The sequence below is a fragment of the Ostrinia furnacalis genome, unplaced genomic scaffold (genome assembly GCF_004193835.3).
Source record: "Ostrinia furnacalis isolate ACB-3 unplaced genomic scaffold, ASM419383v2 OfSCF0587, whole genome shotgun sequence".
Taxonomy (NCBI): Eukaryota; Metazoa; Arthropoda; class Insecta; order Lepidoptera; family Crambidae; genus Ostrinia; species Ostrinia furnacalis.
In genome coordinates this window covers 181,612-244,772 of record NW_021130826.1, presented here as the reverse complement: position 1 = coordinate 244,772, position 63,161 = coordinate 181,612, and the positions used below count along the sequence as shown (strand labels likewise).

General features: G+C 36.0%; 1 protein-coding gene across 1 annotated transcript; it reads right to left on the bottom strand.

The window, feature by feature from the left end:
- Positions 1–3,725: 3,725 nt before the first annotated feature.
- dy (transmembrane protein dusky) lies at positions 3,726–54,993 on the bottom strand. The gene is made up of 4 exons (XM_028323028.1): positions 54,914–54,993; positions 27,274–27,326; positions 5,998–6,220; positions 3,726–5,755 (listed from the first exon to the last, which is right to left on the bottom strand). The coding sequence occupies exons 2-4, from the start codon at positions 27,319–27,321 to the stop codon at positions 4,323–4,325; spliced, it is 1,704 nt and encodes a 567-aa protein (XP_028178829.1). The 5' UTR covers positions 27,322–27,326; positions 54,914–54,993; the 3' UTR covers positions 3,726–4,322.
- Between the last annotated feature and the right edge of the window lie 8,168 nt (positions 54,994–63,161).

Sequence of the window (63,161 nt, the reverse complement as noted above, 5' to 3'; positions counted from 1 at the left end):
ATCTGAAATAAAAATGTATTCTCTGAGAGATGTAATGATGTTTCAGATGTTCTGAGTAAGGAATCATACACTCGGCATCAAATGAATCGCACCTCCCGCGACAAGCACTTATCAAACGTATGCATCCCCACTTCCCACCAACATTGGTACCATTTGAAAGCCTAGTTCTAAACTTCATTTCATTAAAGGAAAGGTTTTTACCCCAAAAATGTGTCTTTACAAGGATCCAGAGTCACTTCTTCAAAAAATAGGTAGTTACGCTATAGCCATTTTTTATGACTATAAAACTGTTAAGTTGGGATTAATCGTTATCCATCTGTTAAAGAGGACACGTGAGATCTTTATTTGGTTTTATACCCATAAAAATTGGTCTAATTGATCCCAGAGGTGAGCCCAAAGTGAGGTCTATTTTCAAGTCACATTTATGGTATATCTTAATCATTTATTTAGAAATGAAATATATTTTTCTTTAAGGATATTTATTGGGCTTTCAAATAACACCAATATTGTCGGGGTACCATAATTGTGTCAGAAGAAAATCTTTAAAGTTCGCGTCGCGGAAGGTGCGGTTTATTTGATGTTGAGTGTAGATTAAAAGAGAGGCATACAAGTTTACGTAAGTAATATAACTTAGTTTTAAGACTTGGCAGCAACTTAATTTTATTGATAGTAAATAATTTAATTTAATTCATAACTACATACATGTTTTAAATGGCTGAAGATATATTTTTTATAACGGATTTTTTATATTTTTATAAATGAATACCAAAAGTTATGCTCTTAGAAGTGTAATGAATAAAATAACAGTTTAGTAAGTACACTGTTCAATATTATGATTTTCATTAATGTGTTTCTAGCTTTTGTTTCTTGAGATCAGAGTGGATTTTTTTACTGTTTTATTACAAAATATTATAAGGTTCAATATCCAACAGAATATAATGCATTAGTTTGAACCTATATTTCTTGCATTACCAGTAGAATCGAACAGCGTTTAAAAAACAATACTAATCCCTTTCAAGCCCCTCGTGGTAAGCTAAATAATATGCTTGTGTTATGAGTAGGTTCACCTCAGTCTTACATCAGTGGCAGGGTTCGAACCCGCGTTCCTTGTATTTCGATTCGACCAATCTGACGCCGTCGTTGGGCTTTTATCGCTTATCCATTAAAACCATTCTGATCTCAAGACTACTGCTTCGTACGGATGACAGCATATCAAGCCAAACACAGTGGCATCTTACGCACTCGTTATAAGTGTTATTTTGGCAACAAAACTGTGTAGGCTAACAGTGGCGTAACTATAGGATGGCAGGGCTGGCGAAATGCCACGGGCTCCCTAAATGCCATGGGCCCCCGAAATGCCACGGGCCCCCGACCTGAAGGGGCCCAGGCCCAAGGCCTTAATCGCAAGAGCCCCATGCACAGAATTTGCCACGGGCCTCGGATGGTATAGTTACGCTACTGTGGGCTAATATGCTGTTGACTGTACCTATAACTTTGTTTTATTGTCATAATGTATAATATGTTAGTCATAAGTTAATTTAACAATTCATTGTATTATACGTTAGTTGAGACACCAATGAACGTTACAGATTATTTCATTGTTAACATAGAATTTCTAAAACCACTTGCATTTATCTTGCATTTACGTACAGATGGCAGCACATTCTGCTATACACTAGCATCTTATTATAGTTAAAATAAGTGTTATTTTACAATGAAAATGTAGACTGATGTGCTGTCAACTGTACACCGTTAGGGTCCTTCCTAATTTTGCTCAAATGTTATATAATTAATTATTATAATAATTGTATCTGTATCGAAATATAGCTATGATTAGATTAAAGTTAGTTGTTAAGTAATAAAATATAGAAAAGCTGTCTGGGAGATCGATAATCGGCCAATTTTCAATCGAATATCGATATAAATCTGTTTCGATTAAAGTTTGGTTTATATAAATACTAAATACATTTCAAGATGTCGATCTCTCGTTTGTAAAAAAAAATACGACATGCCACCCAAAAATCTTGCATTTATCTTAGCAAAACTATTATATCGTAAGTTTAAAGTTTTGTGAGAACGTGTTTCTCTAAGTGCAATTTTATTTTTATATAGTATTTTACGTTTATTTCCATTAATTTCCTCTGTGGTTGTGGTGTCCCTACTTACATGCGTTCTTTGAAGGGAGTTCATTATTATTTATTGTGAACAATGTTTTTATTAATAAGATTTCTACGCATGCGGTGGCGATGCGTTATCGCGTAACACCTGTTAATTTGTTTAATGGAATAAAATGTATGTTGAACGAGGTCTTGTTTCTTATTTTTAATCCCGGTTTGATATATTATCTATGTTCTACAATACGGCAGACAGTGGTGACTGATTTTATGTTGGTCTCGAAGCGCTGGTAGGGCAAAAAAAAGATAATTTTGATTTTAATGAATTGAAAAATTAATAAGACATTTTTGTCTATATTAGAAGTATTCAGTATTCACACAGACATAAATTAATGTTATAATAATTATTATTGTATTCTATTTTAAATTTGTGCCGGTCACCGGTTTAAGTCGGTCTTTTGTTATCAACAGTTACTTTATTAATATTTCTGAGGGTAGTCACGAAAAAAACGCCTTCTTTTCTTCCCCACATCAATCGATTTGTTCAGTTCGGCTTGAAAATTGGCCACTGAAGACATCTCCCGCGCCGCGCTTACTCGCATAGCTCGAATTTATTTATAGTTTCTATTGTTTCATACAGATTTTGGAGATGTCCCACGAGTGTATTGTATTGTGTGAGTGGTATAGTGCAGTGTAGTGTATAATTATAGTGCAGTGAATTAGTTGTGATACCGAAGTTGAGTATTGAACCGCCAGCCGCCTGGACGCCGGTGCCCGAAGAATCCCAGATCAGGGCCCTTCATCATATCGAAGATCTCGCCAGTTTCTCCACGTTTCATGTGAGTCATTTTTATCATCATCGTCATCATCATCATCATATTTCAGCCATAGTAGGACGTGGCAAAACTGGACGGTCGAGTGATTCTTCGAATTTATTGATACCTATCATCTTTGGTTTATGAAATATGAATCACGTCTCAGTGTCTACTGAAAATGAAAAATCTTTTTGTTTAGGCTCACACCTAAATCTCTGCTCATAACTTAGGCATTTTACCTCTGTATGGGATGGTTGTATCATGCCATAATGAGAGCTATCGTTTTTATACTTAACAGTTGGCTCCCCTGGCGATTGACAGGACCTTACTCTACAGTGGCGCCATCTTGATGAGTGCAAATGCTCACAAGTTGGCGCCACTGTCTTCGCTACTAGCAAGTGCCAGGACCTTACTCTACAGTGGCGCTAACTGGTGAGCGCTAAAACGATAGCCCTCAGTCTATAGGCTTGGACCATAGACAAATTCGTATGGATTTTGTTGAGCTTTGAAAGTTTATTTTAGGCGTTCAACTATGATCTATACTTAATAATTTTAACTAAGTGTTTTGCACATAAAATAAATAAATAAAACATCGTGTTCTGTTTTCGTGATAATGTTTAATTTTTCAAATAATGTTTTATACAGGTTTAACGATACGTCACTCATCACGATCGAAGTGTACTACGCAACTGCATGATAATGGCCAGAAAACATCCGCTGTCAACTATTTATAAAAAATGTAGATTTAACAATTTTAAATTACGCAACAGTAAAATAAACTTTGATAAAACAAGAAGAAAAACAACTTGTAACATAAAATAAATAGATGAAGAGGTACTCAGGTGGTATAAAAATAAATAAATTAGGTAGCATTGACTACGACAATAACTTAACTAAAATAAATAATATTAATACTAATGACAAGTTATTTTAAATTAAAGTCTAGCGGCTCATCTACACATTGATAAACCATAATAATATCGTGTATTTTCCGTTGCCCCTAGTTCAAACTTTCCAATATTTGAAAAGAGGTAACAGAAGATTGTACTTAACAGATATTTAATACTACATTTGTATTCACTTACTGCAATTCCGTTTAATAATTTAATTTAATATTGAAATAACATCATACTTTATCGTTCTCAAGTCTGACTTGAAAATATTATGAAATTCAAACATTTTTGAAAATAGGAAACAATCATGAAGCTTCTTCACTGGTAGACGTCAACATAATAATCTCAATAATTACAATATCGCTATAAGTGATACATTTACTTATTTGTTGCAAATTTGTTTGAGCACTGGGATAACACACAAATAAATACAATTGGCATGGTCCATATACTTCAGTCTCATCACACTAATATGTACAAATTGAGTTATTTAGACGACGTTACGAGTAGAACCGACTCTTTGAAATTACATGAGCGGTGGGCGGTGGGTGCGGCCGGGCTATCGTCGTGATAGCGGCTGTTTTCTTCTTCAGTGTCGTAATGGGACGCAGTTTCACGAAAAGCACTGCTGATAAAGCGCAGGAGCATAATAACGTGGCAAGAAGTGCACCAAGTGTGGCAGCAAATCCGGGAGTTGTCATGCACACTAAGCCCGGGGTTGGGATGATCTTGGGCGCTGCGTTTTCCTCAGCAGTATCCATATTTAAGTCGCCAGCAGACACAACACGAATGACTCTGTTTACTCCAACTTCCTTCTCTGGTGATGTGGCTCGTCGTTGCCTTCTCACTCTGCGCTCATCTCGCCTCGCTTCAGCTCCCACTGGGTAGGCATCTAGTTGAGGGGCTCCGTATTCTGCGTGAGGTGCAATCACATTGTGAGCTCCATCCGAACATTGCTCTGGGCAGCGGTATCTGCAAATCTGGATAGTACATTGGAAGTGGACTTCCATCGAATCCGGGAATTTGAAAGCTTGGAAGTGCGCGTACGAAAGCACGCTGGCGCTAGCTCCGAAGTTTTTGATCTTCGTAAATCTCGACATCAGTTTTGGTCTCGTTACACAGCCTCGCCTATCGACCAATTGTATAGGAGCGCGTTGACCGTCATGAGCTACACAGTCACGGACCAACATATCGAACTTCGCGTCGTCGTCTTTGATAGCTAGTACCATGGTCATCGTTTGCCCAATCTTTACCAATCCGGAAACTTCGGAAGCCCATGGACCCTTTCCTACTTGAATCTGCATCCAGCAACCGACATTGTCTCCAGCGAAGTCTGCTCGTACTACATCCAGCATATCCACAGGGAATGGTCTGAACGTGACTGCCTTTTCGTACTGGTCGTGCCACGTGCAACGCAGCTTGCGAGCCTGATCCCAAACTTCTTGTACTTGAGGGTCGTATTGTATGACGATAACGTTTTCGAAGTACGTTCCCGCAGCAGCGACGTCTCCTCTGTATCGGGGATCACCGCTTCCAGCCGTGCCACAAGCGTGAGCGCCTATTTCGAATGAAGCAGACGATCTGCCTAGGTTTGGAGGAAGGTGGACGCATTGGTGATTGGAGTAGTGTCCTTTTGAGAAAACGATTCCGAAGAATGGTTTGTCGAAGCTGAGGAAGACTCGCATGGCGTTCTTTTCACATTTTACATCGAGTGAAACGATCTTGGGCATGTCAGGTGCTGGAGCAGGCCACACGTCACCGGCGCCGCTGAACACTTTGTCACTGGCTGAGGTCTGGGCGTCGGCAGGAGGTGCGGGGGGAGGGGGCGGTCCGCGGAATCCAGGCCCGATGTCATTCTTGTGGTGGTTGCTCGGAGGTCCAAGAGCGAATGGCTTCGAATGAATGGGATGGTGATTCGGGATCCTCGGCATGCCTGTAAAAATAGAAAACAAAAAGTTTAAAACGTTTCTGATAAAATAACTTTTTGAACTTCATAAATTAGTATTTTGTCTGTCTCTCCCAAAAATTTATTGATAAATGATTACGTTAATTAGGATCATTAATTAAGCTATTGTAACTCCTACAACTGTCCTACTATAAATGACTTAGTGGTAGTAATAATAATAATAATAAAGCGAGAAAAAAGGTTTTCTAAATTATCAATGAGTTCCTTACCCAATGGGTGGTGTTGCTGATGATGCGGCGGGTTCTGCCTCCTATTATGCGGTGGCGGCGCCGGCGGCGGGGGTCCGTTGTACGCGTGGCTCGGGGTCTCTCTCTCCGCCGACTCCATGGCCAGCTGGTCTGATGATGGTTCCGCGGCGCTGTTGGCTTCAGACCCTGAGCCGCCTCCGCCGCCCCCGCTTTCGTTCGAAGACTGATCACTGAGAGCCCCGCTCTGGAAATGAGAGAAGAAAAATGTTTAATAGACGGTCACAAATAGATCGGTTTGATTGAGACTTTAGATTAAAGCTCTGAATAAGAATAGTGACTTCTTCTTCGCTAATGGATTTTTATAGATGGACAAGTTTTAGATCCTAGCTACCTACATAGGTGTTGCAGTGGTGGTCCAGTATAACTAGTAACAAACTATCATAGGCTACTTTGAATCCGTTACTAAGTACATCATATGTAGGGTTTCTGCTCGAGCTTTCTCGAACTCGAGAAAACTCGAGAAATTTGGCTTCAATCGAGACGAGAAAAAAATCACCGGAGCTCGAGAATTCTCGAGTTTCGATTTTGAAGCTTTGATATTCTTGAAAGCCTATTTTCTTAGACAAAAGTATATTTTTAATTATTTAATAGGCAAACGTTGCTTTTAGACTGGCCTAGTCTTTCCTTTTTTAACTGATTTGATTTGAAAGTAATGATTTAAATCGAAACTAAGTTATAATGTTCACCAACGAGTATTCTATATTTATTATTATGAATGTTTAACTCTGACTGATTTAAAGACGAAGATGCTTGGTGTTTCTTTGCTAGATCGAATCAGAAATGAGGAAATCCGTAAACCAACTAAAGTTGCTGACATAGCCCGACGGATTAGCAAGCTGAAGTGGCAATGGGCAGGGCACATAGTACACAGAACTGACGGCCGATGGGGCAGCAAGGTTCTGGAACGGAGGCCGCGTACCGGAAGGCGCAGCGTAGGACGTCCACCTACAAGGTGGAACGACGACATCGTAAAGGTAGCAGGGAAGCACTGGACGCAGGCTGCTACCAATCGATCAACGTGGAAAGCATTAGGGGAGGCCTATGTTCAGCAGTGGACGTCCTATGGCTGACATGATGATGATGATGATTTAAAGACTGAAAAATCTGTCTGTTAGTTTAGGTACTCGTGCCTCTTCGTAAAGTTTATTCAAGTCGTTATCTTTAAGTTTAAAAAAATATTAAAAGTTTTTTTTGTTTATAAAAAAAAACTAACATTTATCGTAATTTTGCTATTTGGACTTGTGTTCTTTGGAAAACAAGTGATTCAATTGATTTTTATTGTTATTTATCCTTAAAGTACACGCGACTTTATGACTTTTGTTATGATTATTAGTTAATATTAATTATGAAAGAAGATTTTATTTTTTGTTTCTTTCTTTACCAAAATAAGTGGTACTAAATTCTAATATTGATTGTTGTGCAATAAAAGTAGGTATATTACATTAAAAAAACCTGTGTTTTTATTATATTTCAACCGATTTCAACAGTTTTCATTAAAATACTCGAGACCCGAGAAAACTCGAGACTTTGGCCTCGAGAATTCTCGAAACTCGAGAAAAAAAATAAGTCGAGAAATCAGAAACCCTAATCATATGGCATGCCAAAGCGTACGAGTAAGTAATAGACGATCTAAAAGAGCTTGTGATGTGTCGCATTGGAAAGATATTCTGTCCAATTACGTACTAAAATGTATCATATCAGTCGTCACACATCTTTTACTTCATCCAAACTGTTTAATTATATGAATTCCTATCTATTTCCAAGTGGTCGGATTCCAATAACAGCCGACGTTACCAGTCCAATAAGTTCATTAATTCGAAACTGTTCCATCTTGTAGCAACATTTTATCGTATCTCATTTGAGTTACTCGGCTTTTATCGTTCCGTCAGCTTTCACTGCGCGTGGGTATTAAGAGTTATTTAATATGACACACTGGCCTTTTATAAGCGGACACCTGTATCAAAACTTATGTTACAACAATCAATGTAAATACTCGCACAACTAATTCTAGGTCGTGTGTGACCACGAGTTTTCTTGGATCACGTGAAAGTTGCCGCATTATACATATTCCTGTTTAGTCAAATCATCTCATTGCCGATCTCGTTTCCTAATTTTCATTGGACTGGTTTTTGGGGAAACTATTTTTGTTGTTAAAACGTGTTACGCGTGTGTTTTATAAGCAAAGTAACAACAAAACAAAGGTTTTGTGACTTCGCGTCAAGTTATTTTTTTTGTCTTTTGTGATTACATCGCAACTTTTGGTACTTCACTTTAACTGAATGAATACCTATTACGAGTATACATACATAGTACGAGTACATACCCTAACGATGCATAGAGATGGCCGGATGGCCGTTTAAATAGTGGCTCTCCAAGAAATGATCAAATTATTATAATTCGACATGTACGGGTGGCCTCATAATTTTCTATTGCGATCCTATCACCGTGGGTGTTGACACCTTTCTGTGAACCCCACATTAACGAATCGTCAAGGCTTTTATAACCTTCATTTGTTTCGCCTCGAGGTATGAAATTAGAAAGTATTGCCACATCAAATGCGTTAAGTCTTTTTTTATTTTCGATAAGATTTATGATGGCCCGTGGATACTCCTTCGTATCATCCAGCAATTATATTAGATTGGGACTCAAACCAAGACCGATTGTTACGTGGATTGTGTAACGAAATAAATAGGAGAAAGTTTAGGGATCTTGATGTTTATCTAAATGATAGAGCATCGACCAGTTTTGTCTGTCCGAGGACTGTTTAAGACGAATGGGAATAAAATACTTTGGTGCTACCCTACAATGTCATTTATGTGGGACCAAAGTTCTTGATCGAGACAACTTTTACATTGCACGGGTGGCCCGGGACATACTTAATTTTCGAATGTTGTTAAACACGTTTCAACATTGCATATTTTCGATTATAGTGGCGTATACAAAGATAAAATTTATCGTTTGTTTAATCCTTAGATTAAATCACTTGTTACATTTAAAAGCTTTCTGTTATAGTTTTTAACTATCGCAATACCTAATTGTTTACGTATTTTTATCAGGTTCTACGTATTCTTCTTTTCTTTCTTTTTTTTATGTGACAGGAGGCAAACGAGCAGACGTATCATCTGACGGTAAGTGATGTAGATTCTTATGTTGAAGAAAATACTTCAACACTGTGGTACTTAATGTTATGTACTGTTATAAAAACATGCTATACCATTTGGCTAACATAACTGTCATATCAAAATAATTGTGTTAATATAATTTGACTAGTATTCGACGTTACTTATCATTTCAACGGGTCTCGGATGCTTATGGCTGACATGCAATTTACCCGAGTATATCATTACACGAGTATACTCGCTCGATGACGGAGTTCATTCGAATGACCGTCATTCAATACTTTCTTTGACGACATTCCAGCAAAATTAGCTCGTTTCTCGTTTATAAGTGTTAGTTATGATATTACTACGGAGTTCTTTGTGAAACTCGATGGTGGCAGGGTTTGCAAGATTATTAATTAGACACAAAGTAGTTATCATTAGCTCGATAACTCTACCTACGTTTGTATATGTCAACGTGAAATTGTGAACTCTGTCAGTTTATAATATAACGCGTTAGATAGTAAACTAACAGTGGGTTAGGTTAGGTTAGATTGTAATTTAACTACGTCAGATTACAATCTGACGGAATTCACAATTTTACGGTGACATATACATGTAACAAACTGAAGATTATTACGATTAGACCCCTTTTTTAATTGTATTCAATAAGATAAAATATGGGACTATGACAGAACAAGAACTACTTTAATACAAAATGGTCTAAATAAGCAATCTAAACTTTTTCATGTTCATAAACATTTTTTCAAAACTCTACATAGGAAGCAGTTATTAAAAATTAACAATGTTTGCTTATTTCCCCGAAAATATGTTAATACATAATTGACTTTAAACGGTCATAAAAAGGTCAAGTATTAAATTAAAATGACTCTACATCGATGTATATCACTCGTAAGACTCCAAAAGTTAAGTATCAGACTAACTTATAAAGTTCAAATTATGACCTGAACAGCCCCATCAATTCCAAACATTATAAAAGATGCAAAGCCTCCGATAAGTTACTTAGAACCAGATTCATAATTCAAGCTAACAGGCCTTTTACATTGTCCCTTATGCCCAAGAAAATAAGGCTTAAACTGCTGTTGTCGATGAGAGTACCCTCTCAAGTGCAGTGTGTCAACGCGGCCGTTGCTCCACGAACTAATTTTACTTTCATTAAATGCCTGAAGATGTCGAGCGACTATAGGATTAGTGTACACTACAGGATGCGAGCTACTTACGATGTATTTGTAAAAATCGGATTATCTAATGGCATAGTCAGCAATTCTGAATACAAAGTTTACGAGTACGGAAAGTTTTCGAGGTTAGTGAAGTCAAGAAGTAAAAAATCTTGTGTGTGCTAATAGTAGAACAGCCAGGCTCTAAAGTATTGTGGCTAATCGATATTATAACTGCTGCTGTCATCTATGACTACTTTCGTACCTATGCTTTTTCAAAATAAATATTACGCTCTCTTGTAGCAGAGTTTTGGGCTAACACTGTATAAGTAGGTATGTTTGTCGACACGACAAGAAGAAGACGAAGAATATTAAGCTGAGCTGTGTAATCTCATGGTGTAGCATCTCATGTAGTGTGATTTTAGCTTTAGAGCCATGAACGCTTTCAGTTGCCTTATGGATTTATGGGACCGGCTTTTTGTGGCATTCTAGTTTGCCATGGATCTAAGGCATCATTATGAACGTAAACAACGTCCGAGTTTGAAGTACCTATCATTGGAACACCAACCTATTCCAACACTTAAAGATGATTCTACAGACATAAATACTTTAAGAAAACATAATTAAGCTGGTCGATTACCAACAATCAGGTGCTATTTTATGGTCAAAGGACTGACCTACTTTCAATTAGAATTAGCATTTTAAAGCATCTTTAAAGGAATCATTCCCAAAATCAAATTCATGCTAAACACACCCTGAAAAGTGTCAAAGCCCTTTAGCTGAGCTTACAATGTTAGCCTATAAACATACTGAAATACACGTGTTTTTCATTATACAAAAATACTCATTCCATATCAAACAAAATTGACTTCATATGTCCCATGAAATACAAACCTTATTTACACGACCGTAACAAAACGAATTCCGCGCGTTACAAACATCCGAACCGGAATATTGTACGTGCCGTAAAACCGGAGAATAGGGTGAACCGACAAATTGTCGGCAGCCACAAAGCCGACAAGGATTTCAAGTTCAATGTGTGTCGGCGGTGTGGGTCGGCGGGAAAGCCGGCTTTACCTAGTGATGTGGCGTGTTTATTAACATGTTTGTTACTCTTTCACGCAAAAACTACAGAACGGATTTTAATGAAACTTTACAGTATTATTCTTTATAATCCAGAATAACTGAATCTGTGACAAACTAAATTTCACGCGGGTGAAGCCGCGAGCAAAAGCTAGTATGCCATAATATTAAGTGTGGATAGTAAGGAGATTTTAAAAAACAACATGCTTTTGATTTGAACTCTCACATTTTCCTTAGTCGTCATTATCGTAGAAGTTTCATAACAAAGGTACTCATACTTCATTCAAGTATAAAACAAACGTGCTCGAGTATGATATGACTGTCCCATCTCTACCGGCTCTTTCTACGAGTATTGTCGTAAATTGGAATCGGTCAATGATGACTTGTTTTTCTAGAAACAAGTCGGAATCGGTCAATGGTGACTTGTTCTCGAACAAGTCTGGAATCAGGACGAGCACCCTACTCTATCGGTTGTTAGCTTGCCGATGACTGTCGTAAAATAGTTGATTATATCTTTATTATGTTTATCTTGCATAAACGAGGAGCCTCGTCAAATATTATTGAAAAGAGGCTTATGGGCGAGGAAAAGCTTTGACAATCGAAACTGATACAACAATGTTAACAGAAAAAAGTTATATCAAAAATAAAAATTCATAATCAACCAACTTCAATCAACTGAAAAAGTACATACTAAAACACTTATGACTTATGAAGCTTAACCCTGGGACAATTGGACCCCTGTGACAACTCGACTCCTGCGACAACTCAACCCCTGCGACAACTTGATTTTTTTCAACACTCAACACTTTTGACTTACTTCAAATGGTTTGACGACTGCTGGACCCATTCTGAGACATATCAGACTTGAGCTGTCATATAATAAAATTAAAGTATTAGCATGTACTATCATTTAAGGTAGGTGTATTAAAGTGCTACATTTCTGGGGACGGAATTCATACAAAAGAACAATGTCTTTAGGTTTGGCATTTTACCTCATAAAAAGATTTTATCTATTAATTACAAACTATTTTAAAAAGAAATAAGTTTATGATCAAGAATTTTGTATTAATGATTACGCTTGATGATTAAGCCAAGTTACAGCCAAACTTCGGACAGTATTCAACTTTATTATCATTTTGAAGACCCACTTCAAGAATTTTACCAAGATGTCTACCAACACACTTTCTTATTTACGATGCTGTCTTCTCTAAGTACTTAAGTTTGAAACTTACGCCCCCAACTTTGGCAATTTATATCTAATGTGTTAACTAAGGGTATCAAAATGTAGAGATAAATAATATAGAGCGTCTTGTCTAGTTAAGTAGGATTATTTTGTATAGATAACATTTGGTAAGCTCACAGACCTCTTTCCATGTTCTGTGGGTAGGCTTTTGTGTACAGAAATAGTAAATAATGAGTTCATGTGGCAGTATTTAATCCTTGGCAAAGAAAATTATTTCTTTATAATCATTATACCTACATAACAAAAATACTCGTACCTATATTATACCTTGGTAACTACCTATTTAAAGCTATAATGAAAATAATTCAATTCATAATTACTAATTATTAGTTATTACTTAATATGAAAAAATCATACCTATCAATAGTTTCAGGCCCCTACGTATGTTTAAATTTCAAGTCCCTTTAAACTGACATAGATGCTTTATAATCTAGAACTAGATCAAAAGAAAAGTTAAATTACTTACTGTTAAGTAAATATAGTTTAGCTCTTATATTAAGCAAGATGGCTTACTTGTTTAATGCTTAGGATTTAAAATCGTCTATTACATTCATCTTTACAAACAGTAAGCAGCAAACAATTAATTTTAAGTGTTGTAATATAGATGTAGAGAATAAACATTTCTTCTTTCTTTCTTTCAAACAAGTAAAAACCGATGCAATATTGTTGTGGTTCAATACCCTTTTTCTGAGTAGGGTAAACAGGTAAATAGTGGACATAGACGGAACTCGGCACGTCCGTCCTGACTGGGTCGTGGCCATATTTGGCGTAGATACCTGGTGACCGGCTTAGATTCATCTCGCTCGGACCATACTAGATCAGACACGCCCTGTTGTTTTGATTCAAAGTACGTTTATGTGTTATCGAGGCTTATGGGTAAAAAGTGAGGCCTGATTTTTAGAGCTACTTAACTACTACAGGCATGGTGCATAATGAGTTGATTCCTGTGGTTAGAGTGGAAGGATGACGTGTGACGTAACAGAGTTGTCACCTGTCCTGTCACCCTGTGGTTGTCACAGGAACCTTTTTATTATCCGCAACGAGGAAACACTTGGTCTTGGTCTGTATCTCACCTGCTGGTAATTAATTACCTATTAAGGGAGAGTCCGCTAATTTGGACCAGTTTTTTTCAATCCCATTTTACACATAGTTTTCTTTTGTTTTTGCTAATGTCCATGGTATATAATAAAAGATACATTATTCAACTTACTATTTCATAAGTATTAATTAACATGATTGTAGTATATTTAGCACAAATCAACAAAGTACGAGTTCAGAGCTGCGGTCCAATTTAGCCAACCGGTTCGATAATTTGTACCACAGGGTTACTAAATTGGATTTCATTAAATTTCAAGCCTTTAAAAAAACTATGGCAAAATATTATACGATTCATTCTTAACAAATTAGGAAACGAAGAGGAACAGTAGTTAATAACATAGACAATCGATATTGTTTTACACGTTATCACGATTTTGAGTACAAGTTTTGTAATTCCAATTATCGTAACGCACACTTGTACCTAATCTACTTTGCCAGTCTTTTGCTTTCATTTATTGTTAGTCAAACATAACTACGCTATTATAACTTCAAAATATGATTTACTAAAAAAAATTTCAAAATCCTTTGGTAAAGTTCCATACAACTTGATGTGGTACAATTTAGCCGACTAGGTGATAGTGCTTTTAAAAAATCGGTAAAAAATATAGCTTATAAATACCGAAAAATGTTTCAAATAATTGTAATCCACACTAATTTACGCTTCTAAATAATATATTAGAAACACCCTGTGATTAAATTTAACAAAATTACAATCTAAACATGTATTGTCAAAAGTTACTTGAAAACAATGAAAAAATACTTTTCAAAATAAAACACACGTGTTTGTTGTCACGGCAAAAACCACATGGCCGATATTAATTGATTTTAGTTGTGTATCGCTGAGTGTTGCAATTAAAGACATTCAATAAATACTTTACGAAATATGAGGGTGGTACAATTTACCCGGCGGTACAATATACCGAACTCTCCCCTATACATTTAACGTTGACGGCCTGACGTTTCAAATTGAAAGAAAGCTTTAGCTAGTATTTAACTAAGTAGTTGATCTATGATTAAAATAATCGTGTATCATCGATGTTTAAATGTAAATACTACTTAGGTATTTTATTTTATTTTCTGCTTTCTGCCTAACTCTACAATTTCCACGCCAATACATACAAAATACGGTACGTAAATAAACTTGTCACCGTAATTACACAATTTGCGTATCACAAAAACCGTAATCCGCATCCGATTGGCGAGAAGGAAATCGAATTATACATCGAGTGAGTATTCTTAATCGATTACAGTAATTTTGTGAAACCAGCCGACTGACGGCGGCCGGCGGCTAGTGATGTGCCATAAACGGCTCAGGCTGTCGATTAAAAATCATTAACTTTCATTTGTCGAGCAAAATTATGTACGCTCGTGAAGTGTAAAATATATCAGACGATTTGCCTTTAGTAGTTGGTGGTGGTGTATTATGTTTTGCTTTCTTGATCAATCATGTAAATCTCTTATAATTAAATTGAATTCAACAAAACTGATAATTACAATGACAAGGTAATTAATTTTAATTCATTAGTCCGAGAATGTCGTTAGTAGAAATCAGGCCGCACTGTACAGCTATAAAACTTACACCGCGCAAAAACATTACATGTGACTGGAGCCTCGTTAAGAAAATCAAAGCAACAAAGTAGGAACTCCAATTAATTATTATTGATCAATTTATTATTTATGTTATTTCTATTCGCGTATCGCAAATCCAAGATCGGACAACAACTTTTTATCGATACAATCGGCACGCTCGATTTATTGTAATCGTTCCAATATCTATGCCTTCTTAATTTAAACTTGACCATAGATAACATGCGAACAGTTTAACTCTGACTAATGTTTGCATTTTTTTTTTGTTTTTATTAAACACTCTTTTATTTCTTTACTGACAGGTTGATTGATTCCAGTGAATGGATTAATCAGGAGTATTATTAATATGCACCTAAGCACTTTCTTTCTACTAAAATATTATAAGAAGTTACAATAAGGCTGAGTTGCACCACTTAACTTTGACCGCAACTAATAACGATAACTGGTGCTTTTTGTATGGAGTTTGACAGATTTTTGACGTTAGACAAAGTTAAAGGAAGGTGGTGCAACCCAGCCTAAGTGTATTTTTCCTGTCATGTGTATGAAATAATGAAATGCGGGTAACCCGCATGATAATTTAATTTTAGTTAGTGTTCAGTTTCTAAAAGTATCTTTCAGCAATTACTACTTACACGTGGACTATATGTACCTATTCTCAAGTCAGGCGGGAAGAGACATATTTTTTAATTATATCAATTGCAGAATACAATGAAAATAAATTGGTCATTACTGCATACGATAACATAGATTATTAATCTGTGTTTCAAACCTCAGTCATACAATGTAGAATGCAAATCAAATTAAATATAAATTGTAGAGAGAACAAAAAGTGTACAATTTGTTTAAGCTGCGAGACTTAGTGGTGTCCACACAATTTCCAGTGAAACTGCATTGCGATCATTATTTGGAAAGTAAATCGGATCGCATGCACGGCGATATTTCCAAAACCGCAACGCATTAGTATTCGATGGCCGGTCTAACCTCCGGGAATGCACTAGGTCAGGAGTGTTCAGACTAAGCATTGGTTATTATATCGACTAAAGTCTATTGGATTTATTTACTTACTGGTTTCTAAAACAATCAGCTTTATATTTTTACCTACAAAACATTAAAGATCTTAATTATTGGAAATTCTTTATTTCTTAAATTGGGGATACAATATTATTTATTTTATTTACGTGCTTCCTCTGATGGACTGTAATATTAATCTACGTTTAACTTACGTTTAATGTTAATCTACGTTTCACTTCAAATAATCTGGTTTTGAAAATTACTAATTTTTTTCCGGTTTGACACTCCTGCACTACACCCGATGCAATTACGAGTATATCGGTAGCGTGACTTGCGCTTTTCAGGCGCTTAACAAAAGCAACGTTGAAAGCTCTAAAAAATTCAGCTACTTCTTGATGCAAGCCTTTATTCGCTCTAGTGGCGTTTGTAAAAGATATACAATGAAGAATCTCTGGAGAACTTTGCTAACTATGTTATTCCCAGAAAAAACATTTAAACTCATAACTTTTTTCTTAACCACATCTTCAATTTTCTGTTCAAATATTTTGTTTATGTTTGAAAATCAGTTATCTGTGAAAATTCGTAAATCATTTTAATACAACAGTACTTATCTGTAATGATTAATGAAATATTGTGCAATTAATTTTCTGTTGATCTACTAGTTTACTATTAGAATATTGGAAACAATATTTTGGTATCGTTGGTTGTAAATAAAGAAAAAAACCGGCCAAGTGCGAGTCGGGCTCGCACACCGAGGGTTCTGCCGTACAAACGTANTGTTCGAACTTCGAAAAGTAAATACGCGGTAAAAATTTTACAGTCTTGGGTAAATTATTTTTGTATTGTCGGTTAAACAAATAAAAATAAATATTTGTCGTGATCTCTTGCGAAATTACCAACACTATTTTATTAATTATAGACAATAATAATATAGGCAAAAGAATAGAGACCAATTCTCTATTTTTATGGTCTTATGACGTAGGAAGAATATTATTTGCCAGACTATTTGATGTCAACAGCAAGCAACAAGCACTCACAGCTTTACCTAATCAGTGAAAATTCAGCAATCAGAAAAATAAAAATAAAAATGGTGATGCAAAACTAATACATAAATAATTTTACATAGTGAGAATGGTTTTAATTTAAAACCATAAATTAATATCTCCGACAGTTCAAAATAAAAAATATTCAAATTATTATATTGAACAGTTAACAGGAGAAACTCGACACATAAACATTGACTTGTTAAACCAATACCCGCCTTCACGGTGTTAATTTAAATTTTTGTAGTCGCCAGCAATTACATTTCGTTTCCAAAGTCACTTTAGTAAAGTGACCCTTATAGCAACACCATAAGACACACCTACAGGGTGAAATATAGATCAATGGCATATTAACTTTACTCATGGTAGATTCCCCAAATCTATATATATAAAAGAAAGTCGTGTTAGTTACTCCACTTATAACTCAAGAACGGCTGAACCGATTTAGCTGAAAATTGTCAGGGAGGTAGTTTAGAGCCAGGAGAAGGACAAGGGATACTTTTTATCCCGTTCAAAATAAAAAAAGTCTGCTTATTTATTGCCATTAAGGCGGAACAAAGTTCGCCGGGTCAGCTAGTATGAGATAAATCTAATGAGTTTTTTGTCTTTATTTTTACTATTGACTTACTTGTACGCAAATAAAGAAATTTGATTTGATTTGATTTGTATTAGTGAGCTCTTATGCACATCAGCGAAATGGCACCCAATATCCTGCTAATATTATAAATGCGAAAGTGTGTATGTCTGGATGCAGACATTCAGAGATGTCTGGATGTCTGGAAGTTTGTTAGATTTTGTTGAAACTTTACAGTATTATTGTTTGTAACCCAGATTAACATATAGGCTATAATTTATGCCGATCTGTGACTAAATTTCACGTGGGTGAAGCCGCGGGCAACAGCTAGTATCAAAATAATATGCCACAGTAGGTAAGTTTGATATACTGTCGCAAGGTTTTAATTGTTGCAATTTTAACTCATTTGTCTCATATTTGGGGATTGTACTATTTATCATGTGTAGAGTTTAAAAAGACGCCAACGATTTAAATATCACCCTGTATTTTGTCGTGGCGTGGTATAGCAAGTCAATTAAACAAATGTTTAATTCACGAAAGCTGTTCTGTTATGAACTTACGAGCGGGGCGGAGGTAATATCTGCTGCCATCTTTGGCTCACTGCATATCGCGATACAGGGTAGCGTTCGCAAACAAACGTTTAAAATATGGATTTACTCTGAAACACGTGAAGTAATGGGCAGGGCACATAGTACGCAGAACTGACGGCCGATGGGGCAGCAAGGTTCTGGAGTGGAGGCCGCGTACCGGAAAACGCAGCGTGGGACGTCCACCCACAAGGTGGACCGACGACATCATAAAGGTAACAGGAAGGCGCTGGACGTAGGTCGCTACCAACCGGGCAACATGGAAAGCATTGGGGGAAGCCTATGTTCAGCAGTGGACGTCCTATGGCTGAGATGATGATGATGATGATGATGATAAATCCCAGTCACAATTTGTTTACAGAAATGGAAACTACTACTAGTATTGACAGATCTATCAAACCACTGGATTGGGCTGAAAGGCACTCAGATAGTTATTATGACGTACGTGTATGCCTACGTCATAAGTGCTGAGAAAGTATTTTCCAAAATTCATCCCCTTGGGGTATGATATCGGGGTCCAAAGTTTGTATGAAGAAACGTGAGATTTAGAAATTCATAGGAGAAAGACGCAGACCTGAAAATAAAACCAGACCAGTCTCTTTTTCACATAGAAATGGACTGTCTAATCTAGACTAGGAATAATAACACGTAATTTTACATTATTATGTCCCTTCTGAGAATAGAATTTAGCACTCTTTACCACTGGGCCATAGAGACTCCACCACTCTCTACCGCTAGCTTACAACCATGATCGCGATACACGTGTACTAAATAGGCCACAAGTCTTTTAAGTATTTCGTAAACACTACAACAAAGGCTGAACAAATCCCTACTTTTGTTCCAATAAATACAACCTTATTTATTTTGTTCCTGTTTTCCCAACGCTACAACAATACCGTGTTATTGAGTTTGTTTGTAACATTCCGTTTAAAAGTTATTGCGCGACAAAAAACCACCTTCAGAGCCTCCCCGAAGATCTACATTCGAATTGCCCACGATTGAGATGTAGCGATTTATTAGGGTTCTGCAACCTGGATTTGAAATCCTCGAGAGCTTTTTCTATTAGACGCAGCTGCTACTGCTAATCTTTTTCTTTTAATACTTTCCATAGACCCAAGTGAAGCCTAACCATCACTTTTCGTCAAGTGAGACGCATTCCAAAAAGTGCATTTCACTTCCTCGTTAAAAAATAAAAGTTTGCCGAAAAGAGTCGTTAGATCCCGTGATACTGAGACAGTACATCAAACTAAACACTTAAATTCTTATGAAATTGTAATAACCGCCATATTGCAACAAAAATATAAACTTGATGTGCTCGACTCACAAAAAAAAATCCCACGTATTGCTGACTAAGGCGAAACGAAGAGATCAACTTAAGAGAGCCATAATATTCACTGAAAAACTCCTGCTTCCAGAATCTAAGCTAAGTAAATTCTAATACTAACTACGAAAATTATAATCCATGACTGTTACAACCTAATTTCCGTATCAGTTTCTGTCTGATACAGGTCATGTAGATAGGTACAGTCGACAACACATCATTCTGTACATGTTTGAAATAAAGAAAGAAAGAAAAAATATTTATTTGGTTCTAAAAATAGCTGTTGTTTGTTTCAAAGTAACATTATACACTTCTACGGTACTCGTATTTACCTTCAGATGCTGTCGCCTGTTCCTACTTACAGGCTGATACTATACTGAACCCTAATTGAGACCACGATCGCACTTGCCGGATCCTGCAACAGCCCGTTAGCAAAAGGATTTATCTGCCACGCCCTCGTAAGACAGGAATATATTGGTCGGAATGCCTCCGAGTGCAGTGTCTTTATCATAGAGTAGGGCATCGGTTCCCAAAGTGGGCGGGACGCCCCTAGAGGACAAGGAGAGTCATTCAGTCAATCAGTTTATTTGCCTATTATTATTATTCTATTACATATATTGTGAAGAAGCTGACAAATGTAATTGAGTTTCAACCCCCCAACCAAAGTATTATAACTCCGAGTGCAGTGTCTTTATCATAGAGCAGGGCATCGGTTCCCAAAGTGGGCGGAACGCCCCTAGTGGGCAGCAAAAGACGTGCCAACCGCGCACGATCGCTGTGTAAGCCTTTACTAAGTTAGCTAAACATTAGTAAACATGTTTAGCTAACATAGTAAAGGAACAGCATTGGGCCGGAAAAAAAAAGTGTGGGCGATGATCTGTGGGCTGAGTGTGTGTGAGTTTACATCAAACGCTCTGACAAAATATATGAAAATTTCCATTTTTGAAAGTTTCCCGCTAGGGGCGCTGTACATTGTACAATCCATCATACATTTAATGTAATTTTTTGACGCATTTATAAAAACCTCACACTAGGCCCTCTGGTGAAGGTTGCAGTTACCTGGATGCGAGCAGCGCAGGAGAAGTAAAAGTGCCTTCTAAAAGCCTATTTGCAAAAATTAATGAGTTTTAAGAGTTTTATGAGGTTTTAAGTTTTTTTATGCAGGACAAGGCAGGTATTTCACCGCAATCGTACCTGGTGTTAGGTAAGATGCAGTCTAGGATGGTACATATCTGCCCTGTAAGTGCCTATTCACTCTCGCCTTGAAAAGGCCCAGATTACAGTGTTCAGGAAAGACAGCAGCAGGCAGCGAATTCCAGTCCCTAGCTGTTCGCATTATAAAAGAGTCATCGTAAGTCGTTGTAGAAAGCCTTTGTCCATGCCGGTTTATAAATTTTTTACTAGAGTGTAATCTTCTAATCTAAGATTTTCATATTATGTTCATCGTCAGTGTCCTGAAAAAGCCTACATAATAAAAATGAATTTGAATTTGTAGACATTGAAAAGAAGAGATACTTTTCTGATAGATACATGACTATTTTAATTTTCTCAGAAATTCTTAAAATTATAGCATCAGATGCAACTTTTGTTACTTAACGCCACACATTAAAACTGTATGCTTATAGAAATTAAAATCTTGTTTTGTAGAAAGGAGGTTTCATCAAGAACAGTTTGAGATCCTCTGAACTATAGTTTCTGTTGAAACCCGCTTATCCTTATTTATTAGAAGATAAAGCTTTTGCTTGCAAAACGTTGTGTTTATAAGCCTTTTGAAAACATGATTAAGATTACGAAACGGTAGCGACTAAGGAGTTTTAGAAACTTTAGAACTTAGAGGCGATATAAAGGACTTACTGCCTCTATTTAATAATCAAAGCTGAGGGAGAGTGAATTATCGTTGTCCCACAATATCAGCAATATTAACGATAATCGATTACCTGGAAATAGTTGTTTTTCATTCAGAACAAAGCAAGTACTTAACTGCAATCACACCTGATAATATGCAGTCTAGGATGGTACATACCTCCCTGTAATTGCTGTAAGTGCCTGTTCACTCTCGCAATGTATAATATTGGTAGTCTATCGAGACTATTGAGAGTGAGCTATCAAAAATATCAAACGGTATCGGCTCAGAGTCAATAACTCTCGATGAACTCTTGAACCTCACACAACTGCATTTCAGTCTGAGTTTGAATACTTAATTACGCCCGTATTCACATACATTACTATGACGTCTCACAGTACGCGTGGACGCACAGGGTGACACGCGAACCAATCACAGAGCTCTATTCAACGCTGTGCGTTCGATTTGCTGCTGAAACGGACGTTAGTCCTGTAAATAATAAGTTACTAACTTTGCAAACTTTTTATTATCTAATCGCTAGAAGATGAGCTCTCTTCGGAACTGCTGGACTCAGTCGAATTGTATCCCCAGGCTTCCACCTGGAACTTGTACAGGTTCATGAACGTCACCGNTTTAAGAAGTGTTTGATATGAATTTCAACTTTAATATCTCTACGCGTTCATGTGAAAAAGGGTAGGTAGTAAGTTTATAATTATTAAAAAAATATTTTATGTCATGTAAGCAAAAATAATATTTTAAATTTTATATAACTTCAAATTTATCATTTTCGCAATTTTTCCTTTATCTGTACTATATAACGTTGCTTCGTGCCGAATTTCAAGATTCTGAGTTCACAGGAAGTACCTTGTAGGTTTTGATTCCCTAGCGTGTGACGGAAATTCGTCTAAGGTGTCGGTATAAACTGCTGTATCTTTTGATCGCGTTAACTTAGAAGTTTGATTTTTTTACTTCTTAAAGGGACAATAGATCTAGGTATTTGGTATAAATTTCAATTTGATACCTTTATTCGTTCGTGAGAAATAAGGTAGTAAGTTTCATTTTATTAAAATATTTTTATTATATTATATAACTAAAAAAATGTAATTTTCGCAATTTTTCCTATATTTGCATTATATGACAATGCTTTATGCCAAATTTCAAGATTCTGAGTTTACGGGAAGTATCCTGTAGGTTTTGATTCCTTAGCGAGTGTCGAAAATTTGTTGAAAATATCGACATAATCGGCTGTATCTTTTGATTGGCTTGGCTTAGAAGTTTGATATTTTCACAGCTTAAAGCGACAATAGACCTGAGTATTTCATGTGAATTTCAGCTTGATACGTTCACGCGTTCTTGAGATAAAGGGTCTTGACAGACGGACGGACGGACAACAAAGTGATCCTATAAGGGTTCCGTTTTTTCCTTATGAGGTACGGAACCCTAAAAAATAACAACAACAACATCTCATTCATTAATCAATCACCTGTTTGTTATTTTAATTACTTATATCCAATTAACATGATGTTGCCGAAGCATTAGTTAGTAGTAGCGGACTTACTGCTATATTTGCCATTTCATTTTTAAATATTTGTAGAGCTAAATCGCACATTTCCCAATTACATAAGGTGTTACTTTTAAGTCTCCCCGATACTTCGCGTTGAGCTTGCACTTTGAACTTGACGTGAGAAGCGTACAGTTGAGCTTAATGACACGTGTTGAAAACGAAATTCTGAGCCAAACTCTACTTTTTTTTAATAAATTCTTTCTATGAGTGTTCAAAGAGCCTATATGCCTTGGATAAATAAGACGTCGGCTCACAAAAAACATTTCCTTCTACGATATTATTCTGAGCTTCTACATAGCATCCTCTTCATAAATTATAAACTTGCTCGCCATCCAAACAAATACCAAAACAATGAATTACCTATAACAAAACGACTTTTAATTAGTGCGATACGCTTTGGCTTTGCTCCTTTCTTATTGCAACACATAAAGCCGCTACGTGCCTGTATTAAAAAGTGTGTAATGTGTTTTTTATTGTAGCTCATTATTTTAAGCTAATAGGCACCATGCCGGCCAGCCAATCATTGGCAGAACGTGATCTACTAGTAAAATTATAGTGGTCTGTTATAAGTTGGTCTAATTTTGTACTCTAGCTCTTATGGTGGTATAAACACTTTTTTTCTTAGTAGACCTTGATAAGGTATTTCATCAAGCACTAACTTTTCTCACGAATTTGCACACAAATACATTCACGACTGGACGATTAAATGATAAGTTTTATTAGAAAACTTAATAATAGATTAGTCATAACTTATGTTCAGGATTTTTTTCATAATTTGATTAAATGGAACCCAATCGTCACCTTCACGTTACAACAAAAATAAAGGCATACCAAACTATTACAGACTGGAATATTAAATTAAATTAAAAGAATTTGTCATTCTCAAATATCGGTAAAAGAAATATTCTTCTTCTCTTAATATGAGTAGATTTTATTACTAATATAATATTTTTCTAACACCACTAAGGCTGAGTTGCACTACTTGATTTTAACCGTAACAATAACAATAACCGGTGCTTTTTGTATGGAGTTTGACAGATTTTTGACGTGTGTCAAAGTTAAAGTAAGATGGTGCAACTCAGCCTAAGTATTTGTCTAACATCTCAAGCCATCTAATAGTGTACTGTCAACTGTCACGTCAATCCGGACTGTAGACACGAGAAAGGCTAGACAAATGTGTATACAGGGTGTTTGGGTAACAATAAATCTAAATCAAATACACGTTAGTAATGATACGACACTTATCCTACTAATATGTATTGTGAATGCGAAAGTTCGAATGGATGTTTGTTACTATGTTACGCAAAAACAACTGAACGGATTTTGAAGAAACATTACATTATTACTGTTCATACATCAGAAAATTTCTGATTATTTATTTAATAACATAAAAGGCTATAATTTGTAAGAATCTGTGAGTTTTGTGACTAACTGAATTTCACGTGCGCGATGTCGCGGGCAAAAGTTAGTCCCGAATATAGAATCACTTCTTACAGCATAATAAAAAAACTCTAAGGCTGGGTTGCATCATCTTACTAACCGTGACTAGGTATAACGATAATCGGTGCTTTTTGTATGGAATTTCACAGATTTTTGACGTTTGTCAAAGTTAAAGGATTTTTTCGACATCATATTCTTTAACGTTTTAAAAATTGACTTAGGGTTGATTTTTCAATCGTCGGATAACTTTTAACTGATGAATAAGCTTGTGACAAACATTTGCAGTTTCAGAATGGGAAAATTGAAAAATCAGCCCGTAAAATACGAATTATCCATTAGGCATTAGTGCACCGTGCAGGTCGCTTCTTTACTTAGAAAAAAGGGAAATGCCTACGATGGGATTTGAACCTACGACCTTTCGCTCCCCGCGTTGCGGGCGACTGCTCTTCCAACTGAGCTACATAGACATATAATAGACTTGGCGAAATTTGCAAACATATTGTGCAGTTTCAGTCGTTTGGTGCAATGGTTCATAATAGATTTTTATGTCAGAGGTTCCGGGTTCGATTCCCGCACGGTACAAACATTTTTGCATCGAAATTTACTTTGTTTGTATCATCATCATCATTTCAGCCATAGGACGTCCACTGCTGAACATAGGCCTCCCCCAATGCTTTCCACGTTGATCGATTCGTAGCAGCCTGCTGCCTTTGTTTGTGTATTGTATTAAAAAAAACTGCCATGAAATGTATGACAGATTGTACAGCACCCCTAGCGTTTACCTTCAAGAAGTAAAATCTTCATAGATTGTTTTGACGCACTCGTTAGCGATGACGTTTAATGTAGTAAGCTCATGGTAAAGCAACTGAAGTAATTTGGACTAATTTAAGTCTAACGAGACTGTACCCAACGCATGGATTATAGCCTAACTTAGGTTTTAACATTTAAGTTATCTTTACTGCCAATAAATACGAACTACGGAACCTCCTGATGACTTTTTAACCGACTTCAAGAAAAGGTGGAGGTTCTTTATTCTCTGTCAAGTGTTTTAAAGCAGATGGGTGCAGGTCGTTTCTAATTCGGATCCTCTATGGTCACTATTTTTAGATATTACTGGACTTAATTTTTTAATAACTTGAAAAAAAGGAATGCCTACGGTGGGATTTGAACCAACGATCTTTCGCTTCCCGCATAGCGGGCGACTGCTCTTCCAACTGAGCTACATAGACATATGAGAAACCCGTCGAAATTTGCAAACGTATGGTGCAGTTTCAGACGTTTGGTGTAATGGTTCGAAACGGATTACTATGCCGCGAGGTCCCGGGTTCGATTCCCGGCCGGGCAGAAATTGAAATGATGAATTTTAATTTCTGTGACGGGTCTGGGTGTACCTAAGATATATACGGATTACAACATTTTTTTACACCCTGTATACAGTCCTCATTAGTTATAGCCTAAAGTATAAAACACAGGTGACAAATTTGAGTATTCTTTGTATCTAATATTGAAAGCATTAACGCTTGTGAGTGGTGAAGAGGTATTTCGAATTTGATGGTGCCCGCAGGAGAGCTTTTGGTTGTAGTTGTGGAATTTTATTTATTTGAAACTAATCAATTGATTTTAACTATTTACAATGCAATTTATTATTTATAATGGCAGTTTATGCGGCGAAAAGTAAAAGCTTGAGGCTCTTGAAAACAATGAAGGGCAACTTAAAATTGTATAAAATTCTTGCAAAGTTGCATTCTTGCAAGTTCATATTGTATGTTCGTTATGACATATGTATAATTGCATAATATCGTTAATCTTTACAGTCTACTAATATTGTACCGAACAAAAGTAAATAAATAAAGCTCGTTTTCTCATAAACAGTGCAACGTTCCACACAGTTTTCTTATAATTTCAGCATTTTCAAATGACAAATAGCGCTTAGTTAGTTGAACACAATTAATATGCCACTTTAACACGTTTTTGTTTAAATCGTCATTGATTAAATGATGCATTGTGATTCTTATGAGAAAGTTCACGAAATGAGAGCCTATTAAATGAATTCTCGATTCAATCCATTGTAGAAATCTAGAAAACATCTCGCCAACGATAACGAGATAATTGATTTCTATTAATAATGTATTTTGTTTGTGTAAAATACAAACGCATTATTTATAACTGTTACAATTGGATAATTAAAAGCCAACACTCTACAAAATATTATTTTATCCAACTTAAAAATTATTTTGTTTACAAACATTAATAAATGAACTTATTAATCTTAAGAAGAGTTATTATTATTCTCATCATTACATTTTGGTTTATTTAACTACATTAATAAACCGATTAGCTCTTTTAATTTATATATGGAAGTGTCCTCGTTAAAAGTTTTGAGTCCTGGTAGCACTCTTTTCGCAATTGGGTACCTAATCTCTGCTGAGTAGGTACTATAATCAAGACTTAAACAAACAATTGTACAGGCCACTGAACTCCTTTACATTGTCTCGTTTGAAATAGAAAGTATAAGTGCGCGTGTTAAAACGACCCACCACTAAAAGTCAACATAAACAAGTTCTCACCATGTGTAATACGAGGAGCAAGCCAATAGCCAGCCCGCGGCGCCGCATCCTCACTGCGAACAAAAATAAAAACGTCACATACACGTCTAGGAAAGTTCAAATGTTGGTTTACGTCGTTATACCACTTAGCGGGGAAAGTGCGCGAGAACCGTGGTCAGTTAAAATTCTTTATGAAGGTTTCTGAACTATTGCTTGTTGTTTAGGATATTTTTAGCTGGTCAATATTTAAGTAGGTGTGAAATTTTATAGGTTGAAGCGTTAAAAGAGTAGGTAGGTACATTTTGTGAGTGAGTTTGTCTTTAGGAAATGCTCCATAATGTTATCCGATTGTGTTCAGCATATGTAGTCAAATAAAATCACGTCTGAAATACTTGAATCAAATTAGAGGTGGAATTGTGTAAAGCAATCGTAATCATTTGACAGTTCTTAACGTACGATAAAGTCAGTTAAACAAAGCGTTTAACAGAATAATCGTACGTTATGAACTGTCAAATGATTACGATTGCTTTTCACACTTCCACCTCAGAACTCTTAACAGTCGAAACTTATTCACTCACTCATTAACTTTATCTTAATCTTGACTCTATTCATTAATAAAGAATTTACTAACAAATGTCTTAAATAAAAATGTAAAACGTTAACAGAACAAAAGAACGTCATGTTTGCACAACAATCGCCACCTAAGAACAATCGTTTAAACGTAAACCTCATTATATGAATCAAAACGACGATAACAGCGACTCTCCCATGAGCCTACTTAAAGTGGCCCCAGTTTCCATAATATTGGGGGCGGATTCCGTAGTATTGTCACATCTTACCCACGGCAATCATGCATTACTATTGCGAATTATAACTGTAAAATTGAAGAATGAGTGTCAAATCGGAAGATATATTGACAAGTGGCTTGCAATTTACTTGGTAAAGTCGAGTTATTCTCGAATTAGAGCGAATTTTCATACTAATGTTTTTGTGACCTTGCTGTACCAACATTAAGGCTGAGTTGCACCACGTTATTTTAACGGTAACTATGACAATAACCCTTGCTTTTTGTATGGAGTTTGACAGATTTTTGACTTTTGTCAAAGTTAAATAAGATGGTGCAACCCAGCCTAAATTAATATGCATTCAAAAACGTCAGAGCAATATAATGTTCAATGTATACACTTTTGTGTAGTTAAGTGTTAACTAATATCTTCACAAATATAACGTGTCTGTCTATAATAATACGTAATGCAGGTACATAGTTCAATATTTCACGCTACTGATCCCGTATATCACAATCATGCGAGAATTTATGTGTGCACCGTGCAATGCCAGCATACAGCACCTATCATATCAACGAGCATCAATTTTTCATATGCAATACCAGAATTCCCGCTCTGTTTGCTGCCTTTCGTGAAAGTACCACAACCCACCTCGTCATGGCTATTTAAATGTACGGTCAAACCGTAGAGATTTCACTCAATATCTATGATTTTATTCAATTAAGCTATCATACGAAAAACTATCGTCAATCAGCAGATCGAAGAACGAAGCGTCTATATTGCTTGTGTTACTTGATCCAATTATGTATCAATCTCTAGTTTCACGAGTATTTCGTGCTAAGTGCAATATATTTCATGAGTGAAGGAAGAGTTAGTTATAAAGTCTTGTTTTTATATTATACACCAAATTAGCTTGGAATGAGGAATTCTTGTATTCTGGAATTTAGATGACAGCGGACTTACTAAGACATCGTTAATTTTAATAACTGACGAGAAGTCAATGCTCTCTTGGTTAAAATATTAACGTTAGTAGGTAATCATTATTATCACTTTGAACATGAAGATGAATTAACGCATTATAGACGTCAAATTTCTTCAAGCTCTAAGAGCAGAGGTCATTTTTCTAATGAGACGTAATTTGGCGTCTGCTTACACACATGATCATCAACAGTAAAATAGAAGTAAGTAATAAAGCAAAGGCAGGTAGTTTTGTTAATAGTATTTTACATAATTATATTATCTTTAAATCAAGTACCAGTACCAACATGCAATGAAGCTTTGATTAATATGATCTCATTAAAAGTCTAGTAAATTCCATCTTCAATGGTGAAGTCCATAAAACCCATTTTGATGTCCTATAGAAGATTGTAGAGGCTATATTTTCTTCAAGGTTTTATGACTTGCCTCATAGAAACTAATTCCCTAAATGCCATCAAAATTGAAGTTCCGTTGAAAGTAAAATTACAGATTTAACCGTCACAGTATTAAAGTTTCACCTTCTATTCTCTGGTTCGTTTTGATAATCCGATTACAAAACTTTGATGGTCATTTATGAACCCATTGGTCATTGGACTCTTCATGTTTTTATTATCTGTAGTAAATATTTTATGATAAGTAACTTACCTATTTCGGATGACTTAAGATTTCTTTGTTAACATTTTATTTATGTTGTGTTACGTTAGAATTTGGTGTAAAAATCTGTGTTAAGCAAGAATGGTGAAAGATTAGTGCTTCGAAAGTTATCCCATATTTTAATAAATAGATTATTATCATAATAATAACACAATAGTGATAATTTTATATTACTGTTATTTTATACAAGCGAATCTCATATAAATTCTAGAGAATTCAATTATCTATGCATGTACTCGTAATACCGTAATTTTCTAAATTAAACGGATATTTCACTCAATATTAATAAGAGAAGGAAAAGCTCATGAATTTATACCTTTTATAAAATCTTATTGCCTACTTTCATATTTCATTTTAGTTTCAAACATTTTCTATGAGTGTTGTGCTGATACTAACAACGAAGCAGCCGAGGAAAGTCGGGGGTGAGAGGTCACGGCGAGCCGTGGACTCTATCCCTTTTATCTTTGGGATTTGAAAGCGAAAACCAGTTTGGCATTCCTGAGATGAAGGCACGGGAATGGAGATCTTTTATCGGAGAAACAACCTTGAAGTTTAGGGGAAATGAAACAGGGTAAAATTTGGTTATTCGTAGCGACTTGATAACTAAGTGTAAAGAGCAAGGCTCTAGACACCTCGAATATAAACATATTAACTAATTGAAGGTGAAGAAAGTGTATCAAAATATAGTATCAGAAACACGTTTTGTTGAACAAAGTGAAACACGAGCCACTCATTTAAGATGGGCGTGAATGATGTCTCCGATAAAAGCTGACAGAGAGCGCTCTCGTTCCTCACCACCATATCTCGATTAACTTTTAATTTTTTCCGATTAAAACGAAACCAAAAACAGCATCGAGGCCGACCTGCCAGGCTTAATTGGCAGGAGTACAGAGCTGAGCCGCGAAAGTAAAGAGGCACGATCGACTTTAATCGCCGAATATTTGGGCGTTCCTTGGTGCGGGTTAAATTTTTTGGGCAAGTGGGCCGTGGGACGGGGTGAAAGTGCCGGAACTCTTTGGTCCCAGCTTTTTTGGTGCATACCTCCGGCGGAGTATGCAGGTGAGTGCGGAGTGCCCATTGTGTAATTGCTGGGTGTGCCCACCTGTGCTTTATTGCTGAATGCTCAATGCGCAAGTGTCAATATACCTCGATGCTTTCCAACAACTATAACTCAGGTATCGTGAATGCAATCTTCGCCATCTGAACTTGAGGTACTAAATCTTCAAGGATGTGTATTTAGAGTGGCAGATTTTGCTATTTGGATTTCTTAGGTGAGTTTCTTCTTAAACCCAAATGATCCATGACAATAGGTGGCTTGAGTTAATCATAACAATTGTTTTCATTTCAAATTCAATACTTATCTGTCAATCTACAATAGGCCTAACGATAAACCTCAAAAATGCGAGCCATTTGTCTTCTACTATTATCTAGAATGTAATCTCTTTTGTCTGATTAAGTAGCTACAGTCATTAATATAAATTAAACTGATCCGTTGTATTGGGGTCCAGCTATTTAAAACCACTTTCATTGTCGGTATTCTAACAGCCGTCATTAACGACGCTGTGAACTGGCCGAGTCCTCCAATCACCATCGTGATCTCTAATTTTGATGATCATATTATCAACGTTGTTACGTGCTTCTTTATCAATAACAAGAATTCCGAAGCTTTGAATAATAGACTTAGTGTGATCGAGACCTCACACGTTATATTGATTGTCTTGTTGCTTTCAAGTAACTTAATTTATACTACTATTTACTTGATTAATATTTATGATACAATTTATATGAAATAGTAGATCTTTGAAATACTCTGATCATTATCTGTCATTATAAAAGATGTTTGATCTATTAAGTTACCACGTGGGATAAGAATTTAGGCCTAAACTAAAATAACAAAATCCAAGTTCAAACTGACAAAACAAAACATTTCAATCTTGAACTTCCCACTACTATCGCCAAACAATAAGAGTGAATTAAAACACGGTCAACGACCTATTCAATTAAGTCGCTCATTACTTCGTGTACTTGATCATCTTGTTCAAATTTCATCTCTGTTGCCATTGCATAAGGTTGAATGGTTTTGGTATCAAAGATCAAAGTCACGATGAGTCTCACGAATATGCGCCGGAGTACTTTCACTGCGGACTTGACCCGATTCGGGCGCAGCCCTTCATCGGAAACAGATTTATTCGTAGCTGGTATGATTAGTAGATGTTATCGGCTATTTATTTCTAAGTAACTTTTAGGTTTTAGATTATGTGCCTATCTAATGATAAATACACTAAGTCAATATTTCTTGATTATTCTCTTATCTAAAAAAAACCTTTCTATAAATATTTTAATATTTAGTACTTCATATAATAAGTACTTTAAATTGTCTTCATCTATCCCATACTTATGCAGGTATTTGATATTCAAAAGCGCAGATAAATCTATACAGCCATTCAAATAGTGTATAGTATGGGGAAGACCGAAAACATCCCGCGAAATGTCTAAAGCTTTGTAAATATTCTCATGGAGTAATTTTAGCTACCACAATAGGTATTCAAATGTGTAAAATCCAATACTCGTCACACTAAGATCGGTCCCAATGGGGATTCGAACACTATAGCTGAACGGCCATGAACACCACCAAGAGAAGATCGTAAAAGCTCTATTGGTACACTACTGTATGAAAAGAACTGAATTTATATGTCATGGCACCAGAAGAGATACAGTTGTATTGTTGTAATAAATTGTTTGACTGATAACCAGAATAATAAATTCAGGCTGCCCACTTGCCCAGCGCAGCGGAACAAACCTATTATAACTAAACCAGTCGACTTCAGACCCTGCACACCAAAATTTACAGTTCATATTCATTTGACTCTGATAACATCGGTTCGGAATTGAGAATATAGTATTTAAGATGAATTTGCAATTTACACGGTTGTTTTATAGTCTGTGAACAAATAAAGCTTGGCCGGTTAATTGGGATAACTAAATACAAACATTTGCATAAAGAAATCACAGCATGTTGGAATAACCTTAATTTATGAAAGAAATGAAAAACAAGAATTTGTTTTAATAAAAAAAGTTTTTAGTAAAAGTAACTCAGTTTCTTTAGTTTTTTTATACAACAGTAAGAATAGTTTCAGTTTCAGTTAGGTTACAGAATTCTGAAAAATGCTTTTACATGTTTATTATCAAATTTGACGCCCGTATTCACAAACATTACTTTGAGGTGTCAGTGCGCGTGACACACGAACCAATCACAGAGCTCCATTTAACGCTGGGACTTTGATTTGCTGCTTCACATAAGCAAGCATCGTTTGTGAATACGGGCGTGAATCTATAACTTACTTAAGTTTTTGTCTGTATTGAATTTCAACCAATCATAGGCTTAAATCAATACTTAAGTTTGAATGGACTTTCGAGTAAATCTACATACTTATGTTTGTTTTTATTTTCTACAGCTACTTGGTTATGCATAGTCAAGTTCACGAGCAAACTTTTATTTTAACATCCGAGTGTCAATGACATTGACATTAGAGAACGTGACAGTTTGACACGCGTCCTCGTGTTCACAGAATCCTCAAACCGTCAAAGAGGTGAAAGTGTAAACAGAGATGTGTATCTGAAAAATGAGCTATAAATTGTTGCGGTAGAGTTTTATTTCACACAAACGAAAAATACTGATATTTTGTTTTATCATTTTATGAATACTATTTTGTCGGCGATATTTTTATGACTGTAGTGACTCATTATAGTAACAATAACAGTTACAAGAAATGTTAATTTAATAAATCAGTTACTTACATGCTTAATCATTATAATTTGACAAGACTGCCCGTGTAGAAATGAGAATGATTAAAAGTTCTTTACTTTTAAAAGAAAAGGTGCCTGTATGCGAGCGGCGCAGGACCGGTCTTTGTGGAAATCCTTGGGGGAGGCCTATGTCCAGCAGTGGACGTCTTTCGGCTGAAACGAACGAAGAACTTTTAAAAGAGTATTATTTTGTGGGTGTTCATTACTTGTATGTAGTGGAAATAATATTAACGTACTAGCCCATCAAACCCCAAGCGGTCGCATAGGACTGCGTAACAATTGATTCTATTCTATTCTCCATTCACGGGGCTTGAAGGGCTACTACTTGATATTGGTAGGGTTAAACTAATACTGGGACGTGTAAAAGCGCTTTTTAATAAAAATAATGAACACTCAAACTTTAATAATGTTACTGGCCAGACTAATTTAGTTTGTCCTAGTTAGGCTAATTCATTTTATCCTACACCTTTCAGAATATTTTGATAAAGTCCAGGACAACCTATTTTGGCCTGAAATTTGGCCGGTCATAAATTAGTTTTTTTTTTTTTTTTTTTAAATCCAGCATTAAAAGCTAAAGTACCACAACCACTTTAATATCACACATAGCTTAGGTACCCATACATTAGCGTAACACTAAGCAAAAGTGATCAGCATAATGATAGCCTAAGCTTGTATTGTCGCGGGTTACTCTCGTTTTCTGCGCGCGCGCAGCTTAGGGCAATGCCCGGACCAGATACTGCGTGAATGATACGCGCACAATGGCTGAGGTCTAGACTCGTCTGCTGGTTTATAGGCCACGCGGTGGCGGTGGCGGGAATGAGTTTATTTTGTGTTATTTAGAGTAGGCAGTGCCTTAAAATTAATTTGAGTAGATAGCAAGTTTCTTGAGCTTTTCTCAACTTATTTGTTGTCCCAAAGCAGAAATGAGATTAATGTTAAGAATAATACCCAGTTACGTGTTTACTGATTCATATAAAAACCAACTTACTGAACATTTTCCTTTTACGTCAGTCACACATTTTTATTAAAAAAAATACAAAATAGGAACTCCCAGGGAGAATTGGCCATGATTGAAAAATAACATAAACATAACAAGAATTTTCTTGCGGAAAATGCGTATAACACTTAACAGGCAGTATTGATATCAAACAGTTAAGTATTCCTCCATAAGGTGCGAATGGCTTGGAGAGAGTTATTTCACACATCTACAAGGCTATTTGAATGATCTCATGGTGTCCTACAAACTATTCACACAAAACAGAGGTATCTTGTAGATACAATCAACCATCATCTACTTTTCAGTTTTGCTCTGCAGCTGTTTAAATACCAACGTTATCTCATACTCATGAGAGTCAAAAGTCAAAATAACCCCGGTCATTTTTACTTGTCAGTTTAGCCATAGGACAAAAGGAATAAGATTGATTTCAAAGGAAAGAGAAAACGCACGAATTCACCGGTCAATCTAAATTACGATTCGTGACTGGGGTCAACGACCACAAACTTTTGCTTTCAGTGAACTTTTACTGCATAATTTTTTATGAGCTTTCGGTAACCTTACTCAATTGCCGTGAGCTGAAGCGGCGTTTTATTTAACTTTGATGTCATTCGACCGCAAAATTGGGCTCGACAAAATGTCAAATCATGTTAAGAGCTTTTTTTACCAAAATTTCATAGACTTTCTACGTTCTACGCTGTAATAAAGTTACTCATGTTTCTCGAATAATGCGTTTTGTCAAATTTCACAAGATTGAATTTTAAAATAAAGCCTCTCAGTTAGTTTCATACAGTTGATATCAGCAATTGATAGAAGAGAACTTGCAAGTTTGTAATTTTATGAGTAGGAATAAAATTTTTTCGTTCATTCGTTTCAGCCAAATGACGAGTCCCTCTCAAGGATTTCCATAATGAACGGTCCTGCGCTGCCCGCATCCAGGAACTTGCCGCGCCTTCACCAGATCGTCGGTCCACCGGTAGGTAAGCCTATTGTTTCTTTACCTAAACAAAAACGACTTTATGATTTTCTTAGTAGAACTACATACAATATTCGTTCGTTTCAGCCGAAAGACGTCCACTGCTGGACAAAGGCCTCCCCAAAGGATTTCCACAAAGACCGGTCCTGCGCCGCTCGCATCCAGGCACCTCCCGCGACCTTCACCAGATCGTCGGTCCACCTAGTCGGAAGCCTGCCCACGCTACGTCTTCCAGCTCGTGGTCGCCACTCAAGAACAATATAAACTGTCTAATTCATAAAAAGAGGAGAATCTCGCAATTTTATCTCCTTACCATCTTACACTGGAAGAAAACTTTGCAATAGCAACATTTTCAAGATCTCGAATCTCAAACAGTTTAATATCGTTCCCGTCGCAAAGAAACGTAGCCCTTATTACTTATTGTTTGCAAAACTTCACTCTCATGACCGAATGGTTGCAGCTTCATTCACATACGATCCTAGGAAACGTTGACAGTTAGTTTTAATTGTACGAGACAATGCGGCACCCACTGTGGGAAGTCGCGCCTCGTAAACCCACATTGCGGACCCGGTGGCCCACAAACAGTCGGACTAGTCGACTAGTCAACAAGTCACCACTGTTTTCTACTTTTTATTAATATTGAAACATGGAAACTGGTCTTTTGGCCGCGATCGCGAGGAATGAGGATAAATTAACTATGCAAACGAGATGGGATTATTTTTAGAACAGTTTTGATGCAAGTGTTCGTGCAGTAAAAGTGTATAATTAGTGATTAAGTTAAAGTTAAGTTCAGTTCTAAAAAATAATCCTTTTATCTTGTAATATAGGTAACAGCCGCTACATAAAGAACTATGTAGGTACCTATTTGAAAAAAAAATGCGCAAAATAATTGTGCTGTCGTTATTCACTACAGTAAGTAGGTACTACAACATTTTCTTTTTATGGTGTACCGTAATGAATGATAAAATCCCAAATATCTTCACTAAGAAACATGATTTACATTTTTTACCCGACTGCGCCAGAAGGAGGGTTATGTTTTTCGAGTGTATGTGTTTGTCATATACAAACTGCACGAGACGAATAGATTTCCGCATCCAATCTATCACGTGTTGACGTATGAGCTCGTAGGAACGGATATTATAACGGGCTTGCTCCATGTGAATAATAGTTACAAATACCTTTAGCTTCCTGAGATTGACAAATAGTATCTTGTTATTGATAACTCTTGGTACACTTGGTTTATATAAGCGACAATAAAATAATATTATAATAAACAGCTGACAATCCGGGCCGTTTCAAGGCGAGTGAATAGGCACTTACAGGGCAGATAAGTACCTACCATCCTAGACTGCATCTCACTTAATATCAGGTGCGGTTGCGGTCAAATACCTGCCTTGTTCAGCCTAACAACTAAATTTTTTCCATTACCAGCAGATTTGTTGTCTTTATTTAATTTTGGTGTTAAGGGCACTGTAATAATTTGGAACGTGTCTAAGTGCCTCGAAATAAATGGGGTTGCTCTTTCATTCATTTAGATAAAAATCTGTAATCCTGCAAAATACCCAGCCACGGTACATTGTTCTGAATTACTGATACAACAGCCCTTTTTGTTTTCAAAGCTTTTACTTATTTCAGTCTCGATTTGGTAAACCGATTGCACAATCTACTACCAAAAACTGCTACCAAATGTAGAGTGTCAAAAATTGGTTACATTCTATCGATACATAATTATATTTAATGTGAAAAATAAATCATAAGTAAGAGTAGTCAAAAACGAAAGTAGAATTGAACCACCAAATCTTGGGTGCCGGATTGTGGTCAGTCGGCCGATGACTTTCACCGGTTAATTAGAGATACGATGTATCGATGCGGGTGCAATTTGCCGATATCGATAAGTGTTAATGAGCTGCGATTCGGGAAGCATGAGCAGCGATTCGGAAAGAAGTGCGAGTTTCTTATTCATTAGCACAAGCACTAATCAAACCAGTTTCTTGGCTTCTACAAGTAACTAATCAAAATTGTGATAGCTGACAAATCGAAATTTATAGGACCAGAATTAAGTTGCATCTTGCTATTTTTTATACCACACTCTTAGATAGAATGACAAATTACAAAGGTTAACCTTTCACAGTAAGATTTTATATAGCATGTTTCTTATGAAAATATAAACAACAAATAAAAAATCTTAAGGAGCAATAATTAAAATTAATATCATTATACATAGAATGAAAAAGTCATTAAGTACCTAAGGGAGTAATAATACAGCAAATACTTAAAGTAAACATATATCGATACCTGCCCCCAACACTATGAAAGCTCGCTGTCAATACATACATGCTCGGGTGCGTACGCAGCGTGCGGTGTTAAAACTGATGAACGCGGACAAAACGAGCGGAGATCTATATCGATTAAGCTCAGTCACGACACTTTGGGAATGGTGTAATTTTGTATCGTGTACTACAACGTTTAATTACGGCACAACATTAAATCGGTTTTCGTTTATCAACGACTCCATGTTTAAACATGATTAAAATAAAGGCAGCGGGCAGGCCTCCTACTAGGTGGACCGACGATCTCGTAAAGGTCGCGGGAAGAGCCTGGATGCGGGCAGCGCAGGACCGTGCATTGTGGAAAACCTTGGAGGAGGCCTTTGTCCAGCAGTGGACGTCATTTGGCTGAAACGAACGAACGAACGAAAATAAAAGGCTTTTCCTGACAGAACTTTACGTTGCCTTTCATACAAAATATCAAATACAGTCCGATGGTATTGAATAACGTATTGTACTGGTGCACTGTTACAGCTTTTAAAAGCTCGCTCAGTTGCACGTGCACCCAGACAAAAACTATTGGGCAGGCACAAATCAAAGCTTGCTTTGTGCGCACGACTGATTGACATGACGTGTGTATCGAATTTTTAAAACCTTTTATTTAGGAAAAATATCAACACGAAATCGAAACTACTACCTAACGTCTGAAGGTTTTTCTACTAACTAGATTATGTTTTATTTCTAATCTAAAACGTGAGTCATTGGCTCACACGTAACATTCTTAAACAAAAAGCCACCCTAATAGCAACTTATTGAAAAGTACTTAATGATTCAGAAAAACTCTTGTAAAATTAATGAACAAAATTCTGGTCAAGTGGCAGGACTACCTATTAAACTTAATACTTTATTATTTTATATCGATATCGACATTATATCTTAAAGCGAGCTTTCAAAGCTCACTCGTCCGGTTCAACACGCAGATAATCGATTGGGCGGGCGGAGCTCGCGCGTTCACGTATCGAACACTGAAATATGAGCATAATAAATTGCTCGGCGAACGTTCGCGTGAATTAGCGTGGGAAAAATGATACAGATGAAATTGATTGATACTGAATGACCCATTTCGGGTGGCCTTTGCTCTTAAGATGTGGGTGTAAGTGAAATTTTCGCAAACTTGTAGTTATAAATTATTGAAGCTTCATGAATGTTATAAATCTTTGTGTGTACACCTTTCCCGTATAGGTAGATATTAAAGTGATATCAGTGAAAACTGTATACCTACCTACTACACGATGTCTGAAAATGCGAGTAACCACCCTACAGTCTGTACCTAATTAGTACTTATTTTATTAATTTATTAAACATCTAAGTACTTCTCGTAACTTTCTTCTGATAAAATAACTTTCAAAATCGTATCCCCAGTTCATTACCTCTAAAACATACGATTATGTAGCCTTAATAACATAAAATTTATTTACTACGTCCATTTCGAGCCTATGAAAAGAAAATAAAAAACGAATATAAAGAAGTCTTACCAAGTTTATTTTGGCAATAAACTTCTCCCAGCTGAAGGATTATGCGCCTTTACTTTGAGTGTAACGGCCTAAATGTATTTTATACTAGCTTTCCGCCCGCGGCTTCGCCCGCGTGGAATTTTGTCTGTCACAGAAAAACAATATCGCGCGCGTATTTGCTCACCGTTTAGACCTACCCTGGAATACGACAAACCTTTTAAAACCAAAATCAGCTCAATCGGCCCAGCCGTTCTCGAGTTTTAATCAGACTAACGAATTCATTTTTATTTATATAGATAGATTATTGGCACGATAGTCTTAGGGGCTTATTACAAAAAGTTATACAGGCGTTGAACACTAGTTTAAATTGACATTTAGTACCTACGGAAATATGAAATTTTAAAGACGTGTTTAAGGTCCGTTTTGACTTTTTGTATAGGACTATTAATATTTAGTTAATGTTCGTGGTGCCAAAGTGTTACGAACTCGTGATATACAATAAAATGTATATTAGCATGTAGGTATGCAAATTAAATATGCACAAAATATACAAACCATGTGAATTTGTCTGGGTCACGAATTAACGCGTTGAATACTACACTCTAAAGTTAAATAATTTTCAGCATATTGCAGTGTGACACCATTTGAAATATTTAGTCGCTTTCGTATACTTACGTTGAAAACGATAAAATATTTTAAATATTACATCGGGAAATCTTAATACGGTCGTGAGAAGTGGGTCAAACGGCGCAATAAAAAGGCTGTATCCATCGTTTTACAGTCTAAAATGACTTTATATTAGTTAAAATAGTGTATACTTCATTTATGTTCATACTCGTACACGATATTACTTATATCATGAATGATTTTTAATGGATAATTTACGAGTGTAAAATTGACTGAACTGACTGTTTTGTACTAATCAGAGAGTAAACACATTCCAATATATTAAAAATACAAAAACAAAAAATGTATCCTACCTCTGTTAGCCTTGCCTTCGTAGAAATACAAACTTAGTTCCCCGGAATACGTTTAATAATGTACAATGTCCCGGGTCGTCAGCGCTATGACGGTATGTTACGAATTCCACCATTCATAATTTGGAACTCCTTTGTGTTTCAAAATGGAATGTATGATGGAACGCAGCAGGGTAACGTTTCCATTAATTTAGGTACGTTTCATTAGGATTTGCTTTTTTTTTTCCTATATTAAGGTATTTTTTGTAGTGAACTATTTAGGTAAATGACATTCATGTAAAATTCTTTTCAGCGATTTTATCTTTATTTCTTCTGCTCTTTGGCCTTTAGTTTTCAGGCTGATAGGTACTTAATAATATGTACTAAAATTAAACTTGTTATTCGACTGGATTATGTCAGGCTTTTATCACATCTTAAACAACATAATTTAAACAATAAGATCAACTTTTTGTCCATCATTATGTTCACACTGCATAGTGAAGGTGTCGATCAAGTAACAAAAAGATAAAAAGATAACAAAAGGTCGTTTGTTAATGTCAATTAGCAACAAACTTTCGCTGGAGCTAAGTAAACGATGAAACGTTTGTAGGGCTGTGAAGAGATGTGAACTCGAATCGGATCAAAATCGGAAACATAACTCAATTCTAAACACAACTAACTTGAATAATTAGAGGTGTTTAATTGGTGAGAAGGTCTGGATGAAATTAATAATGTGGTCCCGTCAACCACATCAACAGGTTATTATTTAACTACTTACGAAAAATTATGTCTTATAACTTCTTTGAGAAGGTACTAGAGTTTTGAAACCACGATGGCCTCAGCTTATTTAGCTTATCACGAGGGGCTAACAAGACTATTAGTAATTTGTGAAATAACAAATTACTAATAATCTTTAAAAAAAAACTATTTCCGACACGTATTGGCGTTTCAAATATGTCAACTTTTCTGTAAGCCCTTATCGTATCCGAAAATGTCGAAGTACCTACCACATCCCTAGTGCTTCTTTAGTCATTATTTTTGTCACAACTTCAAGCTGTCAATAGGTACTGTGGGAAAATTTCTTCGTTTCTGTTTTCAAGTAAACTAACGCTAATTCATATAACATGCAAATTAGTGAAGTTAATGCAAATTATTCTCAGGGCGTTTCTAATAAGGAAAATGTTTGTAACTTAGCTTAAATTATTTCTTTACGTTTACTGGGCATTATAAATACTTTGGGGATGTTTTATTATGTTAATTCTCTCATTGGACTTGGTTTCCCCGAATCCCTTGTCGTGCTTCCTGGTGGGGTAAATTAATTATGTCAATTTAGATAATATTTTAAGAAGATTTTTGCCAAATTGTATAGATATTGTTGACAATTTTTTCAGTTCTTTTTAACTTATGCCTATGGTAGATAGCAAGCTTTCTCAGTGTTAACGCGATGGTATAACCTACCAATACTCGTATAGTAAAAATAACGTGAAGACTGAAAATAAGTAAATGTCAAAAACCAACTAGCTGATTGAGTAAGTATAAGAGTCCAAAAAGAATATTTTTTTAAACCTTGATAAACTTTAAAATACCTCTTAACCAAAAGATAACAAGATTGATAGAGTTGGCTTGGTTAGTAAAATACTTTAGCCGTCGAAATCTTTTAACAACTAAATTGTCTTTTATTTCTAAAGCTCATTCAGAACGATAGAGCTGAGTCACGCGACTTAAATTGACTATAGAAGGTTCTTTTATGGTGTTAAGTGCCGACGGAAAATTGACAGCTGTAAAAATTATAGCCGAAGCCGTAATGCATGGGATTTGTCCACGCCTAACGGCAATATTATAATTACGTTGAGTTGAGCCACCTAATCAAAGTTGAATAAAAATATTTTGAGCGAAGATAAGAAGATCATTGTTATTATAATTTCCCTTATGGTATTCGTGACGTCAAAGAATCTTATTTTTTATACGTCTTCTGCCTTTTTTGTATAAAGCCTTGTTATGTATAAAACTAGCAACATTCAAAAACTAGAGAAGATCCATTGAAAAATTACAAACAAACAACTAAGTTTGGTCTTGAATGACACGTGCAGTGACCGCTAACAATTTGACCTTGCCAAAGTAGGTAAATGACATGACAAAACAACAGTTATGCCACTCTGTAAGCTTCTATCTTCGGATCGACAAAACCAAATGCTAAAATAAGTGAAAGTGAGAAGACAAATATACCATATCATATGGAATAAAAATGTAGAGTAGTAGTAGGACATAATAAAAACTTATAATAATGAATGCACAAACCTTTTGTTCCCACCACTATAACTCTTGCATAGTCAGAATCTATTGATGGGCATAAAACAGCATACTACGAGCCAATAGTTATCAAAACTTTCTTTCTAAATTGACTCTACCGGGAGTCAAACTGAGATCCAATGCATCCAAGATGCCACTGTGCCATTGAATTGTCAATAACAATAACATCTACTCATCGAGTTACCGCTAAACCCCCGACCTTGTTCAATTGACGCAACAATCCTATCCAAGGCTGTTTCGACACTTCCGGAGCTGAACTGGTTTGCTGAATCTCGCTCAGTGACAGTGAAAGTGCTCGCATTAGCAGGTATTTAGCACTAAGCACGCTGGAATTATGTACGGTAATTTGACAGATGTCAACGATAACAAAATTACCGGGGAGCGGTGGCGGGGATTAATTATAATTATCTTAAGGTAGGCAGGTAGGTGTTAATTAATTGGAAGGCATTGATTACACCTGTTTAACTCTGTCACTTAGGGACTTATGCCCATTTTCATCTTCAATCCCTAATTTTTATGTGTCCCCTATGAAAACAAAATTTCTGTTATGTGTTACCCTAAGGGCCACTTAAAAAATAGGGATTGATGGTAAAAACGGGCATAAGTTCATCAAAATAATATTATAATTACTAATTAGTCTAAGCTCAAGCATTTTAGACTCCCTACTCGTTCAGGTAATAAAAAATACAAGAGCTAAAATTAGAGTTAGTAAGAAAACCAGAAATTATCCTTGCGAAGTTAGGCGAAAATCGACAATTTGTTGAACTAAGATCATTATCGTACCTTAGTTAATTTCTTTTACCAAAATCCCAATAGCCTTCTTAGTATGAAATTCACAGCTCAAAAATGGGTAAATTATGCAGAGCGTTACAAAGTTACAATAAAGTTACATTTTCCCTCAAACAACCCATTCGGTATAGATAAGCTCTACCGTCTCGTCACGTTCCATCTAGACCAGAATTTACTATTAGTATTCTGTGCTACAACTTAATTTGGTCTTGATAAGTCAGTTCTTAATATTTGGAACGTGATGTAAACATTAAAAGTTAACGCCCGTATTCACAAACATTACTAATATTACTATGAGGTCTCATAGTGCGCATGGACACACACGGAGACACATGAACCAATCACAGAGCTCCATTCAACGCTGTACTTTCGATTTGTTGCTTCACATAAGCAAGCATCGTTTGTGAACGGGCATAAGTCTCGTACCAAGATGTTCTGTTTATTTCCGAATCAATAATGGTTTTGTATTTGTATTCTTACATGTAAAACATCAATTTATATAGCGCACAAAACATAATTATGCAATGAAATCAATTACGCAATTTAATTGCACATTAGACGTCGTTTCATCGTTTATTTCACATTCAATTGTTTCGAATTTACTAGTAAACTTAAATCGGTCCATAAAGATTGTATTCATTTCAGTTACATTTAAATTACATTGTTACTGGCCACTAATTTCAAATGCCTTGTGATTGACAGATTCAAAAAAGAAAAACACAAGTTTCAAAAATGGCGTCCACTTCGATAGACCTCACGGATGTCCATTCTCTCCATTCAAATCCGGGTCGTATTTTCTTACATGACATCGTGGACATAAGTCGATGGGACTTATCTCGGCTTAATATTGTATGGCTGATCAAAGAGTTCCACTCCAATTAATTTATCTGACAACATAGACAACTTATTAGCGAGGCCATGTGATGAAGTGACAGTGTAGTCGCGAGAGATCAGTCGGGTCTGTGATTTTTCTTAACTTAATTTTTTGTGATTTCTTTGAGAATTTTAAGTATTTTTAAGTCTTAAACGATACAATGTTTAAACAGTTTTACATACAATAACATTAGATGTTGTAAGGTAACGTAGATAGGAATGTCAACATGCTAAAAAATGCTATAAAATATTTTAAGAATGACTTTATGACTAAATCCTACTATCTGCTTTAAAATAATCCATAATCATCTTTTTTATGAAATTTTAAAACTTTATTGCACAATATTTACAATTTGGCATAATTATCTAATTACCTAGATGGAATAGCTCTGCAATCTTTGAGGTAGTAAGAATCTGTGCTCTGGGCTTAACAGAAATTACCTAAGGCTGAGTTGCACCAACTTACTTTGACCGTATCTTTCACAATAACCGGTGCTTTTTGTATGGAGTTTGACAAATTTTTGACATTTGTTAAAGTCAAAATAAGATGGTGCAACTCAGCCTAAGAGTAGTAATAATTAGGTTATTGATTTACATAACATATTTTACATTATAAATGTAACTTATAACCGAATAAACCGGCTCATTTTCGTCAGGCACCGCCGTCAAGTTGTTTTTGTCGTTTCGCGTTCATTTTTGTTTAGCTTTCTACAGCGCCCCGGGCCCCGAGCGAAATCAGACGACTTAATTTGAACGGACTTTTTGGTCCGGCGATTGGCCGGGATTTTGAAGGTAGCCAATAATAAGCCGGAGATTTGTTTATGGTAGTTTATTTCATCATGGCATGAAAGGAAATCGGTTTATAATTTTGCTTCGACAAAGATAATAAATATAAATTAAAAGAATAATGGTACAAGTCAAACTTTCTAATTTTTTAGCTCCACGACCATTGGAATATATAAATAAAAATGTTATAAAATTAGAAAAAATACGACAGTACTGAGTAACCTAATTAATTCCTTAATTAATTCCCCCTCGTTTAAATACCTTAACCAAAAGTACTACACCGTCATTAATACAGCGACGGCACAGAATCGGCTTTTTATACATGTAAATAAGGTTCTTCGCCTATAAACATAATCTATTAACACCGATATTGTGGCTGGCTAGTCATCTGCCTGACCCTGACTTTCTCCGCAGTTCCGTTTGGCTTGTAAATCTAAGCTCGCAACCTGAACGTCGGGATTCTTGAACTTTGCCATCTTGCTAGACCATAAATTGCATATTTTCAGTTGTGACACTTTTCTACCATTGAACCGATATGAAAAAATCGTATAATGCAGTGATTGTGTTTTTCAGATTTTGAGAATATAAGCATAAATGTACTTGTTTAGCATTCAAAAATATTATTACTATGTTTAAGGTGAGTTTCAGAAGGGTTTCAAAGATCCTTCTTAATTTCTCAAAGAATCGTAAACAATAAATATATGCAAATCCAATTAACATTATTATTTTTGATAAGAAACATTTTCCAAAGTGGGAGAGTCGTCATTAAAATACTATTATCATGTAATTATATCACGCTAATTGGGTTACCTTTTCAGGGTTCCTTTCCTTCATTATACTCATCGTGACGAGCAATTCCAGAACTCATTGCGTAGCTCGAAATGAAATTGGCCGGTATTTAATTATTTTCAAATTACCAAGTCTAATTCAATTAAAATAATGAGCTAGCCACTTAACTACATACTAAAATAAGTTAACAGCGGTGGTACGAGGGGCGGCTGAAAAGTTTTGAGCCTAGGTATCTTCAAGTGTTATTATTGACTCACACTAAATTTAATTAATTTGCCAATAACCTCCTTAGTATATGTACAAAGTTTCAATTCATTAGCGTCATCACGCTTTTAGTAATTAATCCGTAAACATCATCATGTCTCAGTCATCCGCGCAATGTACGAAATTGAAGTACACAGTTGTCATAAAATGCCTCACAAAGAAGAACAAAACGCTGACGGTAATATTTGAAGAGATGTCGACAGTTTATGGGGAATCTGGGCCTTCATTTGCCACCATGAAAGATTGGATCCGATAATTCAAGCATGGCAGGGAGTCGCTAAAAGATGACCGCAAGTCAGGGCGGCCAGATTTCGCCATTAACGAATAAAATAATGAAAAGTTAAAGAATCTTGCTCTAGAGATCCGCGAATTAAGCTGTGACAGATAGCTGAAGCCATAGGCATTAGCAAGGAACGTATTGGCGATATTTTTCATACTTATTTGCACATGAAAAAGGGGTGTGCGCGATGGGTGTCAAAAATGCTCACGCCATTCGACAAACAGCGTCGAGTCACAACTTCGCAGGAGTTTTAGGACATCTTTGGCCATAATCCTAACAATTTTTTTCTCACATTGTCACTATTGATAAATAATAGATCCGGCAGTACGATTCAGAGTCAAAACAAGAGTCAATGCATTGGATTGAAAAGGGAAAACGCCGCCGCGGTATTCAAAGTGGAGCGATCGACACCCAAGCTCATAGGCACTATTTTTGGGATTGTGGAGGAATTTTATTCATTGACTACCTACTTAAAAAAAACTACAATAAGCGGGGACTATTTTGCTGTACTGTTGATAAAAGTGCGTCAAGTGGTTGTCGAAATATTAAGAGGCAAACTGGCAAAAGGAAATCTGTTATTGACAGACAATTCGCCCGTGCACATCGCGCATGTTGCAAGGCTTGCCCCGGGTAAAACTGGATTTCAAGAAATTAATCACCTACCACACAGTTTAGTCCGAATCCTTAGCTATTTTTTCTAATTCTCAAATTGGAAAAATGACCTCCAGGAACGAAGATTTTTGAGTGACAAAGAAATGAAGGCAGCGTTAGAGGATCATTTCGAAGGCAAAGATTGCGATTTTTTTTTCAGTGGGTTAAAAGCTCTTTTACACAAATGTAAGAAGTGCGTTGTAGTAGAGGGAGATTAAATAGAAAAATATATTTTTATACTATTCTATCGGCATTTTTAATACCCTAGGCTCAAAACTTTTCAGCCGCCCCTCGTAGCTCTACTCATCGAGACACTAACCTACCCAACATAAACTTAGGCATGTAGTCAAACTACTTTCCATTTTACAGCCTCAAAAACCACGAACAAAGGGTTCCCATCGCCAAAGATATTAATTACCATAAAAATTCCCACGGTCAGGAAGTTGTATTACTAATGATCTGAATGGATGAAAGTTTAACTTCTTGAATTGCTTTAGTAACAATGCATGCTAAGCAGCGTAGGAAATTCTGGTAAAAACTCGAGAACGTTTTAAGGGAAATCTCTGTTCTTGGTGAAAAATGAATTGGATTGTGACGATGTTCACGCAAATCCACAAGGCTGAATTCGGTCGTAAGGGACAAATTTGGTAAAAATTTCATCAGTGAACGTGGAACGTGCTTGTTAGATGAAAACCAGTGAGATTGATCTCAGAAATTTTACAGTTTCCAGTTTTTATTTGAGATAAAATAATGTAATGACGAACTTAATTACTTATTTCTAATAATCAGCTACATAATTAGAGTAATCATGTCACCCTTAAATAAGATAATATCTAGATATTATCTTTGACCCATAATTAGGACCGATATTGGGATATAGATAAGGGCATCTTTGATTTGAAACATTATTAAACTTAATGAGATTGCTTATTCGAGCAATAAAACAGACATAAAAACATTTAGTTGCCTAATTACCGTGGGTAGTTAATAAGTTATTTACATCGTTTGTTTTCTAGTGTAAGTGATAAATAATCTAAGTGCCTTGGGCAACATTCTCGTTATCTCTATCAAAGTCTCTACTAAAATTAATGTAACATTATTTACGTTTATCATTGTTCAAATGTTCATGCCATACATGTAGGCTGAACACATAGATCAATATAATTCAATTGCTATACGATTAAATTAAATTGAATATTAAAATACCCGTAAAATGTGTAAAAACTTTCAGCAGAACTTTCTTTAAAACATTAAAATTATAACTGTCTATAAAATGATTATGGTAAATTATCGCGAAAATAAAATATATTTGCATTAAAGTCGGCAGTAATTAATTTGGTTATCGCTTACGATTTCAAATCCATTCCATTTTACAGTATTTCATCCATACATGCGTCCAATATGAATTGTTATCGCAATTTATGTTAATAAAAAATTATAAATATCGATTACATAAAGTGATTACGAGTAAAACATGGTCGTTGAACCATTCTTGTTTCAATTAATTTGCTTGGCTCTAGCAAAATAACATTAACAGAAACTACTGAATCGTTTAAAGAAGCTAAGTAATAGCAGAATTCTGCCCATTAAAAATCACTGGATTTTAACATTTTTAACTTTATTATTTCACGTTAACCAGTGTAATCCACGCTGTTTACGCACACAATCATCAATCACACATCGATAAGTGATCTCGAATTCTCAACCGATGGGTTCAATAAACAATTTTTCTTCATCAATCTTTCGTTAATTGGAGAGAGCTGAACAAAAAACGGTGGTCCTGATCACCTGATTCATATAACGGAGATGAGTTTCACCTATTAACGGAACGATTAGATGATTACGCGAATGCCGACGCTGTTTCCTGTTTACCGCCGGGACGAACTGTAGGGCTGGCAATCACTAACAAAAATAAAATAAAAAAATCGATTTTAATTTGATTCGCTATTTAATCACATCTCTTAACTTCTAAACGTGCCCTCTGTAGTACTGTGTATATCATTTTGGGAAACATGAGCTAGGAAGTGCGTCACGATAAAATATTAACGATTATTTTAGACTACAAACGTATAGGTATTGTGTTAAAATAGGTATGTATCGTATAAAATCAAAAAAATACCTCGATAAAATTTTATAGTAACGCGATGCGCGCATCCCAGGCCTTCAATGTTCATTTGAGTCTGTGATGATATCCTAAAATAAAACAAAAGAAAACCGAAAAGCCGCAAATGCCGCAAATACTCACGTCAGCTTAACTATTGAGAAGTATTGTTTCAGAAAAATAATAATGAGCTTGCACTAGTCAGCCCTTAAACCAATTTTTGATTTTGTGCTTCTTGGTTAATTAAGGTTTGGTTGATTATATCTAAGTAATAATACAGCTACCTGGTGAATTGTGTCAATACCAAATTGAAAATATGTGATGGTTTGAAACTTGAGACACATTAATAAAGTTAGACAGATACTCTTCATTGTACATTAGACAAAAGGGACAATCACAAATAACAAACTTTATACGTTCAATCTTTGGAAGTTCAGTGCTGTACATTATAGCACGTCAGATAACAGTGACAGCCCTGTTTTCGAATGGCACAAGAGAGTTTGTAGTTGACAAATATATGACTTCAGTGTAGAGCTTATCTCCGGCTGTCAGACGTCTTGACTCTACAGAAATGAGGGGAACTTTGTATTGTTTTGTAAATATGATTCTAGCGATTAATAATAAGATAATATTTTAGGCAAACCTAGAAGTTGTGATAGCCGCTTGCTCGTTTAATGAAATGACTAATCACGACTCTACATTCAAGAATAGACAGCATTTCTTGGTTCAAATATTGAAGGCTTAATCTATGTAATGTGTTAGTTTAAATCGAGACTTTATGTTTCATCCAATAGCTTAAACTTACATTATTATACTTAAAATTAAGGTATTTAAAAAATAAAACGTACTAAGCTTACAGAAATTATATGGGTAGGTGGTAGGTGTCATTCATTTCGTTGGTAAATTAAACAAGTAGATTTAGAGTTAGGTATAAAAAAAAACACCTCATGTACCTACCTGTAAGATATGTAGGGGAGACCGGGGCTGAAAGTGCCGGGGGTAAATTGTTCCGATGCAAAATATCTCGACAACAGAAAGAATTAGATATGTGATCGTATTATTTCGTATAATGCCTAACAGTTGGCCACATGCGACATAATACGATCACATATCTAATTCTTTCTGTTGTCGAGATATTTTGCATCGGAACAATTTATCCCCGGCACTTTCAGCCCCGGTCTCCCTACTATTACATCCGTTTCAAACTTAAGTAATTTAATACATACCCTCATTTAATACCGATAAAGATGACTAAATGCCGTAAAATTAATCGTAATGGCGTTTAATATTGATAGATTGACCGTGTAATTGGAATTGAAATGGTTAGATTAACGTGTAACCTTTCGATTGTTACAACAAAAGGTACTTTGTACTAAACTAATCATGACATTACGGATATATCCCATCAATCCCCAAGCTGTAAAGCTGGAAACATCGAATTTTCGGATAGATCAAATTTATTTAGTTATTTGTTTATTTATTTATTGGTAAGTTGGATAGATCTTGTGAAGCACTTTCAGGATCAGTAATCAGTTTTTCGATATCATGTATAGTTTAGAAAGAATCGAGTGAGATCACTTATCATTGCTACCCTGTATATCCGCCCGCCCAAAAAGGACGCGAAAGTTTTAACGACTATAGAGCAATGTACGCAACAACACTAACAAGGGCAGTTCACAAACTTTGAACTCGTAGCTTGATAACAATATTTAACTAGATTATTTTTATAATGTAAGCGCAAAAAATACTTTACAAATTCACTTGTGTAACAAAAGAACACTGTCCCTGAATGTTTCCTTTCTTTTTTTTCTTTAAAAAGATTATTAGCAATTTGTATTGCCCAAATTACTAATAGTCCCATTAGCCCCTCGCGTTAAGCTAAATAAGCTTGTGTTACGAGTGGGCTCACCACAATAGTCGAGCGGCGTTGGGATTCGAACCTGCGTTCCTCGGATCTCGAGTCGGCCACTCCGACTCCGTCACCGTTCGGCTATCGTGGCTATAATTCACAAAATACCAATAATCAACGAGCATAATATAGGGTTCAAAAAGTAACATAAATGTCTACAATCCTTTGCTGATTGTACGCAGGTCACAAAGTTAAGGTCAAAAGCACGAATGTCAACGTCAGGGCGCGTATCAGGGTCATTCCACCGGCCAAGAAAAACACGTGTCCGGGGCCAAAAAGTACCCGAATATCATAATATTTTAGTAACAAATATTTTTATCTAATAGTATAACTTTGCTTCTTGTTGTTAAACCACAGAGATAGTTAATAATAGTTAATTAAGTAATTTAAAAAATATCGTAAGTCGTCAAAAATTGATTACCACGATGTGTCCGTGCTCCCGATTTCAGAACAAATTTGCTCGTATAAATTAATCCGTTATCATTACCGCTTTCAATGCTTATGTAATCGATTACTGATTAAATAAACATTGATAAATTAAATACGATATAACTATATGACTAAAAGGTTTTGTAAAATAACTATTTGAAGTTGTGTCCGGGCGTTAACCGTGATTACCCCGACACGTCACTAATGTGCGCCTACGTCCCTAGCTACGCAATTTAGAAACGAGCTCTATCCTCCCCCGTGAACCTTTAGTGGTGGCCTGCGTGCCGAGGTGATCGGTAATGCAACTCGTCGCAGGATTTCGGAGTTATCGAGATAAGAATATGATTACCCCGACCTTGGTTCAGTGCACGATTGATTTACTCTATCCTGTTTTTTTAGGTTTCTTTACATGGAAAGTTCTTGAGAATGTACAGGAATAATGGTCCATGTAACCGCATTTTTGTGTATTAAAACATATGGGATTCAACTTACAGATTGGGCAGGGCTCAGGATAAACCTTAATTTTTTGACTACCCCGACCTTGATTACCCCGACTTTTGTCACCGAGTAATCAATAATACTGTAATTTTACTAATGAATGATTAACTAAATAACGTTTAATAAGCAAAATTACCCTTTACTAAAATGAAATCCTATCTCCTATTAATACATAATATTATCCCTCAAAATTGGCAAGACCCCTGGACTCGACCTTATCACCGCTGAAATGCTGTAAGCCGATGTAAACTCCGCCGTTAACGTCCTGACACCTGTCTTCGAAAACATCTGGATGGAAGAGGAACTCCCAGACGACTGGCATAAGGGGCTTCTAATTATTGTGCCGAAAAAAGGGTAAAGCAAGGGTATCAGTACCGGAAGACCCAAGAGATGCGATCTGGAGTGAGGAATTGCACACCGTTGGTGCAGAGGATGTCCAACGAGTCCACAATTTCACTTACCTCGGGAGCATCGTTTCAGAGCCTGGAGGTACCGAAGAGGACATCACTTCGCGCATTGCCAAGGCCAGAGCTACCTTCGCACAACTTCGAGCCGTATGGCAGTCACGGAAATTGACCCAAGCAAGATCAAAATATTCGGGTCCAACGTCAAACCAGTTCTGCTCTATGGGCGTGAAACGTGGAAGGTCACTAAGGTTATCTCGCACCAGCTGCAGATCTTCTTCAGCCGCTGTCTTCGCCGAATTCTCCAAAATCTTCAAACGACGAACTTTTGGAACGCTGCCACGAAATACCGATCTTTCAGCAGAATAAACGCTGCAAGTGGAACTGGATCGGCCACACTCTCCGAAGGGACCCCGATCACATCCCCAAGCAGGCTCTAGATTGGAACCCCCAGGGAAAATGCAAACGTGGTCGCGCCAAAAAAACATAGCGGCGCACTGTTAAGACTTGGAGCGAGATCAAACACGAAGCTCAAGACCGAATGCGATGGAGGACTGTTGTGGACGCCTTCTGTCCCATATAGGAGACATAGGACATTGAGTCACTAATATTATATGTATAATGTATAAATGTATGTTTTTTACTCTTTTACGCAACAACTACTTAACAGATTTTATTGAAACTTTACAATATTGTCGTTTATACATCAAAATAATAAATGGCTAGTTATAATAACATTTATTTTACCATAACTTTAAAAAAACCTTAGAAAATAAAATATTTTGTTTTATTTTTGATTACTCTGACCCCCAACTTTGATTACCCCGACCATGAAAATTTTGATGTCGCATAACTTTTTATTCCTGCTTGCTACATATGGGCCAATATAAAAAATATGCTCGTAATAATGTCTATTTTGAAATGTTTTACCTAAACTTACTCTAAATTAAAAAATAAAAAAGGTCGGGGTAATCAACAAAATAATCCAGATCCGGAGAATGACCGATCAATGGCTCGTTGACGCAATGGGCGCGAACGGCGCGTGCGCATCGTAAACTTGGCATTGTACAGAGTGCATATTAAGCTTGACATTTCGGTATAATAAAGTTTAAACTTTTGGTTAAACTTGACGCGCTTTTGGTACAATTTTGCTGTTAAGCGTGATAAGAAATAAGCAAGGTTTTTGGCCAGTGAGTTTGTCTGTTTAACTTCAAGAGCTTTTTAGATATCAGTGATTATTTCAGTAAGTTAATACCATAAGGTAAAGAAAGTTAAGTTTGTATCTTCGTAATTATAAGCATAAAGTAAATGTTTATTTAACTTTTAACTAACAAAGCTTTAGTAACAATTGAAAAGAATTCCAATGATTAACCTACTTAATTTTGAATGATTTTTCCTTACGAGAGAAACTTTAGTGTGCCTTAAAAGGTGGTTAATAACTTTTATATCTTTATAATTAACTCGTCTCTACTATAGGCTTATCATCTAAATACAAAGTGAAAGTCAATGGCCGCGTGGAATTAGCGGCATGTTATTGGCATGGCGATTTAAAAAACGACCGCTCAATGTTATGATAGTAAAAAGTGACCGGGCGTGAGGTGCTCCCGCGCAGCTGGTGTTCCGTACAATCATTTTACTTCAAGCTTTTGTAGCTATTGTTTAGATTAGACAAAACTTTTTCAGGAACTTACAGATAGGTTAGTATCTCTATAAGATCACACTTTTAAAATAAGGTTTTTATTCAAGGTAGGTGTTAGATCATCGACGGACTATTTTATCCTTAAATGATATATTTTACTTGGTATACTAAGTCGCTATGATAACATTACAGTAAACAGAAGATATTAAAAACTTTTATTAAAACTTACACAATGACAATATTTCCAGAACATACTCTTTGAATGATTAAATTAGTGTAATTTAATAAATCATCTAAACTTTTCATTATCAAACTGTCGAGCTTTTCCATAGTAACGCGCAAAGAAAAATTTAAAAGTTTTTTTTCTTTGCGTGATACTGGACTACGAAGTGCAAAATCTAATTGCGGAACTCTAAAAAGAGCGTATTTTTCATAAACACCTGTCAAGCCTGACGCATGGGTACAGTCGTCAGCCCAGCAGACTAGATTGTTGCAAAACAACGCTTATCACAACTGGATAAGACGCACATGCTGCTAGGGGAGCGTGCGCATATTCGTGACCCACTTGCGCGCTGAGGCTGTGTACGATTCCTGACACACATTTTATGTTGATGATGTATCGTTTTTCGAAATGAGAAAGTGAAATTTTGTGTAGTGTGGTCGTGTAATGTACGTTTTGAGGCACTGTTTTGTAAACAATGATTCGGTAATTTGCGAAGTCCTTGCGTTATTTCTCTTATCATATCTTTCATTAGTTTGATTAATAATTTATCAAATTATTTATTAAGAATTGCTCTTTAGACAAAATTGAATTGATGACTTTTTTACCCATTTGGATTAGCCTTAAATATCTTATCCCTTAGGATAGTTTTTTTTTTGTGTAATAAAAATAAAAAGTAATAATAATTTAGTTTATGAAGAAGACACGAGTTTCTGGTCCTAATACTTAAACAGTTACCTTAAATCCTTAAAAAAACTTAATTATAATTAATTAATCCAATCACTCACCAACTGATCACCGAACGATAAAAACAAAAGCCGGCACCGCAACGTCCGCACAGTCACAGTTCACACAATCACAGTTGTCAAATGTTCACGAGCGTTCAAAGACACGGTGCGCGCGCGCCGTCGGAGTGACAAGTGGCGGTGCGCAGGTGCCAGCCTCCCTCAACAAGGTCGCGTCTCCCCACACCGTTTCACCGGGAGAAAGTCTGCCTACATACATACCGAATTTAGCCGATTGAGCTTGCGCGATGATGAATGGGCTCGTAAGGCGAAGATTACACGCGCTTTGACGGTGTTATGCGATGGATCATTCTAATTGGCGTGATAGGTTGATAACAGGTCACCCACCTTTTTGGACTTTCGTTTCACTTTTTGGGGTGCTGAAAAAGTTTTTCGTGGATCTCCTTTTTGAATGTTAAACGTGAGATAGTTATGGCGATTTGCTAGTCCATTCACTGTTTATCAAATAATCGTGAAAAATAAATATGTAGTAGATAAGGAATATCCTTCATATACTCCGGATTAATTAGAAACGGTCGTCCTTTTCCAGTTCGATTCTAACGAAAGAAAATCCAATTTTGAACCTTGTTTACAATGACAATTATAGCAACTGTATTAACTCACTCTTGATAAAATTTGCGAACAAGACTTGCTATATAGTAATTTGCAATCAAGATTATTTCTTCCTTTTCTTCGATTTTAACAAACAAAGCAAGTAGGTACTTTAGTAAAACAAACTAGCGAGATCCAAACCCAAAAGCTCCGACCCACAAGTCTACAGCGAGTCTTCACGCATCATTAGTATCGCGTTAATCGCCGTATTGTGCCTCAAATGGAGACGTCATTGTCAACAGGGCTTACAATAAACTCTTATCGAATAAAGCTATGTTCACGCAAAGAAGCTTAGAGCGAATATCTAGGCGATACGAAGAAAGAACGAAGTACATATTATTTGGTATTACAAGGATAAATACGAAGGAAGTTATTTTTCGAATCCTCACAATGCCAAAAGCAGAACAAATTCCACTTTTTCGAGAGCTTTCTAATACGCATTCAATTTCTTGAAAGATGTACAAGTTCATTCAAAAGTTCAGTCTCCATTCGAAAAGTCCCTATCAAGCTCATTTCGGCGGCTACTACGTACTGCGTGGCGGAACCAGCGTAATTAAATTACTATTAGTTACATAATAAAAATTGAAAGATACTTACATTTGAAAACAAACTCAACGTGCTGAAAAAACATATCTACGAACATGACTATCAAATAGTCGTGTACTTACGAGTTTGTGTCCGCTGAAAGCTCGTCTTCACGCTCCGCCCTAAGCTTCCATATGAAAGCGCCCTTACCGTTTCATTCAACCTTTTAATTCTATCTTCACAATCATGATCCGCCATTCTGCGGCGCCGCCAAAGAAGATTCATTTGTGACAAGTAATTATTTATTCACAATTTTTATCTCGACGTATCAAATTTCTGATTGACATTTTTGTGTTGCCTAAAGGCAATGATTAAGATCGATAACAAATATTTTTATTAAGCACGTAAGTTTTGAAGGTTACCTAAAGCTATATTTATTATTGTTTAGCGTGGCATATTGATGGCATAGAGGAAAATGTGATATTAAACGTACCTGTAGATTACATACTTGTTGAAATTAAGGAAAAGTGGGTATATGTGTTATCCCAAATGGTCGCATAAATAAAAAATAAGTCACTAAAGTGCTGATCTTAGAGCTCAAGTACCTATTTACAACGTACAATAAATAAGTTTAATTTTTTTCCTCCGCAAGTCATACTAACGTTTCATTAATTAAATAGATTTCATCCAAACATTAATTGAATACAGGATGATTTTAAACAGAAATTGATTCAAGATTCATGACTTCGCAAAGGAGTGATAGATCGTTTTATGATCGGATAAATGTATAATGCTACCGCGATCTGTGTCAGTGTTCTCAACTCTTCAGGGAGTAACTAGGGTTGTCAATTTATAATTTTATAATAATACATTAACTTAAAATGACTTAAAAACTAAAATTTAAAAATTAGTAATGATAAAAACTATTTACAAAATAAAAAATACTTCATCCCCGGCGCCGCAGTCAGGAATGGTGCCCAAAAGGCTAGCAGCATTGCCACGTTGAATGGCCAGGCTAATTCTCTGACCAAAATAGCTGCCAGCCTTTTGATCACCGGTCACCTCGGCCAGCCTCTTAATTAAAAACGTATAAAAATACTTTGAGCTCTGTCGGATTGCCCGTTCCAAAAAGAGATAGGTATAAAATATTTCTCACGATTGGTCTATTCTAGCATTTAGAAAACGGACGTCCACTGCTGAAAATAGAGACATACTCGTAGATATAACTCACTTTATTGTATACCAAGACAAGAAAAGGACGTCACAATTTAGGCAGTCCAGACAACCTAGCTAGAGGACATAATATTATTGTATGTACGTTAGGGTGTCCCTTATATGGCCGAAAAAAAAATTTTTTTAGATATTGAAATGCATACCCTCTATTTCTTTTCGTACTACTCAGACATACTTAAATACAAAATTTCATCTTCCTACGTCCACATTAACTCGTGCCGACTTAGCTCTGAAGATTTTGAAAAATGCTGGTTTTAACCCCTTTCGATATGTAGCTAAATCAATTAAAATATTTATTTTTTATAAAATATTTATAAAAAGAAGATAACATTACAGATCAGACAATATATTTTACTTTTGAGGGACCCTTTTTTACATTCTGGATACAGATTTCCATGGTCCTGAATATTGGCCTGATTTTTGCTACACTGTGCATAGCAAAAAAAGCTTTTGCTCTTCCTTTGCAGTGATCAAACCATGAAAATCTTGCATAAGCTTTATAGCTCTTTCAGCTGTATCATTAACTACCCTTAAAGAAGCACTTTTTTGCCTTTAAATAGGCAACATCTTTATCTCATATAGAAATGTGTCTCAGGGGGAAATTATTATCAATTTTCAATCGAGAAAATAAATTTATACTCTTGACAGACACAAAACCACTCAATGGTTTTCCAGCAACAATAAATAAGGCAGTATTATTATCAATTCATTAAAAACAGGATAAAAAATTAGTACAAAGTCCTATTTACCATAGAAATAATCATACCTTCTTCAGATGGAATGTATCTCTTCCCAGAATCATACATACTCTCTCTTTGTACTTTTACTACAATATTGACGGTGTTTGTTCATGACCTTCATCATCAAAGAGTGATAAAACGGCAATTTCTTTTGATATGAAGTACCAAAGAAGTTGACTAACCTTACTCAGGGCTGCTTTGGAAATCAATTTGTCAACACTCTCATATACCTTTTGGAAAGTGGATGTCAAGAGTTCCTTAAGGCTTTCCTCAGAGCTGGTAAGCTGGTCGTGATGTCCTTGCGTTAAGAGATGACGATAAACCTTCGATAAACCAACATATTTGCTCTATTTTTTATTTATTTATTTATTTAATTTTCTTTGTCTTGCACTTTCTACTTTCTTAACTAACTTTTTGTCTACACCTTAACACTCTGGACGCCTTGGTTATATTTGTTTTTGTTAAAATATTTTATTTGTTTTTAAATCCTCCTCACCGCGGCGCTTATAAATCTTGATTTTTTTAATAATTTTTCTTGCAACTCCCTCCAAGCATGGTGAAGATACACAAGTTTTTTTTACACAGTTAGGCTCTGGTAGGATTTATAGCTTTTCCCAAAATATAATACACTCCCAAATGATGAGATTAGAGGTTTCAATAACATTTAATTAACTTCGCAAAATATGTTAAAAACTACTGCAAAACTTGACGATTAACGGTAAATTTGTGCCTATTATTTGATAAATTTACGTCCCCGACTAAGAAAATACTTTTTTATTGCTTCTTAATTCCACAGCCATCTTCTAAATGTCAAACAATAGGTGTTTAACACGAGAATAATAGAGAACAAATGACAAATACCGCGAATACGCACCGCTACTGCCGCGCATCATGTTTCGATGCAAGTCGGCACGGGTTATCGTACTCCAAATAAGGTAAAAATTTATTTCCGAGTGCTTTAGAGGCAAACAAACAAAACTAAGACCTATGCGTTACAAATTTAAAACTTTGAAAAATAAGGGACACCCTAATGTACGTCTTTATTGTGTTGTCTGCCCTCCATAGTTATTATTTATTACTATGTATTACATAAAATATACACTCTTATCACAAGAATAAAAATTGGTTATCTACTTACAGACCCAATTACTCGTAGGCTCGTGGCATAATTATCCCATATCTACTCAGTAGTGTGACAGCCCTAGCGCGAAATGCAATCTGCCATCATCTGAATAATCGCATCTTCAGATGAGTCGGATGCTGACAGTAATAGGATCTTGTTGTCACAAGCGGACAAATGGTTCTCAGTTGATACATAAAATTAAATTATTTTCCAATCGGACATTTATATCCAAGACTTGTTTGGGAATATTATTTCCCATTATAAATAGAGCAAGAGACGTCTATGGTAGATCTTATCTATCAGCGGACAAATGGTTCTCAGTTGATACATCAAATTAAATTATTTTTATTCGAACATTTATTCATAAGACTTGTATGGGGGTATTATTTCCCATTATAAACAGAGCAAGAGACGTCTTTGGCAGATCTTACATGTATCGTCTAATAATAAATACTCGTAGTATGAATCAGAAATGGACACATCAAACTTAACACGGTAGCAGCTTACGTAGAGCTACACAGCATAATATCTTTAGCTGTAATGGGTGTTATTTTAAAACAATAATATGCTGTCGGCTTTAACATTCGTGTTGTTTTTGTGATAATATTGTGATAATTTTAATCTGGGCTTCGAAGAATACTTTCGTTCAGGAAACCTAGATCATTTCGCTATCCAAGGTAGCATTTTTCATTTAAAAGTACCTATGATCGTAATAATGTGCGAACGTCTACAGGTTATCTTTACAGTTAAATGGTATAAACATTTTCTTACTATTTTTTGTTCCAACAAAATCTTTTAAAATCCATACGAAAGTATTGAATAATTTTACTAGCGAAGGTGTTAAAATGTGGTCAATTTTATTGTAACCATAAAAACTTGTCAAGATTTTATTGCTATTAATTTATTCTTCCGATTGAATTTGAGGTAGGTACATTGATTTGGAATTTAGTGCGAATGTAGAGTCAGCGAGAGATTGTGAAATTGTGTGAAAATACGAGTAGACTGAATTATATTAGTACCTATAGACAAAATGACATTCGATTTCGATTCGAGATCATTATTCCTTTGCTATGTCCTTAAAAGTTTCGTACGTACACAGTACTTTATTCTAGTTTTCCCTACTACTAGTTCACCAATTACTTAAACTACCCTATTAACAAACTGGACTCAAAGAGAAGAACAATATTATTGTTTGAATTCGATTTGAAATTCAAATAGACGAAGTACAAACTTGAAGCTCGGTTCAAGACCTAGAGGCTGAATGCTATCTACATTAATAATAGAAACGCTCGCTGAAAAAATACTCAGTCGTTCAAACGTGGATAAAACTAAGAGTATTGAGGATTGAAAAAACGATTTCTTTAAAAGACTCATCCTTTTAGCGACTTCCAAATTAAATTATGCTTGTGGTGCAACTAGATCTGTCTGGCAAATATGGTATTAATTTTGAAAAATGGGTTTAAAAATTTACAGGTACTTTCTACTCAACTCAAAATGTTATCATCAGTCAATGTCATAATATCAGCAGGACATAAATGAAAACTTATGAGAATTCGAAAGAGAACACAAAAATACAAGAGAAAGTAGATAATTGTTAAAATAGATTGTTGTACGAAAACTCTTGATAGAATCGATAGCGCTCACAGATAGAATCGAAATAATGATCTTTTCAAAGGGCTAAGGCCCTTTTGTGAAATTAGTTACTAGGCGCCACTTACAAGAAAACCCTTTGCATAATTTATGTGGCTTTCCTTTCCTATGTGTTTAAAAAGAACGCAAAACATGAAATGGGTGTGCATTTTTAGTTGACAACTTAAAATTAAGATTTTATCGAGCAAATAAGTTTAATATCGATGAGAATATAAATATTGAGATGTACCTTTTCTTTAAAAAAAAATTTGTATATACTTGAGTGATCTTATGGATGAGTCTGATCAAAGTTTCAATTGCTTCATAGTTAATATAAACTAAGCCTTGGTAAAATAGATAATTTGTGAGAGTAACAGAAAATTTTAAGGCTTCCAACTTGTAATAATTGCGATTTTGAAACAAAAGAGTAAGTTAACCGCCTCTGTGGTCTAGTGGTAAGACCACCTGCTTCAGACGCAGAGGTCCCATTTTCGATTCCCAGTGGGGGCAGATTTTTCTGTTCGGTTTGGTTGGTGGTAGGGCTTGTTCTAAATCCGCCTGGCTAGCTACCACCATCTTACCTAAGTCTGTCGCCATAACAACAATGTTAACAGCATTGTTGTGTTCCGGCAGTTAGAGGTAAGATAGCCAGTTCCACCGTGGTTGAGGATTCTGGGTGAAGCTCGCTTACACCTTTGGCCTGATCATCACTTACCATCAGGTGAGATACAGGCTAAGAGCTTCCTCGTTGTGGATAAAAAAAAAGTAAGCATGTAAAGTATATTCCGATGTGTGGCCGACTGTACACATCTCAAGATGCGTAGGATTCGCCGACGTAAAAGTTGGAATAGTAACGTGTGTAGTGTAACCTAACCTTACCTTTGTTTACACTGCAGAGTCTGAAATATTCAAAACGAAAGTCGAAGGCACGGTGGGCCCGTTCCGTTTATTTATTTAAAGTATCGTTGTCCCACGCCGCATCCTCGAAAATCTTTCTTTTCACCGGATACATTTTTTGTTTAGACTTTTCATTGCTCACGTGTAGGCATTTCGAGAATGTAATCGTTTAGTCACACGTTTAGGATATTGCGTCATGACCCGAAATTCCGAACTTACTTTCTTCATTGATAATTTTGAGCAACATCAATAAGTAGTTTCTCTGTATATTGTCAATGGCAACCATAATTAATAGTACCTACTCTAAGATTTCACAATTCTGAGGCATATCAATTATTTTCAGTTAGTGAAAACTTTCACTTTACAAACAATGTCAGTAATTTCCTAAGACATTAATCCGGTGCCATCTAATTCAAAACTAAGCAGAGCATGTACCTACACTCAACGACAGATTAAGCGTAAAAGTTACGACTATCACTCGTAACTATATTCTGTGGAAAAAGTTAGTGCTACTGTCCACGCCACAGCTCGTACGCGTCTAGTACGATACGATGCATCTAATGCCACTAGTACGCACTAGACTGGTATTCTCATCTGCGTGATCGTCTCTGAAATGAGGAGATCCGCAGGAGAACCAAAGTAACCGACATAGCTCGGAGAATTGCTAAAATCAAGTGGCAGTGGGCGGGGCACATAGCTCGTAGAGACGATGGCCGTTGGGGAAGAAATGTTCTCGAGTGGCCACCACGGGCTGAAGGACGAAACGTGGACAGGCCTCCTACCAAGTGGAACGACGATCTGGTAAAGGTCACGGGAAGAGCCTGGATGCGGGCAGCGCAGGACCGTTAATTGTGGAAAACCTTGGGGGAGGCCTTTGTTCAGCAGTGGACGTCATTTGGCTGAAACGAACGAACCCTTGGTTGCAGCTCAATATGCACATTATGCAATGTGGACAATAGCGCTTACTCTACAAACGTTAATAGACAAAACATGACCCTCATCGGATAGTCGGGTAAAACTAGCGCAAAATAAATTCGCGTTCCAAAACGTAAGCCCTTAAAATACCCGGCATTGTTTTACCCTACATACATTGCTCGGGAGGTCCGTTTCAGTGTCTTGCGTAAGCGGCTTAACCGCCCCGCTGAGCTCCTCGTAAATCGCGCTACTATGTTGCAGCTAGTGATGGCAATCTATCGATAATAAATAAATGTGTCGATATCTAAGAATGAGAAAATGAAGACAGACCATTTTCAGTAACAAAAAATTTGACATGTATCATAGTTACTGCACCATATTTTCACCAGCAGTTTCCATTATGGTTCCCTTAAATTTTTAAATCGGCAAATAATTGTAGTTGACATTTCTACTCGTAAAATTCGTTTGTCATATCAAATTGGAAATGTAGGAATCTTTTTAAATTATATTCTGCTAAATAAGGTCTGAGGACAGATAATAATATCTTGCAGTAAATATTTATAATAGTATCTTTGAG

Coding starts and splice junctions, on each gene's coding strand:
- dy (XM_028323028.1), bottom strand. CDS start 27,321: ATGCGGCGCCGCGGGCTGGCTATTGGCTTGCTCCTCGTATTACACATG. Junction 6,221..27,273: donor TGCTCCTCGTATTACACATG/GTGAGAACTTGT, acceptor TCTCATTTCCAG/AGCGGGGCTCTCAGTGATCA. Junction 5,756..5,997: donor TCAGCAACACCACCCATTGG/GTAAGGAACTCA, acceptor CTATTTTTACAG/GCATGCCGAGGATCCCGAAT.